A 72089-nucleotide genomic window follows, 5' to 3' on the forward strand; every position below is an offset into this window, starting at 1 on the left:
TTTAATCTCCCTAAAAATCCTCGACTTCCTTTTGCGCTTGCGGGGTGGTAACTCTTGAATGGCTTTTATTTTATCTGGATCAACTTCAATGCCTCTCTCGCTGACAATGAAGCCAAGCAATTTTCCTGAGGTAGCCCCAAACGTACATTTGGACGGATTGAGCTTTAGCTGGAACTTTCTCAGTCTGTCGAACAACTTCTTCAGGTTCGCTACATGCTCTTCTTCCCCTCGGAACTTAGCAATCATATCATCGATGTAGACCTCTATTTCTTTATGCCTCATGTCATGGAATAACGTCACCATAGCCCTCTAATATGTTGCCCCAGCATTCTTTAACCCAAATGGCATCACCTTGTAGCAGAATGTTCCCCACATTGTTACGAAGGTAGTTTTTTCCATATCCTCAGGGGCCATCTTGATCTGATTATACCCCGAGAATCCGTCTATGAAAGAAAACAATGAATGTTTTACTGTGTTATCCACCAACGTATCAATGTCTGGTAAGGGAAAATTATCTTTAGGACTTGCTCGATTCAGGTCACGATAATCCACGCACATTCGAACTTTGCCGTCTTTCTTTGGCACCGGGATTATGTTAGCCACCCATTCTGGATATTTGGAGGCTTGTAGGAAACCAGCATCAAATTGCTTCTTGACTTCCTCTTTTATCTTCAACAACATCTTAGGCCTCATCCGTCTTAGCTTTTGTTGAATGGGCTTGCATTCTGGCTTTAATGGGAGCTTATGGACCGCTACATCTTCATCCAATCCTGGCATGTCCTGATATGACCATGCGAATACATCTTTGTACTCACGGAGCAAAGCTATCAAATTATGCCTGGTGCCCCCTGAAATAGAAGTCCCAATCTTCACTTGTTGCTTCCTTTCTTGGTTCCCAGTTTATTGTTTCAACAAATTCTTGATGAGGCAAAATCTGTTTATCCTCTTGTTTCACCATTCTTAGTAAGTCGGGGACGAAACATAGTCTTGACATTTTCTTCGACTTCAAATTCTCCTAAACAAACAATTTTCTCAAAATCGATTTCGGGACTCATGAATTGGGTTTGTTCATATTGTTGATATCCGAGCACCTGAAAGTTGAATGGAAAAGGAAACTATAGAGGGGCATCCAAGTATTGGAACCAACAAACGAAATGTTATGGCATGGTATGAGGCAAATGTATAGATAGGCTATGAAATGAGGAGATGATTATGAAATTAGTGATAATGCGAAATATCGTGATAAAATGCATCTTCATTGATATTCATTTAAATGATAAAGAGTGAATGCAAGCTCTTACAAAAGAATTCTATTATATCTAAGGACACAATAGAATGTTAATCTTTGAGCATTACTCTAAAGACTTATAAACTACAAGAAGGTCCTCAGCAGTCCAATTGTTCAACATAAAACCCGGAGGACAATGGCGTATCGTTGAAACATCTTTAATAGCCTCACTTCCTTTGTCAATAACATTTATACGACATTCTGAAGACCCCTTTCAATTAATAACAGCGTGCTTTGTATATTATCCTGTCCGGGGTATATCATTCCCACAGATGTAAATGTTTTTGACAAAGGAGGGTATGTTATGGGCTCCCATTCTACTTCTCGGCCCAAAGTTCTCGCAATCCTTCTCTCCTGATCTTTTTCCCACTGTTTTCTTCTTTGACGCATGTCCGGCTGGAACCCCAAACCGTATCGGGCCTTGTGGTGCCTTTGGATTTAAAGCCACGACTATTCCTTGCAAATATCTCCTAAACCTTTTCTCGCCGAGCTCCCTTCCTACTGTCGGTTTGACACCCATCCCGGTATTTCTTGACAATTTTGGCGGAATTTTGTTTCCTCGGCTGACGAATGTGGCATTGACAAATTTAAGAGATTGGAAGGAACATTCCATAGCGTCTTTACTCACTTCAATATATGGTGCGTCGGCAGAAATAGATGCTACAATGTCTTCTTCTCCCTCGACAGTGACCAAACAGCCATCCATGATAAATTTCACCTTTTGATGGAGTGATGATGGGACTGCTCCAGCAGAATGGATCCAAGGTCTTCCTAAGAGAAAATTGTATGATGGTGTAATGTCCATGACTTGAAACTTAACATCGTATATGTAGGGACCCACTTCTAGAGGGATCTCGATTTTTTCCCATAACTTCGTCTTGTTCCATCGAATGCCCTTACAGAGAATGGCAGGGCTTTAGATAGGACAAATCTATCGGCATCCTGGAAAGTGTGGCCAAAGGCATGACATTGAGTGCCGATCCATTGTCGATAAGCACGTTCGGTATTATATAGCCCTTACAACGGGTTGTGATATGCAATGCTTTCACTGAGCCTCTACCATTGGGCGGTATTTCATCATCACTAAAAGAAATGAAATTATCCGCATTCAAGTTGTTCATCCATCTATCCAGTTTTTCAACGGATACATTGTTTGCCACATAAGCTTGATTTAACACTTTCAGCAGAGCGTTCCGGTGTGGTTCTGAATTCAATAGCAGAGATAATACCGAGATTCACGCTGGCTGCTTACTCAATTGTTCTACCACATTGTACTCACTTTGCTTGATAAATTTTAAGAATTCCTGTGCTTCCTCCTCGTCCACGGATTTTTAGCTTCTTGTTTAAGCGCGCTTCATGCTCATCATCGATTCGTGCATCGGTGCTTTTCCTTTCTGCTTTCAAGTCACCGTTCTTCTTTATCTCATTGAATAACATCTTCCACTACGAGTGAAATGACCTACTTCCCGACGCTTCCAGTCATGGCTTTGGGTTTTTCATCTTCAGGTGTGACAATATTAACGTCATATTTCTATGGTAACGCTTTATTGTCCTTGTAAGGAAAGGAGACGGTACTTGATTATCATTTTGGTTTTACTGGCTCTTTCGTCGCATCGTAATAAATTACTAACAGTCGATCGGTATTATAAGGGGACTGATGATCGCTATCGAGGCGATACTTCTCTTTCATTAGTCTCTTCCCTTTTGTTAAGAACCTTAATCTCCTTATTATCCATCCGGTCTTGAAGCAACCTTTTAAATTCCTCACACGATTGAATACCGTGTCCCACAATTCCATAGAAATTGCAAAAACTTTGACCTTCTTCTCCGAGAATTCTATCGGGGTGACAAAGTAATCCTTTCTTAACCAGTACCTCCCAGATTTTCTGCAGAGGCATCCTTATTTCCGAAACACATCTTCTGACTTTCCATTCGTCCACTTTCCCCACTATGCTCACATCCCTTTTGGTATGGTTAGGGAATGGGTTCCCGATTACATTCTTGGCACTATCGAATCATAGGATACCTGCATCAATGAGTCCTTGAACTCTTCTCTTAAAGGCTAGGCAGTTTTCTGTGGAATGTCCCTGGTTTCCCGTATGGTATGCACAACTAGCGAATTGTATGTTTTAACCTCAACGGACGAGTATGGAATATGCAATGAATGAATGAATGCATAAATGAATGCATGAATGTCAAATGACTGTTAGTCATGAAAGAAATGCAAGAAATTGGTGTTAATTTCAAGATAGCCCCTATTTAGGCATTTTCTTAATCAAAAGAGTCTATTACACAACGTTTCGGTCACTCGTGTAATTGACTCCTCCATCAGAAACCCCTTTTTGGCAACCAATCTCTAATCAACACCTTCCTAACAAGATGTCTATGATGCATGATGAAAAATAGAAATACAGACAAACAACCTTGGTTAGCACAACACATATGATCAGAGAAAAATTGTGGAAAATCTAACAAATTATGCTACATGGTCCCATGGACTCGATTCCCTTGCATAGAAAGCGAAAGTGCAAAAGGTAAGAGGCGTTCCTCCCGTGCACTTATTTTGGTGACTACTAAACGGACGGAGGTTCAGCATGGCTCTAGTTGGATGGCTCGTATGGTTCACTATATGCGGTTTTGGTTCTAGATGGGTACTCAATCGTCTCTGACCGTCATCTACTAAGATTAGTCTGAGCCTCGGTCATGGCCCATCATAGGCTTACGAGATCAATTCGAGGATTACATTTACTTATGCCTATGCGGAGGGACAAGTTAACTCACGAAAGCATAAGTCATATGTAACCGAAAGTATTCACTAGCTTGTCTTGAGGAACGAGTTAACTCACGAAGGTGTAGCGTTTACTTTCACTTAACAGGACGGAGCCGGGTATAGAGCTCATGTTATGCAACAAAATGCATGTGCACGGTGTGTGGGGAGAAACTTACAAACATTTACGTTTTATTTAAAAAACTAAACCAAAACTAAAATCACAAAAATTTAAAGTTGAAAAACAGACGGATAAAACAAGTTAGAATATATATAACATGATGCAAATGCATGATTTTTTGAAAACAAAAAATTTGAGGATCACGACTAAATGTTAATTTGAACAAGGAACTTTGAAAATTTTGACAACGCGAGTTTAATTCGACTCGACTCTCAAAAAGGGTCCCCAGTGGAGTCGCCAGCTGTAGCGACGTAAAAAAAAATTTTAGTTTCGCTTGGTCGCTAATTGTGGCGATTTATTAAACATTTGAAAACCAACTTTCGATTTTATTAACAAAGGGAGTCACCACCGATCCTTTTTTATAGGTGTGATCGGGCACCTAATTATTTTAAAACAAAAAGAAGGCCAAATTTAGGTCTACGTGAAAGTCTAGAGAAAAATTGGGGTTTGGGAGTCAGTTACGTGCGAGGAAGGTATTAGCACTCTCGCGACGCCCAAAATTGATATCTCATAAACATGTGTTGACTTGATTTTCAAAAATACGAGTTCAATATAATATTTAATCGTGATCCGATTGAAAAATGAGAATTTTTAATTTTCGATTTTTTTTTAGAAAGGGTGCCCCGTTTTTTAACACAAGCCGACGAATTTCACCCAACATAGCGATGAAATCGATGGCTTAATATTAAATCGGTACATTGCCTTATTTTTGAAATTAATTAAAACATGAGAAAAAATATTCCTAAAGTGAGAAAATAAAAATAGATAAAGGACGCAAAAAAAAATGATATCATTAATGAAAAATATTAACATGGAATACTAGAATATTAGAATAACCATAATAATGATATTTACAAAATAAAAACAAATCATGTACTAATAATAAAATAGGAAAAATGATATATTTGGTAATAATAATATAAAATAATAATATGTACATAAAAATACATATATATATATGCATATAATAAAAGTATGTAATAATAATAATAATAATAATAATCTACAATAAAAGAAAATATTAGGAAACGTACATAAAAATATATACATAAAAATTTACAACAATAATATAAAATAATGATATGTGCAAATATATATATATACATATGTACATAAAATATACACTAATATAATAATAGTTATAATAATACTAGCAATAGTAATAATTTGTAATAATAATATATACACAATATGGTATTTAAAATATATATATATATATATATATATATATATATATAATAGTATTTAAGAATATATACATAAGAAATATATAACTAATGGCATTAAAAATATATACATAATATATATAAAATACCTAAAAAAGAAGGGGAAAGAAGAGAGAATGGAGGGGAAAGGAAATCCGGCCAAGGGAGGCGGTCACGGTCGATCGTCGTCGTCATGCATCGTCGTCGACCACCATGACACCGCATACAGTGGTAGAAAAAGGTAAAAAATTTTAACAATATATGTATATATAAAGAAAGAAAAACAACACAAAAAAAGAAAAAAAATTGAAAGAAGAGGAAAAAGAAAAGATGCAACCTTTTTATTGATGTTTCTTTTGTGTTCAAAATTTGAAGGGATTTTTGTGTTTTTTTTTTTCTATCTTTGTAAAATCCCCCCTCTTACATGATTTTTGAATGGCTTTTTATAGCCATCTTTTACATGATTTTCTATTATTTCTTTTTCTATTTTGTAGGTGGTGGTGGTAGACAATGGATATCAAAAATGGGAGGAAAAAAGGGGCAAGTGAGAAAGTGGCTAGGTGGCTAGGGTTTTTTGGTTTTTTTTTGGGGGTTAGGTTTTTTTTTTTTTTTGGGTTAGGTTTTTTTTTTTTTGGTTAGGTTATTTTTTTTTGGGAGGGTTTAATGGGCTTTTGAATTGGGTTTAATATTTGAGTTTTGTACTGGGTTTGGGTAGATGTACATGGGTCATGGGTTAAGGGTTTTAGTGGGTTTAGAGGTTTGATTGGGTTTTGATATAATCGGGCCTGGACAATTTGGGCTTCTACAGCTCTATTAATGTTATGTAGAAGTTAAGATGATGAAGGAGAGATTTGCCAAGCTCCTCTTAGGAGAAGGCATGTCTGAAGTTAGGAAAGAAGTGTGTACTGAACTCACCATTTCAAATGCGTTAAAAGAAGAGGGAGAAGGACAGTGGTGGGGTAGGGGTGCTAGGATTTTTATTTAATATTAATATAAAATTTAAATTTATTATTAATTTTTAAAAAATATTTATGTATTTTATATATTTCTTTGAATTTTTAGAATTGGAAATAAATTTAGAATATTTATAAATTTTGAAGGTTAATTTTTAAAATTATAATTAAATTAATATAATATATAAAAGTTGATGACTAAATTTATTATTATATTGATATTTTACCTGTGTTTAAATTGTAATTTTTTTATTTTAAATGGTTAAATTGAATTTTTTATTAATTAAATGATTATCTGTATAATTTACTGCTTTATTTTTGAGAAAAGAGTTTGATAATTTTTAAAATAATTGATTATGATGTGGATACATTCCGTCTTGATGTACACCCATAACTTAAAACCTATATTCAATTAACTTATTTGAGAAGGAAGTGACATACCTGACCTCTTTCGTTCTGTAATCTAAGAGGGATTTTGCTAGAATTAGATTACGGCAGAATTACGATATGAATAAAACTAATCACAATTGATATAAAAACATTTACAACTTTTTGCTTAAAATGGTGAAGTTAGTTCATGTGTTTTATCATATGTGTCAAGGGAGGATTTTAATATTAGATTCAAGTATTATCATATACGATTATATTGTGTGATTTTTTATCTCATTTTGTGCGTACATCGAGATAAAGTTAAAAAAATTTGAAGCAGAATTAAATTATATATTTTAACGATAGTAAAAATATAATTTTATCATTTAATACCTTATATATTAATGATTAAATCAAAATTATATCTTTTTAAGGAGATAAAGTACAATTTTACTATTATTAATTTAATTTTTTGGCGGTAGGGCCTTGCTAGTCGCCATAGATGCGCCATTGGTGCATACCATGTGTGGGTTTGGTTTAGTTGTTTTTGGTTTCCGTCCATTGTGCTTTATATTGGGTTGATTCCACATTATAGTTGGTCAGACATATCTTTATACTATAATTGTAATTGTAATCCTCTAACAAAAAGTCTTATCATATATTATTTTATACATTTTATATATAAATACAAAAAACTTTCGTAGTAATATTTTTATTTACTAAAAGAATTGACATCCGATTGACTTATGACACTAATTTAATCAAACACTTAAACATAGTATTAGTAGATGTTATTTAATTAACTTCTTGGAGTAGAATATTATGCATCCAAACTTTCTCGAATTTACTATCTTCAAGGGTCTATTAGTAATATGCAAGTCATATTAACAAATACTAATTGATTGCTCAAGTTTCGGTTTTGATTTTTTTATATGTAGATTTTTAGTTTTGTAATTTAATTTCGTATAATTTAATTTTTTATTTTATAATATCATTATTTAATTCAAATGGTTAACGATAACTATTTGAACTAATTAATAACGTTATAAAAATTAGAAGTTCAAATTACATAAAATTAAATATTAAATTTAAATTTGATAAAAAGACCAGTACCATAATTTAACCTAATTAATTTAATTATTTAAAATATATATTATAAGAGATATTTGTGACCTAATTCACTTTGTATTTTTTTTAAAAAAGAATATGTTTCTGGATATATTGATTCACAAAGAGAAGTCAATAAATTTGTTTAAGGAATTTAAGATAAAATTATAAATTTTGGAGGTAAAATTAAACATGTTGAGTTAAACTGATTTAAATTAAGTTACTATTTTAAAAAAATAAAAAATATTTTTAATCAAATATTAAAAAGACTTAATTAAATGTTTTAATTTTGTAAGAGTCTTATTATTATTAAGCTTTTGATTGAATTGGTGTCACCTTCAATTGAATTACCAATTGTTAGAAAGTTAAGGAACACCCTTTAGTAATTAAAATAAATAATATTATTTAAGGGTATTTTAGTCTTTTCATTTAAAAAATAAAATATGCATATGATGAGTTTTATTCAATTGCATTATTAAACTCTTTAATTTACCATTTAGCTAAAATTTTATTTGGATATTTTTATACATTTTAATTTTATTATGGACACTTTATTACCTCTATTAGTTGTATATCTATATTGTTATTTAAAGTCTTGGTTGAGTCAGTGTCACGAGTCAATCGAACACCAACTTAGTTAGAAAATTACAGAAATGTCCTTCCGTATTCAAAATAAGTAATATTATTTAAGGGTACTTTATCCTTTTATTTTGAAAAAATCAATAAAAACATGCATATGATGAGATTCGAACTCAAACCAATTGCATTAATAAAACTTTTAATTTATCACAGGACTAAATCATTATTTTCATATTTTTATCCATTTTAATTTTATTATGCACACTTTATTACTTCCATCAAATTATATATATTAATAATTAACAATTTAAACTTTTTTTAAAATTTTAATATCATACATATTTAATGTGTTATTGTTAATTAGTTTGAATGTATACGTTTTATAATTTATTGTATGTTATTTTTAAACAAACATTCATGTTCTATATTTGTGGTTTACACACGCATACGCGTGTGATAGGGTTTCTAGTTATTATTAATTAGTTTCGAATCATACATTTTATTTCTTATTGTATTTTTTTTATCTACTTCCTTTCATATAAGTGTAGCATCACGATTCTTAGTCTATATTTTTTGATGCAATGTTTAGAACTACCAATAACTATGTTCTCCTATATTAACAACAATATCAATATCAACTGAGATAAAACTTAATCGGTAAAATTAATTTAAAAATTAAAAGTAAAACTGTATACTTTCTAGGAAAAGAGTTTCATAAATTAATCATGGCTTCAAAAAGATATGCATGCATTCCACCCACAAAATAACCATTCCCTTTCAATCAAAATCAATATTTGAAGCAACTGTAGGCAATTTGGTTTTTATAATTAATTAATTAATTAATGTACTTTTATAGTTGAAAACAAAAAGTTAAAATGGATAAACAAAGAAAACAAAAGATAAGAAAATTAGATTCTGATAGGCTAAAAGGACCCTTCATATTTCATACTCACATTCGTTTAACTTTCAAGCTGAAAATCCCAAACACCAACCCAATTATGCCACATGTCCCTCTATGTTAGCCAATAATTTTCTAAATTTTATACCAAATTTTCCTGAATTTGAATTTGATTTAATTTAAGTAATCATAGAAAAAACAAAATTAAAAATATTCAATTTTAAAAATTTCCGAAATGACTTAAATAAATGTCGAGGAGAAATTAGCAAGAGAAAATATTTGAAGTATAATTTTAATTTAGACCTCGAATAATTAGAAATTGTTCTTGAAATGTCTATAAATAATTTTAATCTTGAGTTTTATATCCTCTTAATAATAAAAATCTAAGTGACAAATTTAAAATAATCAAAATTTTAAAACCCAAATTAACATATTCCAAGAAATTGCAATTAAGTTGAAGGACGTACCTAAATTTTTTTTTTTTATTTACAAAAAAGAAAAAAAAAGTCTTGATCGCTTTTATGATGATGATAAATCATGGAACTATACGAATTATCCTTAAAAAAAAAAAAAAAAAGCTTTTGGGTGCTTATTGGTGAGACTGAGACACCCCAAGAAAACAAAGAAAGTCCTGAAATTAGGACATGTTTCAGAAATTTGCTTCTGTTTTTTTTCTGCTGATTCCGGTTTTGCTCTATTGTTGGTTTTTTTTTTTTTGTTTTTTTTTGACAACCCATTTCCAGACTGTAAATTCCAAACACAAAGCATCACTCAAATACTCAATCAGTGAGGAAAGTGAGAGTGAGTGAGTGATTGATTTTCTTTTTCTGGGGAAAATATTTTAGATACAAGAAAACAAACACCCCCCCCTATATTATAGGGATTCATGATTGAGTTATAGGGATTCGAGCTTAATGGGCCATGTGAATTTTATGCCCAGAGGTATGGGATATCATTTTTTTTCCCTTTTGGTTGGCGTTAAAAAGTAGTTTCTCTTCCACGATCTTCTCCTAAGCTATTTGTTGTGCAGACTTCAACTTGTCATCAGCTCAGTTCACTTCAGGTAAGCTCTTTGTTTACTTAATTTACACATTTTATTATTTCGTAAGTTGCATTGATTTTCTCTTGAAATCTTCCACTTCAAAATGTTTATTTTATGATCTGAATCCAAGAGTAAGGCTCTAAAATATATGCATATCATCTTTTAAATCAATTTGCCAGAAAATCTTTCTTATCTGCTCCTAAAGTTTTACTGAAATGTTTTTTTCTTTTTCTTTTCAGGAAATTTCTATTTATATGATGATTAAGTCTTTCAACAATCGTGAAATTTAATAATTGGAAGCTACTTGAAATGAACTGAAAATCCCCTATAATATATATAGTTTGAAAAATGAGAACTTATGAAATTATGAGACTACTTTTTATCACCCTCATAATTCAGTTCCAAAAACCTCTCATAGTCCAGTTCATTTCAATGCCCCCACCACTGATATTGAAATTGAAACATTGGCATATAAGACATGGAAGGAGCCAAAAATCAACTATTTTTTAATGTATTTCCAGCTGGAAATTTATAATATTTGCATGGCTATCAATTATAATGGGTTTTCCTTCCTCTTCAATGCATGATAGAAAAGAAACTATGTAGGTATATATATTTTTGGATTAAATTATAATATTAATATTTTACTATATTCAAATTTGAGATTTAATTTGTATTTTTTAGCTTTTAATTTTCTAATGTTTTTACTATATCTAAATATATAAGTTTGTTAGCTACTGATGTGAATTTCTTGTCAATTTAGATTTATTAATAATATTAATAAAAGATAAGTATCAAATTATGTCAATTAAAATAAAGGGACCAAAATCACAATCAGACTTAGATTTTTTCATTATTTTTATTTTTTCAGTATAGTTTGTATTAACTTTGAAATTTTATGCAGAAATGGAATCAACGGAAAAATCATCCAAGCAATCAAATTTGATCCCACCATTGCCAAGGGACTCAAGGGGATCACTAGAAGTGTTTAATCCATCAACTTTCTCGACCCGACCCGTTAACCCAGCATTTCGCCCTCAACCCATTTGGGAAAACTTGATAGAGCAACGTGATAGTACCGCGGAAGAAGCTGACACTCGCACTTCCGAGCTCGAATCCAAGTCGGGTCGGGCCGAAGAAATAATAACATCATGGATGGCACTCAAGGAACCGAACGCTCCTGCTCCGTCGCCCGCCCTGTCTTCATTAGCATCATCACCGCTCGTTTGTAACATCACTGCGAGCCCGAAACCTTCGGATGAAGCCGGGGTGGCTGCAAAGAGAGCTGCGGAATGGGGGCTGGTACTGAAAACGGATAACGAAACGGGTAAACCGCAGGGAGTTGGTGTTAGGAATTCGGGCGGGGATGAGCCGAACTCCAAACCGGGTACTTCTCGTAGGAACTCGAATAATTCGGTTCGGAGCTCCGAAGAATCGGATAATGAACACAGCAAGGAGAGAGGGTTCCCTAGAGTATCGGAGGACTTAAAGGATGCATTATCAACGTTTCAACAAACGTTTGTTGTTTCGGATGCTACCAAACCCGATTACCCGATTCTTTACGCAAGTGCCGGGTTTTTCAGGATGACTGGATACACTTCTAAGGAGGTCATAGGCAGGAATTGGTAAATTACCCTTTTTATGTGAATTTACTTTTTAATTATAATTTTAATCCCTCTATTGCAAACCAACTCAAAATTTAATCCTGTCATTTTAATTCGATATATTTTGATTCTCTTACTCTTATTAATGTGCATCTTAACGCAATTAACAGAAGTTAACAATTTGGATTTATTGTTCACATTTATGAGATAAGAGGACCTAAATATGTAAAATTAAAAAAAAAAAAAAAACTAAATCCTAAATTTTGATGTAGTAACTTTCTGCTTTTACTTGATTTCTTTTAACTGTAATAACAGCCGTGGGAGGGTAAAATTGACATTTTGATGTTGTTGTTGGGTGGGTCGAGGATCCAGTCGGTTTTTACAGGGAGCGGGTACGGACCCTGAAGATGTGGCGAAGATTAGGGAAGCATTGCAGGCAGGGAGAAATTATTGTGGGAGATTGTTGAATTACAAGAAAGATGGGAAGCCTTTTTGGAATCTTCTTACAATTGCACCCATCAAGGACGAAAATGGAAAAGTATTAAAGTTCATTGGGTTAGTTTTTCATTTATTACTTTTATGTGTGTTTATTTACTATCTGATTTATATAATTGACATGAAAATTTGGACTTGATTTTAATTAATTCTATTTCCTCTCTTAATTATAAAAAATTTACAAATAATCCTTGATTTGTATTTTAATGATGTCCATATCTTACACAATTATTTAGTTTTAATGATTTTCTATAATAATTTCAAAATATATTGATCATATCTTTTATTACAAATATATTAAAATCATTTTTTATAAATTGGAAGTTACAATTTATTTTATTATATTTAATTTTAAAACTTTATATTGAATATTTCACTTTGTTTTTAGTTTACATAAATCATAAGATTTAACATATATTTACCGTCCATAATTCTAAAAAGATGCCTAAATAAAAGATTTCGCTTTCTAATTGTCATTTGCTTTTTCTAGAAAAGCTGCAAACGTATATATGGGAAGGATACATTTACACAACATAAAAACTAAATTTAATTTTTATACATTTTTCGTAACTATTTTTTTTAAATTAATTATTAATTTTCAATTTTTAACTTACATTTATAAAATAAAAATTCACTTTCCTAACTTTTACCAACTTTATTTTTTTTCCTTTTATTAAGTTACTAAAGACAATTTAATATATATTTTTATTATTTATGTTATAGTATAACATATTTATTTTTATATAATATAAATTGTATAATATATAAAAGAAAAGAACAATATATTATAAATTTGAAAGTGAATCAAATTGAGTTAGATAATACTTTGAATATTAAAACACGGGCTTTAACTCATATTCTAAAAAATACAATTTATTTTCGTAAGTCTAAGTGAAGTTACAAATCTTTTAAGAATTTTACATTCCAAGAAGAATTATTTAAATAAAAGAATATTTTAATAATTTTTAATTAAATTTGACATCTAGCTGACACGTGATATTAACTAAAATAGAATTATATAGAATAGGTGGTAACTAGGCCTAGGATAATGTTTGCTGTAAGGACATGGGCACATGAAAATTCGAAAGAACAAAGAGAAGAAAACGGAACTGGGGGCATTGTCGTTACATGTGTCTTGTGTCCCAGTGTCGCATCATATAATTGCTAAAGTAATTTTGGTGGGGGCTGGATCACATGCATTCGTTATCAATAATCACCCACAAGATTCATATTCTTTTATGGTGATCAAAAAGTGGGGCTTCTATTCTCAGCTGTCTGATTGGTGATGATATGGTTGATTTTGTTGTTTTTAATATATGATATTGGTGATGTGGCAGAATGCAAGTGGAGGTGAGCAAGCATACGGAAGGGGCCAAGGAAAAGATGACGCGACCCAATGGATTGCCCGAGTCTTTGATTCGATACGATGGTATATATATTTTGCCATATCTTTCTCTTTTTCTTTTAGATTATTAAAATGTTTAAGTTCATATAATTTATTTTAAAAATTTTGATGAGTTGGCGGCTTTTGATAGTTTATAAATAAATTTATACAACGAGTGTATGTTAATTTTTAAATTTAGTAATTATTTTTATATTAATTTTAAATTAGACAATTATTTATATATTGAGACTTGAAATTCTTTTTAAGTTAATCTATGAATTTGGTAATTTTCTCATATTGAATTTTTACTTAACAATTGTTCAAAACATAAATTTTATAGATTTCAAGAAAATATTGATAACTAACTTAGATAAAAAAAGTTCAGCTCAAATGTGTAAATAGTTGTTAAGTTTAAACCTCAAAAATAATTTAACACATTAAATATGAATTATTTTACCATGGTTTGAAACTTGAAAACATTAGGAGTGACAATATTTATATTTATTGCATTTTCAATGTACACTATCAGTAATACAAATACTTTTGATTAATACTCGGAAGATTTCAGATAATAATTCATGCATGACAACGTAATGGCATTTTTTCACTTACCAAGATATGAGCTAGTACAATGATGTTATTGCAGCCCGGCAAAAGGACATAGCTGCCGGGTCAGTCACTGAGCTGGTGGAAGCAGTGAGGAAACCTCGTTCACTCAGTGAATCATCAAATGGTCCTTTCACTAGAAAATCAGGCGGTGATGATGATGGTGAAGGAGCAGTATCCATGGGAAGGCGAAACTCAGAAAACGTACCTCCACATAGAAGGAACTCCAATGGGGGTATTCGAATGTCAATGGAACGTATCAGTGAAGTCCCAGAAAAGAAACCCAGAAAATCTAGCCGTCTTTCTTTCATGGGGTATTATAGAAAAAAAACCTATCTGTACTTTTTTTTTTTTAATGGTAGCTTTTAAAAAAAATCACTTGGTTACATGCATTCCAGGCTTATGAGGAAAAGCCAGAATACGGCTGACAGCTTTGACAATAGTCTATTGGTGGATGCTGATGAGGATGAAAGTGATTATGATGATGATGATGAGAGGCCTGACAGTGTTGATGACAAAGTTAGACAAAAGGAAATGAGGAAGGGTATTGATTTGGCCACCACACTTGAACGTATAGAGAAAAACTTTGTCATTACTGATCCAAGGTTGCCTGATAATCCCATTGTAAGCCTTTCAACTTTACCCTATATATATGTTTTAATGGTTGAGCATGCAGATTAGAAACTAATGTTTCAACTTGATCTTTATGTTCAGATCTTTGCATCTGATAGCTTCTTGGAGCTGACAGAGTACAGTCGTGAAGAAATACTGGGCAGAAACTGCAGGTATGTCTCTGAACAAGCTGGTAATTTAAAGTGTATGGAAGATGATAGCTTAAATCGTTTGAAAAGCTGGTAAAGAATGAACTTAAATCATATTCTTTTTGAAGTCAAGCTGAACATATATATATGAGTTTCAACTAAAATGGGGTTAACTTTGTGTGATGGTTAAATCCTTATAGGTTTCTACAAGGCCCTGAAACTGATCCAGCTACTGTAAGGAAGATTCGAGAGGCAATCGATAACCAGACAGAAGTAACTGTGCAGCTAATCAACTACACTAAGAGTGGTATGCTTGAACATTTTTAAATATGATGCCTAATCTTCAATATTCCAGATTCATGTCATGCATATAAGTTGTTTTCTGTATTTAAGGAGTTTATCTTCCTAGTCCTATAATTATTTTAAGATTTTTGTTCACATTTCAGGCAAGAAGTTCTGGAATCTGTTCCATCTACAGCCTATGCGTGATCAGAAGGTAAAATCCTCGAATATTTCGGAGTGGAATGTACATGTTTCATGTTGCCATATAACTCCTTTAATGTGCAGATGATCAAATTTCAGCTATATATGACTTTCTGGACTAATGAACAAAATTCTCATTGATTTTCTTGTTTCCTTTTTGGCCTCTGTTAACAGGGAGAAGTTCAGTATTTTATCGGAGTGCAGCTAGACGGCAGTGCCAAAGTCGATCCACTTCATAATAGTATTCCTGATACTGCTGCACAAGAGGGTCAACAACTGGTCTGAACTCTTACTCGTTTCTTCTTGCTTTCTAGATCCTTATGTTCTAACTTGGTTCCATTATTACCACAACTTATGATGTGCTTATTGATGCTAATCTTCCTCTTTTTATCACCAAAGTCTGTATTTCTCTTTAGGTGAATAGCTGAATTTTCTTGAGTGTTCTATCAAATATTTATAGATTTGTTGGTTTGTTATGACAAATTAGTATAATCCCTGCTTGCAGGTGAAACAAACTGCAGAAAATGTTGATGAAGCAGTGAGGGAACTTCCGGACGCCAACATGGTAAGGTTCAAAAATTGATCGTTTTCAGATGAAAACCTCTTTTGTGTTACAAGAACCTTACAAAATATTTGATATTTCACTACCTGCAGAATCCAGAAGATTTATGGATGAGTCATTCCAAGGTGGTTCACCCTAAACCTCACAGAAAGGATAGTCCCTCTTGGAAAGCTATTCAAAAGGTATTATTATTCTTTCATATATGCACACCCGAAGTATCGTTCAAAATGATCTCTTTTCCGGGACCCTAAAGCTCGATTTGCCTTAATCTGTTGTAATTTATAGGTACTTGATAGTGGAGAAAAGATAGGTCTAAAACATTTTAGGCCCGTAAAACCATTGGGATCAGGGGACACTGGCAGGTTTGTCTAATTACTCCGCTCTTCTTTTATACTTAAATTCTGCAGGATAACGAATGTATGGTCTATCATACAAATTCTTAATATCAGCTATTGTTTTTATATTTTCTTGGCAGTGTTCATTTGGTGGAACTGTGTGGCACTGGCCTGTACTTTGCGATGAAAGCTATGGATAAAGGTGTTATGCTGAATCGAAACAAGGTATCTAAAATTGCATTATTATGAGTATTAAGCTTGAAAAAAATTCCAAGATTTTCATTTGTTTGCTATCTAATGATAAGCCTGATAGTTTAAATGTTCAATGTTAGCTGTAATTTCCCAAGTTTCAATGCCCTCCATGGTCCAAGTACAATGGACATCCTTCATTTTTGCTTACGTGATGCACTTGCCTTCCATTGCTATAGGTGCATAGAGCTTGTGCAGAAAGAGAAATTCTTGATATGTTGGACCACCCTTTTCTTCCAGCATTATATGCATCATTTCAGGTTAGTCAAATAAATAGTTTGAAATATAATTTATTGATATAAATATTAGATGCTTTTTTCAATATGAAGAAACTTTACTGTCTAATTTCTTGAGCTTTTGCTTTTATAGCTGGTCTTTCATCATTTCTTGACATGATTTCTTTATATGATGACATAAAAATTCTAACTCTCAGATACTTTTCAGACCAAAACACATATTTGTTTGATTACGGATTACTGTCCTGGTGGTGAACTTTTCATGCTTTTGGATAGACAACCAACGAAGGTCATGAAGGAAGATGCAGTAAGGTAATTATCTTTTCACCATAACAAACACTACCTTAACCTTGTTTTGAAAATCTCTGATTGTCTCATAGACTCATATAACATAAACATTTCTGGGGTTTCCAGTTTATTGCCAAGTTTGTGTTGGAATGGAACTAACACTGAAAGTTCTTTATGACTGTAGATTTTATGCTGCAGAGGTGGTTGTTGCATTGGAGTACCTTCACTGTCAAGGTTGGTTAAAACTCAAATATACCAACAAATCTGATAGCATTAATTAAGTGATCGATCAATTCTTACAGTGATTATGTTTCTCTTCTTACAGGGATTATATACAGAGATTTGAAGCCTGAAAATGTTCTACTCCAGGACAATGGGCATGTAGCCTTGACCGATTTTGATTTATCTTGCTTGACGTCTTGCAAACCTCAGGTATCTAATTCTAAGCTTCGGGGTCTTCAAGAACACTGTGTTAACCATGTTTTCGAAGTTATGATAGAAAAATCCGATGAACTTGAGCTGTGTTTTATAGCTGCTGATTCCAGCTACAGATGAAAAGAAGAAACGGCAGAAAAGCCAACAGAATCCGATCTTTATGGCCGAACCAATGCGTGCATCGAACTCTTTTGTGGGAACCGAAGAGTATATTGCTCCGGTTTGTTTCTTGTCATTTCACATCAATATTTATAGTTCTTATGGAGTTGTTTTCTTCCTTATTGAATGCTCATTCTTGAACTGTTGATTATTGCAGGAAATTATCACTGGGGCAGGCCATACCAGTGCAGTAGACTGGTGGGCTCTAGGTAATTTTGTTTTCTTATAAAGCTAGTCACAATCCGAATTTGCATGTTTTTAGAAGGAAGTTTCCTACTCAGATCATGGTTAGAACATACACTAACACGAAAAGTGTAATTAAAACACGAAATACTAATGTATGAATATTTCAAACTTTATCGATATTAGGAACTTAATAAATACCTTAAAGCATGATTATGACATAACAAAACACACCAACACGAAGAAACCATGCCTTCAGTTAATACAAAATTTTGTAGTTTATAATTAAATGAAAATTCTACTTCTCTTTTCAGTTGCTCATATTGATTTTTATTGTTCTATTTCAGGCATTCTTCTATATGAAATGCTGTATGGATATACACCATTCAGGGGAAAGACACGACAGAAGACATTTGCCAATGTTCTTCAAAAAGACCTTAAATTCCCCAAAAGTATACAAGTAAAATCCTGTGTCTTCAAATCTCTCTTTTATTACTCCCTCTTCAAATACAAGTGGACTGACAAAAGATTTATATTCAAGTCTTCAGTTGACATCAGTCTCACTTCAATCTTTGGACAACCCCTACCCCTTACCGTTATATATAATCCAATATATAGGAAAAAAAAGTAATTAATTTTCAGAAATCTGGTGTTTCAGCAAGGGAGATGACTATATATAGAACTCCCACAACTGATGTGCTCTAATTTGGAGTTGAAGCAAGTATTGCTATGGCTAGGGTTAAGTATTTTTTTTTTTTTTTTGGTTGAGTGAAAACAGGTGAGTCTGCATGCAAAGCAGTTAATGTACCGCTTATTGCATAGAGATCCAAAGAACAGATTAGGTGCACGTGAAGGGGCCAATGAAATCAAGCGACATCCATTCTTTAAAGGTGTAAATTGGGCTCTCGTTCGCTGGATGGTAATTTCGTTATCCTTGCATTTAAATGAACTTTTTATAGCATAATCTAACATTATTCGATTCATAAACTTGGGTGAGTTATGTTAGTATGTGCAAGTATAGCTCTGCTAATATTGAAAGATGTTTAAAAGAAGGGTTGCATCACGTAGACTATGAAATAAGTTAAACTCGAGGGTATAATCTAAATATTTGACAATCATGATTTGAATTTATAAATTTAACTTGATTAATTCGAATATGAATTTAATTCAATCTGATTTGACCATTACTCACCAACGACTTAAATTGGTTCAATCTAAACTTAAAAATAACTTGAATAAATAATGTTGTGAACCCGAAATGATTAAACCTTAAATGACACTAACAAGTAACTAAAGACTGACAAACTCAAATGATCTGAATTCAAAACTACCCAAAACCGATCTAAAAACTATAGTACTGCCTGCCCAATTGACACACAGTGTGAAGAATAGCTATCATGTTTATTTCTTGTTTTTGATGTTTAATTGCCCCAATCCACTTTCCATATTATCATTAGATTCTTAACTGTGTTGACATTTGTTGAATGCCCTCCCAGACTCCACCTGAGCTTGAAGTTCCCATCTCTGCAACTGAATTAACTACGAAGGAAGAAGATAAAGCAATGGACCCTCAATTACAGGACTTACAAACTAATATTTTCTGAGAAGCTTGGAATGCTTTATCACTTCACCATTAGAGGCTTCTGGTTTTATAGATGTTGTGTGTTTCTCTCATGCTAGCATTATGTTGTATTCTCCTTTTTCCTTTTTTGGGATTAAAATGTAATTTTCCTGTTGATTGGTAAATAAAAATCAGTTTGTTCCTTTTAATTTCTTTATATCATCAGTACAGGTAAGGAGATTTGGGGGTTATTCTTTAGATTCTTAAAAGCACCATAATTTTCTTTGAGTGTACTGTTTTGAACACATTGTGCCCCCTTCTTTGCCCTACATCCCTGTCCTTCATGTCCCCTTATATCCCTAACAATGATCTTTATTGTGAAAGAGAATCGCAATCAAATCCACCGGGAAACAACGAATTATTTCTTCTACTCAAACAATCCAATGTTTCAATCAAATTTTATGGTTAAATTTCAATGCTTCAACTATTAATTCGGGATTAAATGATTTTACCATTGATCCAATAATAATTATTAAAAATTATAAATCGAATTAACCGTAAATCCATTCCGATTAATTTTAGGTGGAGACTCATCTTTGATTAGATGTCTCAAGTGAAATAATGGCCGACAACCTCATTCACCCTGTTTTGTTTTGTTTTTCGTTTTTCACTTTGACGTGGTATATTAAATGAGGCCATTTAAGAATTACCATGTATGCATGTATATATATAAATATTTTGTCTTAGATTGGATTGGATTATATGTGAAAATTGCAGGAAAAGGAGGATGTTGTAAAGACAAGTGTGCAACCCATTCTCTGCAAAAAGAGAAGAAGCAGCAAGGCAGAGGGGCAATCATACATATGACACAGTGACCTAAATAAAGATGACATAAAGTTTGTAAGGTAAATTCGATATTTAAAAAAGCCATTTGTTACGGTTGGACTGCAACAATACCCTTTCATTGCATAAAACCAAGGTTTGCTTTTATCACTGTATATTTAATTCCATAAAAATCAATCGTGGAAATTAACACAAAATTCAAGTGTCGTAGTTTAGTAATAGTAAAAAGAATAGATAAAAGGCAATGATAGAAGGTAACGAGAAGATTGAAGTTTCAAGAAAGACAAGTGTGATGTCTTGGTTAAGGCAAATGAATGAATGAAGTGAAGGAGGTCCCATTATCAATCACAGAAGTCACGTGTTCACACGTGTACCCAAGTAATCTCCAATCTTCTCTCTCTCTTCATTTTCCTTCCTTTCTTTTTCCCTACATTAGGTTTTATGCAATGGGAAAAAGAAAAGGTCTCCTTTTATCATCCTCAACTTTATATTTTAATACCTTTGTCAGATATTAGTAGGTCAAAATTGATAGTATTTTAGTTGTTATTATTAAAGTGATGATACATAGATTTTATTATTATTAGATCAATTAGGATTATATGAAAATTTAATTAATCATATTTAATCAATAATAAATTTATATTTATTTTAATAAATATATCATCAGTTTAATGGCAACAAGTCATAATAGTTTGAATTTGGATGAAAATAAAAGGCTAAATTATATCAAATTAAAATAGAGGATTAAATTTAAATTTTCAATATAGTATAGGGACTAAAACTATAATTAGACAGAAAAAAGGTTAATTAAGCTTCTGCATTTCCCCTTAATTAGAACACTCTTTTGCCAATGCTTTGCTACTTTACAGTGAGTGGCACACACTCTTAAATCACAGATCCAAAGCTTTCCACTTCTTGGATTCTTTCTCTCTCTCTCTACTTTCCCGAGAAAATTCAACTTCCCAGGAAAATAAAAATCCCTCTTCTTTGCAAGAAACCCCCCCCCCCCCGCCCTTCATTCCCAGGATTGCCTTCTTGGCAAGAAATCAATCGTCTTTTCTTGATTCTAAGAAAACTCAGTTTTTTTTATACACTTTTCAACAAGCTTCTTTTTTCTTTTTAACAATCAATGGTATCAAAATAGTTCCTTTTTTTCTTTCTCCCTTGAATTCAAGAAAAACCCAGTTTTTTTATAATATATTATTTATTGAAAAGTTTTTTTTTCTGGAGGGGTTAATTCAATGGCTTCAAGAGAAGTATCAACAATGATAAAACAAGGGTTTATTTCAGACCCAACACTCTCTTTATCTTTCTCTCCATCAAGAACAACTCTCTCATCAAGACCCTATTCTCCTTCCTCATCTCCTCCTCCTCCTCCTCCTCCTCCAACAACAGAGTCAGCTCGGCCGAGTCACAACAACCCGACGCTCTTCGAGATGATGTCAGAGGAAGCCCTCCGTGGGTCCAAAACCATTGAAGAATCTCGGAAAAAGACCCAACGCCGAGTTGCTAAGTTCCTAACTGAGCTCAAAGCCTATAACTTCAAGAACGGGGGGCTAGGATTAAGTGATGTTAAGCTGACCGTAGTGTCAAGAGATGGTTATAGGGTGGCAATGGATGTGCACAGGAGGGTTTTGTCTGAGAAAAGCAGGTTCTTTGCTGAAAAGTTGAGTCAAAGGAGAGAGAAAGGAGTGTCTCACACAGTGGAAATCAGTGAATGTGATGATGTTGAGGTTTATGTTGAAACTGTTGTTTTGATGTATTGTGATGATCTAAAGAAGAGGTTGATTGGTGAAAATGTTACCAAAGTCTTGGCTTTGCTTAAGGTATATAGTTACTTTTTTTAATCCTAAATTCTAATTAATTTTTTTTCTTTCACTGCAAGTTTTTCTTTTTTTAGTTCATATCTTCATGCAATGTTTAGCCAATTAGGAATTTTGGGGTTTCTTTAATGTGTAAAAAAAATCTATTTAGTTTGATTTTAGTTCATGCAAAATCCTTTGAGCGTTTGCTTGCTGCTTAAGTTTTTTTGAATCTATGGAAAAATTTTATTATAGACAGGTTTAAAATGGATGTCTGTTTTCTTGGCCAAACTTTTCCTTGAAATTGAAGCAAAAGTGAATTGTATAGTACAAAAGAAAAGAAATTTATATATACATACATAGATATATATATCACGTGCCTGACCACTTCTTAACAATGTCTAAGGCATATTTAGGTTCTTTGATCTACCAAATATTAACCACAAAAGGATCTTTGCTTTGGTTGTTATATCTGCAATATATATACACACATATGCGTACATACATAGAGAGAGAGAGTACAAAAGAAAAGCCCTGTAATTTGTATATTTCATGTGTTTGTCATGTGCCGAACCACTTAACTATGGCTAAGGCATGTTTAGGTTCTTTGATGAATCAAATATCAACCACAAGAGGATCTTTTCTTTGGCTATATCTACCACGTTGCTTATATTATTGCCATTTATGATATATATATATATATATACAAGTTTGCATTCGTTCTTATTTGTGTTGAAGTGAAGGCATTTGTAATGTTAGTGTTTGTTGTTTTGTAGGTTTCTGCAGCCATTATGTTTGATGCAGGGATTAGTTCTTGCTTGGAGTATTTGGAAGCTGTTCCGTGGTCTGAGGATGAAGAGGAAAAAGTTGTATCTCATCTCAGCCAACTTGAGCTTGATGGGTCGATGACTGAAGTTCTTCAGAGAGTATCATCTGAACCATCTACTTCTGCAAGATCGGATGGCATCCTCTTGAACCTTCTTAGTGGTGTTCTTCAAGCCAAGGATGATAAAGCTCGTCGAGAAATGAAGACCCTTTTTTCACGGTTACTTAGAGAAGATTCATTTGATGATGACAATCGGTTTGATGTCTCGAAAGACACCCTTTATCATCTCTGTCATAGATGTCTCAGTTCTCTTGTTCTCTGCTTATCTGAAGCTACGGCAATTGACAGTAGTAGGCGAGATCGAGGAGTTTTAATGGCTGAAATAGCTCGAGAAGCTGACAATTTGCAGTGGATCGTTGATATTCTAATAGAAAAGAGAATGGCAAACGACTTTGTGAAATTGTGGGCAGATCAAAGGGAACTTGCAGAGCTTCATTCAAAGATCCCTACCATGTACCGGCACGAAATCAGTAGGATCACCGCTCAACTATGTATTGCAATAGGTAGAGGAAACATCTTGGTAGGTAAAGAAAGCCGGTTCTTGCTGCTGGCGACATGGTTGGAAGCACTTTATGATGATTTTGGGTGGATGAGAAGAGCATCTAAATCGGTAGACAAGAAACTAGTAGAAGATGGATTGAGCCACACAATTCTTACGCTATCTATGAGGCAACAACAGGCTATTTTGCTGAAGTGGTTCGACCGATTTCTGAATAAAGGGGATGATTGTCCCAATATCCAGAGAGCATTTGAAGTTTGGTGGAGAAGGGCTTTCATTAGACAATACACTGATGCGGAGGATAGTTCCCAGTTGCAAATAACCGTCTGCAGCTACCCAAGTTAAACCAAAGCCGAATGGTGTATCCCCATATCAACTGATATTCTTTTTTTGTAATTTGTCATCCTTTCCTTTTATCTCCACATTTTTATTTTTGTTTTTGTTTTGTTTTCCTTTTGGACCAAATGAGAGTTTTTGTTCTTACTGAAACAACGTTTATCTTCTATTGATGGGGAAGGAGCTCCAGCTGAGGTCCTCTACTTGTAGATACACCTGTCAATTGAGCAGGTTGATTAATTTTGGGGTTATTCAATTTAGGTTTAAATTTTCAAAGTTCAATTTATTTTTGGTTTGAATTATTTGATTTAAGAGTCAAGTTTTTCGAGTTAAGTATAATTATCAACCAGATTTAATTGACAGCCTCCGACGTTAACCAATTTGGATTTAACCAACTTAATGTTGACAGATTCGATAAATTCGGTTAAAACAAATAAAAAAAAAAGTCAGTTAAATCCAATTTAATTATGTATTTTCTCAACCAACAATCTGACCGACACAAACTTAATCAAATGAGCCGATTATAACTAGTCATCAGTATCATGATTAGAAGATTGAAAAATGACTTGGGAACTGTGAAACTTTCATAACATTTGTATTTGACTTTTGAATCAACGAATCCAATTTTAATCAAAGACATGAAGTTGAGAGCAGCAGGATAGAAAAAGGTTAGATTAATATAGTTAAATGAATGAATCTTTATAAGAGTCTGTTCCTATTTAACATTGTGCAAATTCAAATTTGTGAAGGAAATATCTATAAAACTACAGTGAATTACTAAATACATGGCTCGGAGAAAAGAAAAAAAAAATCAATCCTGAACAGCATACGGAAAGTACCACAACGAGGTGTGCTGATGATGACCTCTTCAAGATAAAACAGGATCCGCTCCGTATTGAAGCAGAGGAAGGGGATCAACTCTGCAATTAAGGAAACGCAAATGGTTAACTAAAACTTTTGGAATAAATGGGCATTAAGAAGTATCATCCTCTCTAATGCAACATTATGTGACCCAATTTTAGAAAAACTGGTACCCATTTAGGGTTGCCCCAAAAACACGTGATTCCAAGCATGCAAACAGCAGATTATAGCTGGTTATTAAAACCCCATTAGGGAAGTTAAGATGGCTGCCGCGTTAAACCAACAAGACTAGCAAGTTTAATTGCGAGGTTAATAATATTAGAGGTCAAAAACAGATCTGTGCAGATTATAGCTGGTTCATGAACTCAAACAATCTCCAGAAAGCAGCAACAGATACTCCTATTCATTCTTTTTAGGTAAAACAGGGAAGAAATTTGGTGATTACATTGGGAGTTGTATGGTTACAAAAGAACCGTAATGTGGAAATAATCAATAGATTAGTTCCATCAGCAGGACATATTTAAAAAAAAAAGGTTTTCATGCACAGCAACACGAAATCCTCGAAACACATCTATTGTTAAGTATGCCAAAAAGTAATTTAAATAGTCAGTACTGACCAGAGGTCAGACGCCTTTTATATTTACTTCATCAATCCAATAATTCAAATTACCAGACACAGGAGCTTAATTTTATAATAAAATATTTTATTATTTCAGTTCATTTTATAATATTTAGTTTTATTTTGTACAGCTGAGATCATTAGTTTTCTTTTAAGAATTATGTCTAGGGTTAAGAGAAACTTTATTTGCCAAAAAGTCTAGTAACTTCGCTTGCAAGAAGGTTTATTATAAATATATCGTAACAGACTCATAGACATAATATTATTATGAAGAAACTAGAGGTTCTAGAGATACAGCTTTTCTTTTGATTGATGTTTTCTTCTTTAAACCTCATCAATTTTGGTATTAGAGCCTAATTAGATCTTAAGGTTTTCTTTTAAGCCATGGTTCAATACGTTAGAGGCCGAGAAAGAGGAAATCGGAATAAAAAAGCAGAAATGGCTGCATTGTGATGTGCAATTAAAGAATTGTTGTGTTATTTATGCTTGGCTACGACAAGATTTAAGTGGGAACCTAGATGGAGATTTGGAATGTGCACACAATGGTATGACATATCGAAAGGTAGTTTGTTGATAAATCTGATTTTTGTGAGGAACAAAACCCCTTTCATAATGCTAGATCCACAAATTGTGTAATACAAATTGTTTTTGGGGTTTGTCATCTCTGCTAATGGCATTAAACCAAATATGGAGAAGGTCCTACACCACAAATTTTAAAGATGTTCGAAGCTTTCATAAGTTGGCTTCATTTTATAGGTGATTTATTGGGAAATTCAGCAATGTTATGAGTCCTATTACCAAATTTTTGAAGATGGACAAGCTTTGAATGGCCAAAATCAGCCCCAAAAGCCTTTGAAATGGTTAATTTTTTTGACAGAAGCACTTGTTCCTGCAATTCCAGATTTTGAGACGTTATTCGTCATCGAATGTGATGCATCTCATGTAGGAATTAGGACTGTTCTCAGCAAAGAAGGAAGGCCTATAGAATTTCTAGTGAGAAGCTATATGCTTTGGTAAGGCTTGTTCAACATTAGGAGCATTACTTGGCTTATTGAGAATTTGTGGTTCACTCATATCATTAAGCATTCAAGTTTTTGAGTTCAAAAAAGAGACTCAAGGACTGTCATGCTAAGTGGAGTTTCTATCTTAAGTGTGTTTAATTTCTCAATGAAATGCAAAACCAGTGAGACAAATATCATGACAAATGCACTTAGTAAACGATCTTCAATACTGATGGCAATAAGTGTTGAGGTGATGGGTTTTGAAAAATTGAGGAATCAATATAAAACGAACTAATGATTTGAACTTATAATTTCTGAATACAAAGGGTCAACTAAACATAAAGAATTGCCTTATTGGTTACATGATGGGTATGGATTTAGAGGCAATCGTTTGTGCATAAGGGAAGGTTCTTTACGCAAACAAATTATGAAGGAACTTCATAGAAATTGCTTGGGAGGGAACTTTTTGGAAGAGGTAAGACCATTAAATTAGTAGCGAATCGATATTTTTGGCCAAGAATGCACAAGAATGTGGACAGGTTTGATAAAAGGTGTCCTAGTCAGTTTGGCATGAGTACTTCAACAAATACACGGTTATACACTCCGCTACCTACACCAGAAGTGCCATGGGCTCATTTGAGCATGGATTGTGTCTTGGCATTACCAAAGACAACAAAGGGTTATGATCAATCTTTGTTGTGGTCTGTGAAGCATCAACAAGCGGAAACCCCCTCATACTATGCGTACTGACATTTGATGCAGACACACCGTCAACACAGCCAGATACATACAAGACACGCCTTGACATGCTGCGAAAATTTTTTAAATCAAACATGGTCTGGACTACGATCAAGACATCCGTGTCAAAAAAGGGACATAGAGAAAATGATTGATTTTCCCTGAAATTACTTTTCAAAAACGAAAAATGAAATAATCATGGGTAGAAGAAAGACGATGAGGGAAGAATGAAAGACAATAAATGAGGAAGAAAGGGGAAAACATGGGGAAATGTGAATAGTGTATGGGGAATAAGGAAATGTGGAAATAGGTTTGGGAATCTAGATACATTGAAAAATGAGTTTTGAGAAGTCAAAAGTTAAACATTTGTGGGAACCATTATTTTTTTATTGTTATTTTATATTGTTTTTAAATTTTTCAATTAAACAAATGTTATGATAAGGATCATTTTTTTTAATAATTGTTGTGTTGCCATGTCTTGTGTCGTACCATATTACATATCCGTGTTCATGCTTCATAGGTAGTGGTTGATCTTTTTTCGAAGATGGTGCATTTCATTCCTTGTTCTTAAACTTCTGATGCTACTCATATTGCTTAGTTGTTGTTCAAGGTAGAGGAAAGACTACATGCCGTTCCTACATGTATAGTTTCTGATGAAGATGTCAAAACTGTAGGACATTTTTAAAGGACTTTGTGGAAGAAAATGAGAACCCAATTGAAATTTTCAGCACTAGTCATCAACTGGATGCGCAAATAGAGGCAGTTACCCAAAGTTCAGAAAATATGCTTAGGTGTTTTGCTGGGAATCATGTCAAGAGTTGGGGATTTGGTTATCCCTCAAGCTGAGTTCACATACAACAACTCCACAGATAGAACAATTAAGAAGACACCTTTTGAAGCTTCTTATGGACATAAAATCCGACATGGCTTGATTTAGTTCCTTTTCCACTTGAAACTAGGGTGAGTGATAATGGAGAAGCTTTTGCTGATCATATACGGGAAATTCATTAAGAGGTGATGGCTGCCCTAAAAAGCTAGAATTGAGAGTAATCCTAATGAAGCTAAGATTAAGGAGTCTGAAGAGGGAGACCTAGTTCTCGTAAATTTGAGGCGAGAAAGGTTTTCAAAAGGAACTTATCACAAGTTGAAGTCAAAGAGGTTTGGGCCACGAAGAAACTATGCTCTAATGTTTATGTAATCAAGTTGCTTACAGATTTGCATATTAGCCCTAATGTTTCTGACTTGTATTCTTTTGAGGGTTTCAATGGGGATGTTGCTGAAATTTTAGACCAGACGCAGATAAGATTGAGGTTATTGAAGATCTCTTGAATGCTAAAGAGGTGAGGTCTAGAAGGGGTAATAAATAATAGGAGTTTTTTGGTGAAATGGTTACACAAACCAGCTAGTGAAAGTACTTGGATCACGGAAGAAGAGCTGCAAAGAGTGGATCCAGAAATTTTTGCTGAAGTGGTGAAAGTTTTCTTAGTGGAGTCTTGAGTTTTCCAAGCTGGTAAGAATGATGCAGGAGCTTAATTTTATTATTTCAGCTTATTTTATAATATTTAGTTTAAGTATTAAATATATCTTGGACAGCTAAGATTATTAATTTTCTTGAGGGTTAAGTCTAGGGTTAAAAGTAAAACTTCATATGCTAGAAAGTCCATGCAAGAAAGTCTATTATAGGTTCTCTAACGTTCCAACTTTTATCTAACACATTTTACAGTTCTAATTCTTTTGATTTCTGCTGTTTTCTTCCTCAAATTGCCTTACTACTTCACCAGAGAATCTAATTTGTTGATGGTTGCCCAGAGAATACCGTAAAAAAATAATAGTGCAATAAAACAGAATATTAGAAAATGCGTTGCTTGCTTACCTCTGCATAACTTTGAGTATTCCAGTGCCTAATTGCATCGGGATGCCCATGATGATGCACTCGGTAACCCCCTCAATCTTGTCATCCCTCCCATTAACAGAAGCATTAAAAAGGTGATCACCTGTCTTCTCAAATGAAGCCAGCATCAATATACTTTTGTCCATTTTTTGGATTCCAAATCTTGTGATGCCAAGAACTTCCCCCTGATGCAATAATAATCTAAATGCCGTTATACATTGTCCTGTAAATTTGAATGTCATCTAAATATTCATTTATAGAAAGAATAATGGAAAAGAAACACTACTGTTCTTTAATTGCTAAGTAGGAGGCAATCTGTGTAAGCAAAAAAACCAACCCTAAATGTCATCACGTCTGCTAGAAGCATCATATGGCGTATGTCTATGCTCATTCCGTGACTTGCCATAGTTGCTGCTATCTCATTGATTATGCATGATCTTGCAGCTTCAATTCCCAATATCTGCAGCATTTCCATAACATGGTTACTCATTGTCTTCCGTCCATCAATTCCTTCAACACCCATAACAGTTTGGAGTCCCATGCTGAAAATGTACATGGCATTTGTAACAGTTAGGAAGGACCTCTTACAAGGTAGGAAATGATGCAATAATTTTTGAGAAAACAGTATGCATTACAAGCAAGACATGTTTGAAGAATTATTCATCAACATGCTAAATTCCATTTTTCTGCCGTCATCTCCTTCCACGCTCTTTCATTTTGCTACAGGAATTTATTGTTCCTGCCCTGAACTCAGATTATAAAGCCTCTATAACACGACCAGAATGGCATTCTATTTCTAAGTTGGTACATCACCAGATTCAAATGATATTCACTTCATTTTGCTAGTGGAATTCAGCTCCATCAGGTAATTATAAAGTATTCCACATGTAGCAGCTCACTGTTACAGCCTGTCTTCCAACCAGAAGAAATGTGATTTTCTTCATTGTCGTTCGACAAGCTTTTGAGCTGCATTCTTTTCTTCCCTCAGTGCCCTTGTCCTAGTAATCAAGCAACTTCACTTTTTCGTAATCTAGTTTTTCCGGCAGACTTGTCCACTTTTTTGAGAAGGAAAAAAACTAATCCCCACCCTTCCCGATGGGTAGGAGATAGATAAGGTTGCAATTAGGAAAGAAATAAAACTTAGACATAATCATCAAAATAAGTTAGAATTGATTTCTCTCCACTTTCTCCAAAATATACTATTTTACAACACAAGTTGCAGATTTAAGGCACATCTGAAACCACTTCGAAGAGAAAAACAGGTACATAAGTTTTAAATCAAACTAACCCTTCTACAAACAACTGGTAAAGCTTTTTCGCTTCTTTGTTCTGACTTTTATTGTCTTTTTTCTTCTCAGCAATAACAACACGTTCAACATTTTTTATGCCCTATCATCCATGAAACATTGAAAACACTGAAATAAGCACACATATACTCTGAACTTTTCCAATCACGAAGATAATCTGTAGCCTCACCTTTACCACAACCAGTGGAAGCAGATTTTTAAGAGAATGAAGTTCAAAATGAATTCTACTTCTATCAGCTGGAGGAACTACTTCCAACTTTTTAACATCCAAAACCTTCACATGCTGCAGAGTAACATAACAGGAGAAGTTAACAATCCAGAGTGTCAGTGTCAAGGCCATAAATAGGAAATCTGACCTGCTCCTTTAGTTTCAGCTTCGGTGTTTGCAAAATTGATTCTTTCACAACATTTGCATCTATATGCAATTGCGCATCTTGGATTCTTTCCATGTCAAGGGAGATTACAACTGATGCTAATCTTGAAGTCATTACAATCTTGATGCTCTTAGCAACCTGCATGATAAAAAGAAAGTCAACTACAGAAACAATCAACCCATAGGAGAACAAGTAGACAAAACAAATAGCATTTTTTTTATGAGAGCATAAGAAACCAAATCCAACAGGCAACAGCTAAAGTCCAAGAACTGAGACTTCCATAAACGTATAATTAAGTATGCCTGAGGCTCTGAGAAGAGTAAATTAAGTTAAAGCGGCTGTTACAAGATCAGACAACATAGATCCAACTGATTAATAAATATTAAGAAGCTATAAAAACAAGAAAGATGGAAAATGAGATAACTACAGTTTCAATAGATCATTTCATACCTGTCCTAAAACAGTTTTCTCAATTCGACCTTTTACCATCCGTGCAACATTCACATTACTATCAAACTCAAGTTCTGCAGTAATTATAGGAGTGCTAATTTTTTTGGCTGCATTAATGATTTCTTTGATACGAGGAACTCCTTGTGTAATATCTAAAACAGAGCTCAGGAATCATACTGAAAAAGTGTTCAAGGACATAGTAACTAATAATTGGGATTTCAGGTTAATGAAATTAATGAAATCCTTTAAAGGATACTCATGCTTGCAACTCCAGCAAAGTGAAATGTCTTCAATGTCATCTGTGTTCCAGGTTCACCAATACTCTGAGCTCCAATAGCTCCAATGGCGGTTCCAGCTTCAATTACTTTCGATCGATAACGACCAATGCAAATTCTGATGAAAACCTAAAGTATTGTAAAAGACTATCATCAGAGGCAACTGCTTTTTTTAAGCATGTAAAGAAGGCTGGCGTATAGAAGCATTTAGATAAAAGAACACATGATACACAGGATATCACTCTCCATCAGATGATTATAACCCTTTTCTAACTCCTTTTAAAGATGAAGTGTTAAAGGTGCTAATTGCCATGAAGCTTTTGAAGGGTAATTCGGGAAAATAAAATAATTCTAGATATCAGAATATTGATTTTGGGACATTTAAATATGAAAAAGTGCTCATTCGTAATGGTACAGGAAGTACATGCATGTGTCACGGGCCACAGACACATGTATGAACATGTGAACTGTCAAAATATTAATGCTCATGCATGCATAAATTACTCTACCAATTTTCCCAAGTCTCTTAAGTCCATGCAAAATTTTTAAAATCATGTAATGCATACATGTATTTGTACACTTTGGCATAAGGAAACTCAAGCAACAGAAAAAGGAAGATGTATGAGGCACTTATTACGTAATGGCAACAGTTACCTCCAACTGCCTGTCAGTGATACCACATATTTTATGGCTAACATCCTCAAGTATCTCATTCTTCTGTGCAGAATTGCTAACCAACTGCATCACTCTCTTTAGTTCATTCTTCTGACCTTCAAGGAACCCTTTCAGAGATTTTTTGAAGGCTTCGGAGCAAACCCCATCTGGATCATGTTTGACTACCTGCTCTTCTAACATTTGTGGTATAGCATCAGCAGGTAAGTATTTCTGATCAACTGGAGGGCAGGTAGCCTGTAGGTGGACATCAACAACATAATGTCAAGTTCATCTATCCTACCTATTACAAAATTTACAAAACCTGCTGAGAGGGACAGGGTTCTACACCTTTACTTTCATTAATAATCTATCAAAATTCAAAGGAAATCCACTTTTTCCCTCCATAGATGCAGGATCCATGCCATCATCCCCATAAATAAATTGCACTATGCATCCACTTGCATTGCGACAAGTGTTATCATAATGAATGCTCAAGTCCTCCAATGCTTTGATCAGTCTGCGAGACATGTATCCTGTCTCAGCTGTTTTTACCTACAATAGGCAAAAGGTACCAACAGCAATGTTTATTTGAGTCCCAACCATTTTTCTTTCAATCAACTTGAATCTAGTTCAGCCCTTCACATGTATGCATATCATAACAGTAATGTACAGCAACAATTCCATAAAAAATTCTGCGTGCCCCCAACATATGTATCGAATGGAAATTAAAACAGACTTGCAGTAGATATGATGCAGAATAGAACAATTCAAAAGTTGCTGCACTTTATTACTTGTAACAGTGATAAGATAAACTTTCTTAACAAGGTCAACAAATGCCAAAAAGAAAGACAGATCCAATCAATTTAAAGCAAGTACAAGTCCCAAAACTGTAAATACGTAATAGCAAAAGGTTCTCTTAAATACATAATAGCAAAAGGTTCTCTTTTATTGGTAATAAATCAGTCTAGTAGTCCCAACGAGTGACTGTCCACATTATCAGTCCATGCTGAAATCGCGATACCAAAATTTAAGAGAGATATATATTTTTTATTACTTTACATTACAACAAAGGTCAATTTATAAAAGAAAACTGACAAACACAACAACAACAACAAAACGTTAACTTTAACATTTTACTATTTCCATCCAAAAAGGCCGTGAACCACTGATTTGCACCCAAATAAGCCCTTCACCTTTAATGTATACCTAAATAATCCCTTATCATTAATCAATCTTTCAATTGACATAATTATTGGGCACAAATCAAGAGACATGGGCTTATTTGGAGACGATAAAAATATAGTGCTTCCTAGGAAAAAGTGGAATAATCCAGGAGCATTTTTAATATCTCAGCCTAAAAGACATCATAAGTGATTGTCTACTTCTAGCAGCGGATCAAAATTTTGGGGATAGAGGAAGCAAAGCACAACATCAGGTTGCAAAGGTAGCAAATATGACCACGCCAGATGAAACATAAACAAGCAAACACCCATGTGTACTAACAGTCTACTATCTGTAACTACAGTAAAACAGATTCCAACACAACTTCAAAGGACAACAAAATAAAAAATGAGATCATTCATACAGCTGTATCCACAAGGCCCTCTCGCCCACCCATCGTGTGAAAGAAAAACTCTGTAGCTGTCAAACCGCTGTAGAATGAATTTGCAACAAAGCCTTTAGCCTGCAAAAATCACAAAATTGTACGGCCAGAACTTCATCAGATTCCATCAAATCCCCTGTACTTTTTTCAAAAAGGTGCAAGACAGACCATATCATGAATAAAAGATTTTTCAGTTGTCATCAAAATTTTCCATATGAAGTGATGAAAGAAAATTAGAATGCTTACCTGTTAATGGAAAATGTTATTTCTAGCATTTTTACCTATTCTTTCAAATTTTAGCAACTCAGTATACCTTTAATGTTCAGAGCCAGAAAAAAGCAGTAGTATGTAATCTATGGCAAATAAAACATGCACCTCATAAAGAAATAACCATCTCTGATAAAAAAGACCAAAACATGATAAGGGATCATCTTCCAACTAACAGATTCCGCTACCATGCAATCCTGTGAACATTTTGAACATTTTATATGATAGAAAACAACTATAAGAAATACTTGCCCCTCAACAACAATGCCTGAAGCCCTAGCTACCTCAACTAGCTTACTTTCATTAATAAAAGCCTTAACAATTCCTTCAGCAACTCATATACTATTCCTTACCAAGATTCATAAAGTAACAATTTACTAGCCTACTAACTTAGAGAGAACAAAAATAGTCAACTCCTATAAAATCAATTCTACTTAGAAAGTTAGAAAACAAGTATAAAGTATTGCAGAAAACTAGAAACTAGGCACAACACACAACAAGACTCAATTTCTAAAATAAAATTACATGAGATACTTGTTTCTCTACACTAGTGTCAAATGGTATGATAGCTCTCTAAACATAGATAGACAGGATTTACTTCAAAGTGTAAATCACTATGATAGGACTTGTTCATACCATCAAAGATTGCACAAAAAATAATACTTGCTGAAAGTATAAAATCTCCTTCCTTGTTTATTTGACAGATAATTAAAATATAAAAGCTTAGGTTTTAGCACCAATAAAATAAAGTATTTAGATGTCAAGAGCTAAATAAATATAAAATAAACTCACCGCTGGTGTTTTTGATCCTCTATGAAAATGAGGAAGGCTACGATCTATAAATCCATTAGGAGCACGACGTCCCCCAACTGACTGCTGACCAACACATGCAATCATTTGACTTATATTTATAGCAGAACCCTTGGAACCACATTGCGACATGATCAGTGGACTGTTTCTCCAATGTAGTTCTCTCATGCATACCTGTTTCAAAGCAATTCTCATAAGCCATAAACAAAATAGTCCTCAGATAATATCATCATTCCGGAAACAAATACACGGTTCCAACCATATGGAACATGATATGAACTTGAAAGATTTAAGGAAATGAAAGTATTCTAGTAGCACCTAATTATTACATTCAAACAGAAATGCTACAACATAGCTCCAATCCTTACCTTCCCTGTTTCATCCCGAATTTTATTCAATACTTCAGTTATATTAGCTTCTAGTGTTTGAGCAGCATCACAACCCGGTTTAAGCTGTAGCTTCCCTTCATTAAACATCTGTATCTGTTCATCACATTTTTTATAATTCCCTGAAAGTGTTACTCCTTTTGCATCATTCAAACGTTTTCCTGGTTGGACATCATCAATTCCAATCGAAAAGCCATGATTCCCTATCCAACGAGCACTGCATAGAAGCACATGAAGAGGAGAGAAAGAGAGCACAAGTCACATATGAGCTATAATTACTTTAAACACATTGGATTAAATCGAAAAGGGGAAAGAGAGATTCTTCAGAAACAATAACATGTATTATTAATGAGACTACTATAAACAATATGAAATCAATGATATAATATTCTAGACAAAGAGTTGAAAGAAATGTTTACAGAAAAGAATGGCAAGTCATGAACTTGCTCTCACAAAAACACAAAGCACTTGGAGTCATACAAACAACCAAAATCTTCACATTTGAACCTGACAGAAAAAATTTCGCACTTAAAATCTTGGGATATGGTTACCTCATCTTAGCTAGCCGATTCATGCAGGTAGCAGCAGCATGGGCATTGTAGTCTCTGAGAAGAATAGAATAAAGTCCATCCTTGTTTCCATTTCCTGGATTCATGTTGGAGGATATAAGAAATTGAGAATAACATAACTAAAGCCAAAGAGACTCCAGGATGTTAAAAAATAAGTAAACAAATAAATAGATAGCAAACTTCAAAAACAAAAATTAATGTCTTACATCAACTATTAGCATCGGAAACTATGAAAACAGATAAGATATGTTCAGCTCTTAGAATTGATGCAGGACACCACTCTATTGGGTTTCACCTGTATTTAGTTCATCAGAGAAGACTTCAACTTACCGTGAATTTTGCAACCTAATATAAACCCATAATAGGAAGGGGACTCATAAACAGGTTAATACCATGTCTAGCCTAAAGCAATTTGTTATAAACCTAAGTTGGCCCCATTAATTAATGCTGTAAACCAATGACACTTATTTTAAATATTTCATACAGAAGGTAATCACAGGAAACCAAGAAACAGCAGAAAAAAGTAAAAAAGGGTAGATTAGAACTAGCTCTGCAACACCAATGGGCAGCTACTAGTGTGTGCAAAAGGCTTCCTTAAGGTTTAGGAACAATGAAATTGTGGCAAATGGGGAGTAATAATAGCTCATAAAGTGCAAAGTCCAAATGAAAATATGCTGTAAAGAATGACTAACAAGAAGTATATTCTCCTCATTTTACCCTACAAAAAGTAGGTCTAAACTTTTATCACTAATCCTATCAACATACCAAATCAAATTACCACACAACAGATCTTGTCTCACCCTAAAAAGACTAGATGCAGTTGGAACTCATCAAGTCCCATCATTATTAAATTAATCTAAAAGGTGTTTCAACAATACACTTTTCCATGAATCAATGGAGAACCAAACAAATAAGAATCATACATAAAACAACACAACAATTGATTTGAAAAAATTAAAAAAAAAACAGTATACATAGTAAAAATTAAGAAATAAAGCAAGACTCACCTAAAGTAGCCTTCCCCAATTGCCCACATATAAGTTCACTATTCCGAATATAGACAAATCCATCATTAGGACACATTGTTTCTACTTCTATTTCTTTGTCACCAATCCTTTTGGCGATCTTCCTTGAGTAGTTTCTCTCCTTAACGGTAAGATTCAAGTAAACTCTCACACTTGCATGTGGGCGTAATAGAACATTGAACAATTGCTTACCGGTCCAAAGCTCTACAGGCTATGTCACAAAGACTAAAGTCAAGAATAAATAGAAGAACATATAGGCAACAAAGTACTAAAAAGGACATTAGATTTTACCTTAAGTAATGTTGGAGTGGGCAAATCTATAAGATCCATTGCATCACCCATGTAGGAACATATCAGAGAAAAAGTTGCACGGTCATAAAAAGTATCTCTCCTAGTAATAAGGAAGGAAGATGTTAAAAAATCTTGAGTGGAAGCAACCAAAACTTCTCCATTTTTTGGCGTGCACAAATTATTTTGCACCTAGATACAAGCACAATATGTCAGATGAAGAAATTTCCAGATTTATCTAAAACAACAGGAAAAAGTGTTAAGTAGCAGTTCCAGGGTTTAGGGGTTTATATCTCAATAAATTTCATATCAAACCATTAGCATTACTCCTATTTTGTGGTTCAACATTTAGGAAAAATGTTAAAGATAAAAAATTCACACCCATTTGAAAAGTTGTGGGAATTATAAACACAAAGTGCACATGACAAACCCACAGGTACAATTTTAAAGATGGTATAACATTAAAGAATTTACCCCCATCAACATGAGTGCCTCTGTCCGAGCCTCTTCTGTTTGTGGGACATGCATGTTCATTTCATCACCATCAAAATCAGCATTATATGGGTTACAAACAGATTCATTGAATCGTAACGTTCTCCACGGCATTATTCTTGCCTGCATTCATGGCATGAAAAATATGATCAAGCAACAGCTTGGATAAAGAGAAAAAAGTACAACTGCATACTGCAATTTAGTATGTCCCCAACTAGTAATTACCCTATGGCACATGATAGACATTCTATGCAAGCTTGGCTGTCTATTGAAAAGAACAATATCTCCATCTTCTAAATGGCGGTCAACAATACAACCAAACTTTAGTTCATCAGCAAGACGCTTTCTATAATCACCTATCAAGAGCCTGTAAAATTAAACGGTAATCCCACATCATTGGCAAAGAAACATTCTGAATATCAAAATAAGGATAAAAGTAAGAAGATGCAAGAGTGATGCACCTTGCAGAACCATCGGGATATCTGACCTTCACTGCACCAGGGTATTTGGATGGGCCATTACGAACACACTGTCTTAGCTTCTCTATATTGTGACTGGAAACACGTTCTGGATAACTTAAAATCCGAGCCATATGGATTGGAATAGCCACCTGAACAAGTACACCATCAGGGAACCAAGATCTCAAAATCCTAAAACTTGCTTAAACCTTACTAGGAACCAGACCTCAGTGATTTTCAGATTGGGGTCAGGTGATATAACAGTCCGACCAGTAAATTCAACACGTTTTCCAGATAAGTTCCCACGAAACCGTCCCTGCTTCCCTTTTAGGCGCTGAAGAAAGCCACTCAGTGGTCTTGATGGTTGCATTTCAGTAGGAACACCACGAACATCACTATTGATGTATTGTGCAACATCTACTTGAAGCAAATCCCAGCCATTCTAAAGTAAAATCTTCAACATGAGACAATGTAAATGATATTCAAAGAGAAAGAAAAAATATCTGCAACAGCCACATGCAATTTTACCACATCAACTCTGGCATTCAGCATTCCTACTCTAACAAGAGACTTGAGAACATACTTCTTCTAGTCCTATACGGCCTTTTTATTATTGATCATTAAAGTATCTCTCCAGGCTTCAGTTAAAAGCAACCTCATACTCTCACCAACAAAAACTGAAGCTAAAGAATTTACTAGTGATTGTGGTAGCATCAGCACTCTCTAACTTAGATAGCTTTAATCATGGTGGTATCCAAACAGTCTTGCATTTTTTTAAAACAACTTTAATCATTCAAACAATCAAGAAATAGACACTTCAATATTTAAAGCTCGGGGCTTTCCTCTTCAAGGTGAGATGGTAGGTGAATAGAACTCCCTCATGTTGTGTATCCCAAGACCCAATCAACCTCCATAAATACAAATAATATAGTAATAACAGATTCAACAATGACCTAAATTCCTGCAGGTACATATTAGGTGCCAGGATGTATTTTCATACCAGACAATGAAATGCAGCATTTGAATCTACTAATTGCTGACGAAGGCTACTATTTGCCTGAATAATTCTTTTCAACCTCTCAGTAATGTCATTTTCATTGCTGCAACATGGAAAGAGGAGAATTGTAAAAATTATTATACTTTTATAACCTCTACTATTAGCAACTAGCAGAGATAAACCTAATATCCACTAAACAAAATGGAGAATGCATAGTATAAAATAAAGTGAGATATTTTCTATTGGAACCTCTGTGACCCATCCACAGGGACTGAAGGTCGGATAGCTGTAGGTGGCACAGCAATATTCATAATAATGAACTTCTCAGGTCTATCAGAAAGATAAAGCAATTCACAGTCCTGTGGACAATGAAATACAGAACATCTCGTGTTATTGAAAAAGCCGAGTGAAGAAAATTTATAAAAGAACAGAAAAGAAAATTTTCTTTATCTATTTATTTATTTGTTTGTTTAACATGCTTGCTCCAACATGTGATAAGTGCAATGCAAAAAAGAAGGCATACGATTTACCACATCAGTCATCCTCTTAAAAAGCGAAAGGACTTTGACGGGGTTCAGAACAGAAGAAGTGTTGATGGACGACTTGGACTCTTTTGTGTGTGAAATTGCAGATTTCAATTCTTCCGAACTGTTGTCATTAACTTTTGAACGATCATGAAAAACCCCTATCATCTTTGGAGCCTTCTTCACTGTGCCTAAAAACCAATAAAAGGAAAAGTAATTCCTACCTGGTTTCATTTCATACAATCATAAAACCCTATCTAGCAATTACCGAACTAGACAAACAATTAGCATACCTAGCTTAGAATCTCACATCAATTATCACACAGTGCAGAAAGACACATTCAATGAGAACAGCAGAAAACGAACTAGACAAACAAAATAACCTCAAGAAAACCCTATCTAGCAATTACTGTAACCAACACGAGCCTTTTTTTGTTTTTTACTCAAAAAGATGATGCACGCATCATGTCAAAAAATTATATTTAAGTACAAGAAAAATATAGAATCCAAACCATTTAGATATCCACATCTCGAGCACTTCACAGCTTTACCACCAGCCATAGCAGTACATTTCTTTACTACACTTTTCATTATTTCAGCCTTCTTTAATGGTTCAGTCTTTGGAGCTCTCATCTTTTTCAGATAATCTTTGGCTAATTTATCATCCAAAAGAATACGAGAACAAGACTGTAAACAGAAAACCGGGAATAAAAAAAGAAACATGGATCAAGACTGTAATTCAGTTCACTTAAATCAAAATTTAAAAAAAAAAATTCAGGTCATGTTTATTAATTACCTTACAAATGCACTTTAAAATGTCTAAAATTGTACTTAAATACCCAACATTATAAACAGGGAGGACAAGAGGTAAGTATCCGTAATGCCCTGGACAGTCCCCGAAACTTCCATCGCAGGTTGCGCATTTGCCGGACTTATTTGGAGGACCCTTAAAACACCCATAAAGCAAAAAAGTAAAATCACAAACTTCACTAAAAAAAAAACTAAATCACGTAAAAGAAATAATAAATTGATATAACAAAAGTACGTTTTGAGTACCATTCGAGGATCCAATAAGCCGCCTTCAATGGGGCGGCTTTGAGGATCATAGTAAACACCCTTATATACTTGAACTTCGGCAGCTTTGGCTATCTCTGAATCCGAAAACATAGAGAATTTGATGCTTTTACTGCATACATATCAATGGAATTATAAATAGTAAAAAAGGCATGAGTAAATTCAAAATATAATTAAGCACAAAACGAAAAAACAATAGAAAAAAAAAAACCGAGGGTCTCACATTCTTCGTGGCCCGACATCTTCGATGTACGGCCGTTTTGTAAACACAATATCTTGTGATCTTTGCTGCATCTTCTTCAATCAACAACAAATAAATAAATAAAAAGTGAAACAAAGGGGTTTTAGAGGACGGAAAAAGGGTGGGTTTTACACTAAGTACCGGGGGAGTGGAAGAGGGAAAGGAACGGCCTTTATTTAGTTTTTTTTTTTTAATTTATTTGTTAATAAATTGATTTGTCAAACTGTTTCGGAAAATTAGGGTATCGCTCGAAAATTTAATATTAGAGTATGTAGTATTTTCTCAAAACCAATCAAATTAAGAATCGCTCAATTATTTTTGAAAAGTTAAAGTTAATATTAGAGTATTTAGTATTTTTCTAAAAAATAGAAATATGTATTTTTGAAAAATTAAATGTCTAATTAAAATAAAGGTAAAGTAAAATACATGCACTTAAATTATTTTAAAGTAATTAATTTTATAATATTTCAATAAAAATATAAAAATACTAATTATTTGGTTTAATTAACAAATTGGTACTTAAATTGTACTATTTTTCTATTTTGGCACTTAAACTTTTTGTTATCACTAGTGATATCTAAACTTTTTTTCAAGTTAGTAACTTTGTCAATGAAACCTTTAATTAAATTGTTAATCTATTTTAAAAAGTCAACCCACAAATTAGCATATAAGTTATTTATTTTTGCCTTAGTACCTAAACTTTTTTTATCACAGTAGTTAATAAACTATTCAATTGGTATTTATTTTATACCAAAATATTATATTCATATCCGTTAAAAGTTTATAGTAAACAATAAATCACCATATCACATAAATTTAAAAATGTTTTTCAAAATTATTTTATCTATCTTTTACATCATTTCTCTCTTTATTTTTTTTCTTTCTTCCTTCTTTATAATATCTAGTAATGTCAACAATGTTTAAAATTTTTCCTTTCACAAGTGAGATGTTGGTGATTAAAAAGTCAAAAAATAAATTACTCAAAAGAAAAAATATTACGATTAGTTGTACAATTTACCTTAATTTTTTACCTGAAATGATTATATTAATGTTTGGCACCAACTTAGATCGTTAATGCATTTAATGATCAATAACCATAAGGTAACAAATCGATAACGTTAAGAGCAATCTATTAACTTTTAAAAAATTAGTGACCAAAATGTAATTTTAGACAAACATAAATGACTAAATTTGTAGTTTAGTCACGTTTGTTAATAATGTTATTAACCCGCGAACGAAAAACCCTAGAGCTTAAAATAGATTGATCGTTAAAACCCTAGGGATTTCAGTTCTCCGAAAATCCCTAATCCTAATGAAGACGGTAACCGGCAAGATCCTCTCTTCAACTCCGGTTTCCGTTTCCAAGGCGGCCAAAATCATCGCCAACTTCTCCGCCACAGACAACGGCGCGTCGCAAGCAATCAGCGCATACCTTCGACGCGCCTCCGCTTCATTCAGTGAGCTCAAACAATTGCACAAAGAGCTCCGAAAACCGTCGAGATCAGACCACAAGCACAAGAAGTCAAAGTCCGAGACCACAGTGGACGGTGCTCGTGAGTCGAGCCTAGAACCGAGTGAATTCAACTCGGCTCGTGAAGATGTGGAGGTGAGTCAGGAGGCGGGTCACGGGTACAGAGACGGTGAGAGGAAAAAACAGAAGAACAAGAAGAAGAAAGCGAAGGGCGAGAATATTGATGTTGGGGGGAAAATTGTAATTGAAGACGGAGAAAGCAAGAGGGGGAAGGAAAATAGTGAGAGTAACTTTGGGGAAGATGAGGACAAAACGGTAAAGAAGCATAAGAAGGAGAAAAGTGGCAGAAAGGTTGAAACTTTGGAGGAAAATGGGGTTAACGTTGAGAAAGGTGAAATGATGGATGAGGAAGAGAGGGAAGGGGAGAAGAAAAAGAAGAAAAGGAAGAGTAGAGATATTGAGGAGGGAATTGAAAATAATGCTTCATCAGAGCGACGGAAGAAGAAGAAGGTTAAAAATGAAGTTGATAAGTGATTGATTTTGCGGCATTTTAGCAATTTTGTTGTTTTAGATGACCGATTGAAGGTGGGTTTTGGGCTTTTTGGATGCTATTTGTAATTGAAGGAAGTATGTTTCTAATTTATAATGAATGAAATCTATCCATGGTTATTAACAAAGCAGGAACTAGCTTTAATGCATGCTTTTTAGGGGGTATATTGTACTCATATTATTATAGTTGAAAATGCCGTCGATAAAATCGCTTTACTAGGAATAAATGTTTCAATGCTTGGGAATTGTAATCGCTGAATGGCATGTGTTTTTGTTGTTTAGGTATCTCAGAATCTTACTGTTGCTCCTTGATGTTCATGGAGTTCCATGTGCTGGTAGTTCTGGTAGTGTTGAAGTTGATGTTGCTTTAACTTATAACTGCTTGACATATGGTATATTAGTTTGATGATTACTTTGCAATTCCAAATTCACACTATGCAGAACACAGGTGAATGATTTGAGAACTCTTTAGCTTATTGTTTGATCATGTGCTCCAGAAGGTTGACTAAAATTTTACTCTTGCTATCTCATTTGTGGTGTAATTGATGTTGGCAGCCTTTTGTATTTCATTTCAAGGTCTAGTAGGCTATCCTGAGAATCAGAGGCATATGTAAAGGTAATGAATGGTTAGGATAAGTATCTTACTAGTTTCTCAATGTCATGTGGTGTAGATTCTTAGGTTTATCTAGGATTTTGCAAAGGCTTCCAGACTTTGAGTATATTGCTAAGAAAAAGAAAAACAACTGAAAGTTCATTATTTCTTAGGTGTATTTCTTCTTCTTAATCATTTTGAGAACCAAATGCAACTTACAACTTGCCTTTGATTGAATTTGTATTTGTTGAGTGTGGCAAAAACAGAGATGTATTTGCCTTGAGTGCATAGTCACTAGTATCCTGTTAGGTTTGTTTTAAGTTATTTGCAATCACCCTATACCGCCTGTTGGATATCCCTTCCTCTGGCTTGATAAGACCTGCCTGTTTGATGACTAGCAGAGATTGTTGTGAAAGAAGTCTATTTCCTAAACTGAAATAGAAGCAGACAGGTGAAAACTTGTAACAATCTTACTTTCCTAGTGGTTTTCAATAGTTCTTAACTAGAAAAGTAAGCTACACCATAACTTGAAACTCTGTTAAAATTTGACAAAATACATGAAGAATGATAAGGGGACTGCTGAAAGGACATTGTGATTGATCAAATGTAGGTATCTGAAGCATGTTAATGTGTGCTATATCATATTCTTACTGCATTTCTTGGTGATAAATGTTGGTATCCTTTTGAGGTTTAGTGGTGGTGTCTAATCTAGCTGTGGTTTATCATATCCGCTTTGGTGCTTGAGGCATGATTTGCTTATATATCACTTCGATTCTGATCTAGGAGGCAAATAATTGCTTTGGGGGATGTTCATACTGATATAAAGTAAAAGGATTGATTTTTCATTTTTGATATAATTAAGGTATTTTCCATATTGGTTTTGATGGTCTATGAAGACCCTTTTAGGGTTTGTGGTTGGTTTTGTATCCAAGGTTTGAAGTTTTTTCTTTTGGAATGCAATGTGGTTTACCATTAGACCTGATCATGGACCGGGTCACTTGTCTAGACTCAAAGGTTAGCTGAAAATTGGGAGGGTTTAGCAAAAATATAGACCTAAAAAAGGGCAAGGAATTGGACAAATTTCTTTTCGGCCTGGGCCCAGCCCAAATCACATGTTATATTTTTTTTTTGTATTTTCAATTTGTTGGGAAATATTTATTTTAATAAGGTTAGTTGAAAATTGGGAGGGTTTAGGCAAAAATATAGACCTAAAAAAGGGCAAGGAATTGGACAAATTTCTTTTCGGCCTGGGCCCAGCCCAAATCACATGTTATATTTTTTTTTGTATTTTTAATTTGTCGAGAAACATTTATTTTAATATTTTTAATGTATTTGATATTTTAATTTTTTAATTTGTTTTTATATAAAAAATTTATTATGGTTGAGTCGAGTTAGGCTTGGGCTTAGCATTTTTAATATTGGCTAGGCTTAGACAAAATTTTAGGCCTATTTTTTAGATTGGGCTCGAGCTTAAAAAATGGACCTAAAATTTTGTATCAACCCGAACTTGGCTTAGCTCGATCCATGATCATGTGTTAGAGCTTGAATTCACTTGTTGTATAAAGTGCTAAGATAATGAATATTTACTTAGCTTGGTCCGGTCCATGATCATGTTTATTTACCACCGCATTCAATACTTATTGATAAAAAGTATTTTTTTTTATATAAAATCATTCAAACAATTTAAAATATCAAAATTTTTAAAATTTTGATAACATAATTAGACATGATTATGGGTCGAGTCATTTGTCTACGTTAGAATTAGAAAAAAAAATAAGGTTCATTTTTTAAACGGACAATCCTTGGGTAGAAGGTTTTTGGCTCGAGTTTAGTCTAACTTGGCTTGAATCACATGCATTTTTTTTTTTGTATTTTCAATTTTTTTGGAAACATTTATTTAATATTTTTAGTATATTTGATCTATTGTATTTCTTAAATATGTTTTTATATAAAAATAATAATCTAAAAAATTTATTACGATCTAGTGGGGTTGGGTTCGAGTTTGGTATTTTTAATATGAGATGGGTTTGGGCAAAAATTAAAGTTTATTTTTTGAGTCGGGCCTAGACATAAAAAGAAGATTTAAAAATTTGCATTGACTCAATCTCAATCCGGCTCGACCTATGGTCAGTTTTAAACATAATTCTTTTGTCTTCTAAAAGAGATTTTCATCAAAATAATTTTTTTATGTAGTTGCATTGTGAAAATATCAATTTTAGCAAATTCAACCAATTTTTTTTATTGAAATATGACTTCCAACATTTTCCTCGAATGTATGAAAATTTATGGCTAAATAGGTAATATATGTCAAAAAAAAATTAATTGGTCAAATAGGTTTTTTTTTTAAAATTTAAGGAAATAAATCGATTTTATAGAGAAAGTATGAAAGCGCGTCTAGCTGGGCACGCTGTCCTCCAACGGTCCCAACGGTAAAATTTTTAAACAGCCCAATGGTAACTTTAATATCCTATAAACATCAAGTCATTTTTCATTTTTTTTCACACAAGTCCAACTCTCTCTATTCTCTCAAGATTTGTTTGAAATTTTTCAATACATTTGTATAAAAATATTATAATTTTATTTTATTTTTTGTAAATTATTTGTTTCGATTAAATTTTCACGATGGCAAGTTCTCTTATTCGTTTCAGCGACAAGCATATTTCTGCCACTCAAAATTGATAATGGTAAGGAAAATTTTAAATTTCGTTATTTTCAATTAAGTTAATTTTAAAGTTTTTAAATTTTTACAATTATTTTATTTTGTTGATATAAATAGGCAGATGATCGTGTTTTGGAAGGGTTTATACACAATTTATCAAAAAGCCTACCAAGTGAAATTCGTGGTTATTTGCAAGATGCAAAAGTCTTACATGCGTCTCGTATGCTCGGGCTGTAAATTGGATTCTACACTTATCAACGCGTCAGTAGAATGATGGAGACTCGAGACATACACATTTTATCTTTTATGCAGTGAATGTACAATTACACTTGAGGACGTAGCTTTACAACTTGATATACTTGTGGATGGACCAATTATTACGGGGCCACTAGTCATTCCTGGTAAAGAAGACCTTTGCGAGGCATTTTTAAGGAAGATACCGAATAAGTTTCAAGGTGGTCGGATAGAGATGAGATGGTTGCAAGATAATTTCAAAAAAATTCCTTCAAAAGCGACTAACATCGTCAAAGAACAATACCCCCGAGCATTCATCTTGAGGTTAATCGGGGGCATTCTAATGCTTGATAAATCTCGTAATTTGGTACACATAAGGTGACTAATACAACTCACGGATGTACACATAAGGTGACTAATACAACTCACAGACTTTAAAAAATGTGGTCGATTGAATTGGGGATCAGTCATGTTGGCCATGCTGTACAAGGAGTTGTGTCGGGCGACGAAATCGGATAAGATGTCAATCGATGGTTGCCTGCTCCTACTGCAAGCATGGACGTGGTGGCGACTATTATTTTTACGTCCCCGAGTGGACGACCTATATACATTCCCATTAGTGACAAGGTAAATTCATTTGACAAGGTAAATGTTTATTTATTATATGTTTGAATTAACATATTATTTGAGTAAGTAAAACCATGAGCTGAGTTATATGAGACTACCGGAACAACTCGAAGATATCCGACTGTTATTAGCTCAACACACGGAAACAGATGTTAGTTATTGAATTTTTGAAACCTATAATAATTATGCAATAATTTTGAATTTAAAATTTTGTAGATAATAAAATTTATAATTGTGCACTACAGTTTGAATGGATGCCACATGCTGATCTGGATATCATAAAATGCATTCAGCCCGAATTTTTGGCCATTCAGAGTATGTGGGACGTGAAGGTGCCAATAATAGTTTACACAATGGTAGAGATGTACCAATTAGATCGAGTGATGCGACAACTCGGGTGAAGGTAAAATATTTCGTCGGTACCGCAAGACATCAAAACACTGTACAAGCTTGATTTGCGGGCAATAACCGACAAAAATTGGTGAGAATTTCACAATGAGTATATCAACATTTGAGAACATAGGATAAATTTGATACTTATTTGCGAACCTTTTTTCTTACCAGACACGATGACCTCTATGGAGTACATGCCATGATTTAGACTCATCGACAAGCCATATCTATTGTTGGTGGAGGCGAGGAATAGGCAAATTCGTCTAAAGATGCCACGAAGACCATCCCAACATCGTTGGTTCAGAGTAAGTGTTGTAAGGGTTCGTCATTGGCCCTAACCCAATAAGGGGCACCGATGTCTGCATTACATCCCAATTGGTTCCCTCCATAGATTCATGTCCTTTTCACTAACCATATGTGTTTACACAAACACCACATTATACACCATACTATGCATCACTGCAGCATCTTGCATCTACACCTCCTACAGGTGTGTATTCCGTGGCACCTCCATCCCCAACATATTACGCCACGATGCTGACACAAATGCCAACACCAATGCCGACAAAAATGACAATATCAATGTTGACATCAATGCTAACGTATCTGTCAACAATAAGGATTCTTGAATATTATGCGCAACCGGGTTTTGTAACATCGTACGATTATTTACCAATAGTGTCACAAACACAGACCACGTCATTGTTTTGTCAAGGTGGCTCATCATCGCAACCACATTTCTCATAGAATGGAAAACACACGGTGGGAGCCTAGGATGACATCGCACTTAACCACAGAAGAAAGAGATAGAGATGAAGATGAAGACGGGGGTGGAGATAAAGATGAAGAAGATGGTCGAGGTGAAGATGAAGAAGACGAAGATAATGATTACGACCAATAGGAGGAGTTTACACCTTAAGTTGTATGTAGAAATCCTACTTGCAACCGTTAGCCACCACCTTGTAGCACATATTAGGCCTAACGACGTCGATGATTTATTTTTCATTTACTTTTTGTGATGCAAATATAATCGATATCAATAAAATATGATAATTTTTTTTTATATTTGTGTTGCAATTCATAATTCTCTTTGTTAAATTCTAATCTATATTGCATGGAATTTTTAATATATAATATTAAATATGAAACATTTAATAATAATTTTATAAATATTGAGAGGTAAATTATTACACCTGGTTTAGCCTTATTCATTATTTCACCATGACAAACAAAATAGTGAATGAGGTAATTTTATTATCTATCACACAATTTCTATGAAAAGCTGAAAGTAAAAAGTGTAATGTGACCAAACAATCTATTAGGTATAGATGTGCAAAAAAGTGACTCTTATGCCTATATTATGCTTGAAATGATTTGGTAGTTTTGGTGTATATGGAATGAAGTTGAATAGGAGTCAATTTGAGATTGTTTCAAAAGGTTAGTTTGGTGTTAATTGAATTATAGTTTGAGGTGCCTTGGAAGGCATATTGAAATGGTATGCACATCATATTTTAGTTTATTTTGGATTATTGATTGATGTGCCAATTATGACATATTGGTTAGGCACATAGGTTGGTTGTTATAAATGGTGATTTTGGTTTTAATTTGATACTTTTGAATTGGTTTGGATGTGATTAAATGGTTGTTTGTTGCTTAAGTGAATGTAGGTTGAATGGATTGAATAGTAAGGTATTTTTCAGGAACACACGGCCTGTCATACGACTGTGTGCCCTACATGGCTTAAGACACGATCATGTGGCTTATAGATTTTGGTTGATTTTTGGTGCACACGGCCACAATTTGTTACATGGCCCAGAGACATGGTCATGTGGCGTATTTTTGAATATTCACACTTTTAACCCACATGGCCTCGACTATTTCACACGGTCAGGAGACATGATCGTCTCACCCTTTTTTTTTAGATTTTTCTTAATTTTTTGTTTTTTATTCAAGTTTATCCTTGTTTAATACCAAATTATTTTTAAGCTTTTGTATGCTCGACATAAACCTGAAATAGATTGAATAGCATGATATACTTGCTCGTATGTGATGAATACATATTTATTTGAGATTTTGATAAATAAATTGCATGTAATTGTTTAAAATTTATTCGTAACATTCTATTACTCGGGTTTTGCGACCAGATCGGGTAAAGGGTGTTACAGAATAGATTTTGTATAAAAAAAGCATTATAATCAATTTCTGTACAATAAAATATGTTAACGATGTGTTGTCCTCAATACATCCCTCAAATGTTGACATGTTGCCTTCGTATGCCCTGAGTTTCTACAATAGTCACATAACCTTTATTGATTGTCCCTCTCCCGAACATTTATATTGGTGCATATTCAAGTAGAATTCAGATGATCTTTTGGGAGGTGACACAAGTTGATGTCCGATTTTAACTCGAATGGAGCGTTGGACACTGGCGACCACATTCTCTCATCTGGGACGGGTAGGAATTTAGATCTCCTTACATTGTGCATGAATTCCAATTTGTACATATCATTAATATAAGATGTGTATTGTATTTGGGCACTCACATATGCAACAATTGCATGTGCACATGAGAATTGAAGTGCCTGGAATCTATCATAATCGCATATCCCTTCTGTTAGGGCAACATAGTATGCTGTCCCTAACATATCTTGGTCGAGTCTAGCATACTTTGCAGCCCGAAATTTCAGGTTTGGATGCGAATGACACAGCACATACATAGTGTTTGCTCTGTTTGCATTTCGTCTAATTTCTTTCACAACATCATCGTACCAAACATGACCGCCTGCTATCTGTCCAGCATATGTCTCAACTTACTTTGAAAATAAGGCTACCAAGAAAAACTATGTTTCTTTGGCAACCGAGGTTATCGACAAATGACACATCCCCTGCAGTATGAAATTGATGTATTCTGCTAAGTTTGTTGTCATTGGCCTTTATTGTAGACCCCTGTTATATGATTGTATCTACTGTTCAAAAGGTATGTTAGCGAGGTATGCCACACCGTAGCTATTGATGGCGCGCAAGTTATCTAACATTTCCCAGAAACGATGTTGGACGAGCTCATACCATATCGAGAAAAGTATACCCATGAATACAAACAATGAAAAAACTATGGTATAACATGATTATAGAAATAATAGCAACTACATACCCATGTTAATGACTTGATCTTGCTTTTTTAAGGTCATTTTGAGTGGTAGTTGGAGCTGACATGTCATATACAATACCTAGGGTATGTGCGATCCCAAAAGCTACCATGTCGTTCGATAGCGGCCAAGATTATGGGTCTCTTATCGAAGCTGACACATATGTCAAGATGAGGGCAAACTTGACAACACAATTGACTAAGGAAGAAATCTCAATTGTCTGCCTTTTCTCTCAGAGTTATTGCAAACGCTATCAACAAAATCTTCCGATTACCATCCTAGGCGATGGTCATCAAAAATCGATGTTTATTCATCTTGTACAACTAGGTTCTGTCAATTAGTACTAAAGGCTTGCAGTGCTGAAAAGCTTCCCTATATTGATCAAAGGTCCGATCTAGTACTTGATACCAATGTCAGAAATCATTATATGACATGTCCCACCCATGATGCAACTTATCCAGAGCCTTTTGTTTTGTAGCCCATGCCTTATAGTATGATAACGTGTAATTGTACTAACTACAGATGTTGGCAATCAACACCGGCATGGGAATACTGGAACTCACTTTCACCATTGGTAGAATTATCTCAACTATTATGTCTGAGTATAGCATCGGATGATCTTGACTTATACTTAGAAAAGAGGAGTCAAAGTTATGTTACTGACAAAAATGAAGACCCTAGTCAAGCTACATAGAAATATCGAGTGATCTCATCGTGCACCTGCTGCAACACAAGTATGTGGACCTCTATATTTTTTATAATCCACAAGTCGTCTTTTTCTAAAAAGATGCCATGATTTTCCATTGGCACCTTTGGTCAAGCATTGCGCACTTTCCTTCAAATTTCTTCGAATGAGATTTTATGACATGATAGTTCACACTGTTCTTTAAGTTGTACCATTTCAGTGCAGCTAGAAAAGCATCTTTTGAGGGATACTCCATTCCAACTTCTAATACCCAGACATTTGATGAAGAACTTGCAGGGTCAAGTCTTCTGCGCAAGAGTTGCGGGAGCTCTAAACCACCCTCAATGGAGAGGTCAACGTTATGCATATGGGGTGGAGGTTTATATGCCCTGAACCATAGATCTGGATTTAGAGCATTGTTCGAACTGTCATCGTCAAAACCGCAAGGTTTTGGCTCAGTTAGAACCTGTTCTGGTTTAGAAAAAAGTGCTACTTCTGAACCATCTGGCTCAAACTACCGAATTGGATCAGATTAGATTTAGATTCGTGAACAACATTCGCTGCCCCTTTGTCCGCGCATGCATCTTTTTCCTTATCTGCATCTTCATTGTCATCTTCAACTAAAGGGTTCAATGTACCCTCGTCGAACCCGAACGTAGGAAGTAAATCCTCAGTTATTCTATACCCCATTTACAATTAAAATCTACATCGAATTACCAACTGATGTAGGTTGATGGCATACCGGTATAAGTGCTTCTATCCTAGGACATTAAACCGCCGAAGTTGAAATTGAATGCATTGACTGAATGTCATGCCCGGGTGTCAAGGTTTGGGTTATGCTCATACCTTGACTGATAGACGGAATGGCCATCGAAGTTAAAATCTGTGCTTGAAGTCGAAGAATGTCTTATGATTAATGATTCGGGGGCATCATAATGAGAGCTTTGTAATAAAATAGTGAACCCACCACACAACCATGTCATAGGACTTTCTACTTCTACTTTGGTTCTGCATTAGTCGCTACATTGGTTGAAGATGGACCAACTCTATCAATTTAAGAAAACTCGACATATAACTCCATTATAGCATTTCCACTTGAGCAGTGCGAATCTATGACTGCCTCTAGCTGCAGCTCACCTTTCACATCAAATAACTCATACTTGCAAAGGTCCAATAATGCCAGATATCTACATTTCAAGCTCAAAATTCTTCCCCGACTTAAACCCCCAGCTTTTCTTTAATCATTGGTCGTAGCTCACAGAATTGAATAGTATGATTAAAAGTCAAGTCCATAGACTGGGCTCCTGCAAATACGACCCGAAATCTGTATTACAAATTTGACCTTAGTAATAAATTACAGATTTCACTTGTTGACTTGTTTCAATTAAAAATGAAATAAATATTTAGAACAAAAAATCCACAGATGGTTGGCTAAAAAGAAAAAAAGGAAACGACGCTCACAATGCAACACTTCAAAAATGAATAGACTTGCTTGTGTTTTAGTATTAAGTACTTTTGTAGTTTAACGGAAAAAAAAAGAACGCGTTGGGAGGGAATGCATGCTTGAAAACGTGTTTCAACAGATGTGTTTTCATCGAATAATAATAATGAAAAAGTCTTCTGTGCTTGAAAATGCGTTTCAGCAAAATCAATTTTAGTAGATGCATGCTTGAAGGGGCCTTCAGTGTACTTGAAAAGTGCCTGGGATTTTTAGGGGCAGGGCACCTTGGCAGACTTTGAAAGGTGGTGACAGAATACGCGTCTAGTTGGACGAGATTTCCTGCTGACATGTCAGGGAAAGCACACCTAGTTAGACGCGCTTTCCACTAAAAAAAACGTATCTAGCTAGTCACGCTTTCCCTAACATGTAAGCAAGAAAGCTCATCCAGCTGGATGTGATTTCTTTCCACCACCATTCAAAGCCTGCCAATGTGCCTTGAGCCCGAGAATCCCTGGTAAGATTTGAGGCACCTCTTTCAGATATTCAATGAAAACGTCTCTTTTACGACACGTTTTCAACCACATGTTGTTTTTTATTTTCAATCTTACCCTCTCCCATGCTATAGAAAGGGGGCTCTCCCTCCATACTCTATCATCCATAAACCCATCATCTTTCTCGACCATCATCCCTGTACTTTACAATATTTTTTTCTTGGTTTTCTTCTTCGTTTCAGTGTTCAAAATTTTCATCGATAATATTTATTCCTGTTTAAGGTATTCTTGAGTTGTCGGTGATGCAATATCACTCTGAGACACACATATTTCATATATCGTCTCGAGATGGGACCATTACCTCAAAACATATCCTGTAGAATACGTGTTCCAGGGTGATGGTGCTTTATATAATCATGGGTGACAATCTATATAGATATCTCAGTCAACGATCGTTATGAGGTCATGTATTGAAGTATAAATTGGGAGCCAGTTTAAAATCGTTATGTAGACATGAGCTCAAACTTTTTGGATACCTAGAGATGTGGCCTTATAAATACCATACAGAATTTTGAGGGCATAATAATAGAAAAAAATTGAGGGGCTTTTCACTATAATCAGTGTAAATTTTTCTCTATTTTTACGCAGTTGATATCTTTAACATTTATTTCTAGTCGAAGGCCAGCACTGTCATGGACGTAGAAGGACTCTCAGATAGGCAACGACTATTATGTTGGAGTAAAGGTGATTCTTCTTTCGGGGCGACAATGGTTGTCATTATTAAACAACTTATTAATAACTACAATTGCTGCAACAATGATCCAAGTTTGACCTTTACTCCATTAGAACATCCTCTCTCCACTTGAGAGTCATCTTGTGTCCACCTTAGTGTCAACTTTTGAATAAGAATAAAAGGTAAAAGATACCAATTGCCTGGAAATAGAGAAAAAATTTATGTTGATTACACTGAAAAGCCTTTCGTTTTTCCCTATGATTATGACCTCAATCTTATGTGTGATATATATAAGGCATTATTTACAAGTATCCAAAAAGCTTGAACTCATGACTACATAACGACCGTCAATTGACCCTCAGTTATACTAAAACCCATGACCGCATAACGACCGTCGACTGGGACTTTGACTCGTGACCGTATCAAGCACTATCTTCTCGGAACCCCATTTCCATAGGATGAGTGTCTGAGGTAATGGTTCTATCTCAGCATGACATATGAAATGTATATGTTCTGAGACGCGTTATCACATCCTCAGCCCTTCAAATCTACTTATAAACTTTCACGGTTTCACCTTCGAAACCTTAAACCCAATAAAAACCTTAAAACTTAAACCCCAAAACCCTAACCTTAAAATCAGCCCTAGCCCTAAAAATCCTTAAAAACGAGGCCAATTAACAAAAAAAAAAAGCATCTATTACCTATTTTAGCCAAAATTTATAGTTGGACGTAAATAATTTAAGTTTGAAAATATTTGACATCATTATGTGTTTTATTTAATAATAAAACTATATGAATATTTCAAAGTTTCACTTTTTTTTTACATATCAATAATTAATTTGACACAAGGTTTAAATTATAATATTCTAATTATTGTTTATATTTGAAATTAATTTTATACAATTTTCGAACTACCTATAACTTCCTCAATTCCTTAAGTGGAGGAAATTCCACGTTTAAGCATATTGAAATCTACGTCTTTCGATATGTTATAATAGCAATAAAGTTAATTGAGCTTAGGTTTATATCTTTTACGAAAAATAATCATTTTTAGTTAAAATATGCTATTAGTCCTTATACTTGTATACAAATTAAAATTTGATCACTGTACTTTAAAAGTAAGAATCCAGTCCTTTAACTTTTTAAAATAAAAATACTAGTCCAAATTATCCTCAATGGTAGTTTTTGTCAAAAATTTTCAATTTACTATATTTGTTTTCATGTTTATTTTCTGTCAATCATCTGTCACATCATACAAAGACAACCTAATTAAAATTCCAAGTTAACAAATTCTGACAAAAAAGATTTGCAAATTTATTGACTGAATTGAGATTTTTAAATAAAAAAGTAAGAGGATTTGATTTTTAACCTTTTAAATATAAGAATAATTCTTAAATATTGTCAAAATGCAGAGACTAACAACATATTTTAACCTAAAAACAAAAAGATAATAAAACAAATCCAAGCCCAAATTGGTTTGGAAATAACTTCTATAATAGCCGAACACATGATATGGGCCAAATGCTCTCCAAACCAGTCATAAAAAAGGAATTTAGAAAGCCCACAAACACTGTCTTTACTTCATATACATGTAGTCCCTTGGGACCCATTCAGGTGTCTTTAATTCTTTATTGAAGTACCCAAGAAAGCAACAGAGATTTCATTGTCTCATAAAATTTCTTGGGGCTTCACAGATTCAGGCACCTCAAGTGGCTATTCTCTTAATATCACATGAATCAATGAAATAATTATTGAATAGATATTGGATCATTATCACCAACAGTGTTCCATTGCTCACCTCAAGTGGCCAACAACAAAGGAAGCACTTCTACTTTTGTTCCACTGCCCACCATAATGTTTTCAAGTGGGGGACTGTGTAGTTAAAAGGAAATCACTTGGTGTAAAACATGGTTTGATCGACCAATTCTGTAGTTGTCAACTTGACATTGCAGAAGAACCGTTATTGACTGAAAGTTTCAAACATTGTTCCATCAGGTCCATGGCAGGTTTGGTTCTTTAGACAAGGGGTAAGTTCCAAGACCTACTACTGCAAAGGAAAAAAGAAAAGAACTGTTTTATCAACCTTTTGTGGTTCATTGAGCTATTAGATGATAGTTCATATTCTAGAAAGCATATTATGGTTTAGGGTTAGCTATGTCGAAGGGTATGTCTTGTCAGTCTTCACCATCAACTTCAATGTACGTATAATGGCAAGTAGTTCAGCATTGAATTAAATACCTATATGATACATGTAATCCATGGTGACGACATCAGATTATAACATTTCAATACCATTGGCAGAGCAATTATACATATACATAAGCATATAATGGTCCTGGAAACAAGTCCATTTAATGGTGGAGGGCCTGCCTAATAATTGTTGCCTCAGGATAGATATTGGAACCACTTTTATGCAATTTAATGTATTATGTATTATGTTTTTGCCAAAGGATTCGCACAAGTCAATGTAGATTCCAGCCAGCTAGGTCATCATTGTTCACCAAAGGTGATAACAACTTCCTTGTAGGGATTGGCTAATGGGAACTTATACAGTTGCTCTCAGCCATACGATATATATGAACATGTGCCAAAACAAGAGAACCTCTCTGGCCGACAATGCCAATGTTATACGAGACCGAGTAACACATGCCGGTTCATCAGCCCATCCCCAGGCCAACATATTATCAAGAATCCATAACATGAATGATGAAACTCAGATCAATGTGTGTGTATATGTATATAGTTGGACACATGGTTCATCACTTTTATCAGAACCTGGTGGCGACCCTCCCTTAAGCTGCAATTTGAGGTGCCGAAAATTTGTTCAGTGACTTACAAGTGCTGTTTGTGTGGCACAGACAGGTAAGATTATCTAAAAAAAAAAAAAGAATCATATTTCAAGCAGATTTAATGTGAAAATGAGATAATAAAATATGGAAGTCAGTGGACCAATATATGAATTGATGATAATATGTAAGCCTGAATTTATGAGCATCGTCACAATGACGCATGGATTCAAACTTTTAGTGCCTGGTGATTCCAAGTACATGACAGGTTCTGGATAGAGACAGAAAAGATCATAAATGACGACAGAAATGCCTCCCCAAATGTGCTGTTGATGGCTCCAACAATCACACCCATTTCTTCAGTTTTTTTTTTTTATCCTTTGTTATTCTTTTAAGATCTTAGACAAATCTGAGAACCCCTAATAGCAAACCCTGAAATTTCAGTATGAGTAGGTATTCATCAAAGCCTGTGCGCAACATATATATTACATTCAAAATGGTTAGAACTCGATCGAATTCAAAACTCAAATGACCCAAACTGAAATGGGTAAAAACCAGAATTGACTTATGAAAACATTCTGTTTGGGGTTTGATTTTCCATTTCCATGAATAGTAAGGTAACCTCAGTTTGACTCCAGTTTGGGTGAAGTAAGAACAAAAGCTTATATGTGTAAAGGGAATATTATCCCATGATATCCGGAATGTACATTGTACATTATATACACAAAACAATTCATACTTTTTCCTCATTGACCAGATTTTTATCAATTTCCAATGTTTCCAAAGAAAATTTTAAGTTTTACCGATGCTTAATTAGTTACCAAGAATATGTTAGTCAAAGGTGTCACCTTCTGCAACATGAGTACAACCACAAGCAATAGCATTTGATCTTTTTGACACAAGTCTTAGAATTACTTATAGAACCTTTTAACTCATAAATAAGAAGATAATACGTTTTAATGCACTCAAACTTACGCTCTTTTGTATTGATAATAATGTTAGTGCCAATCGAATTAAAATTTAACCAAAAATGATTTATATTTTTAAATTGCATTTAGATAAGTTTTATAACAAATATTTGATTTCTTACTTCCAATAAATTTTTAATCAAAATTACTTTAAAAAACTTTAATTTAATTTAATTTTTATTAATTATAAAACTATAAATTATACGAAATGTAAATTATGCAACACTTATGTTTGGACAATATATCTACATTGATTATACCAAATTTCATCATATCCACTATATGACTGAGAAAATATTTTATGAAAAAACATTAAAGAATGTATAAAAGTTCTTTAATAGTCTGTGGTTCCATCCAAAAAAAAATGTTTGTGGTTTCATTGGAAATTCACGAACGCATCCCTACCTTTCACTCTTTTTTGTTTATTAATCCAACGCGCGAACTTTTTTTTTTTTGAGATTTGGTATTTTAAATTTAATGTTTGAGCTTTAATAATATATAGGCTTTAAGCTTTAATATTTAATATTTAATATTTAATATTAGAGTTTGAGATTTAATATTTGGATTAATATTTGGCATATTGGTAGTGTATTTTTTATTTCACAAACAGTTTTAAAAAATTGATATATATATATATATTTTAATTTTTAATTTTTGTTAAATTTTACTATAACTCTATAGAATACTTATTAATCTCTTAATCCTACTTGTGGAGTGTTATAGAATCTAAAATTTTACTACTGAAACTGTATCAAATATTTTCTCTCCATGTTAAATATTTAAAATTTAGTATTTAATTATAAATAAAATTTATAGAATAGACTGACTCTGAGAATAATAAAACCCAAAAATATCATTTATATAAAAATAATCAATTATAATTTGAATAATATATTTTCATATAAAAATTATGCTATACAATTACTCCTCAATTATGCCTACATTTATTAGTATTTGAATTTACTCATCCACTATGCTATAAAATTATTCTTTTAAGTAATTAGTGCCATCCGATTTGTATGATCTAAATCAATTTAATTCTTAATGATATGTTTCTTAATTAGATTAATATTTATAGATGAATCAGTATAGTTTTACGAGATTCACTTATTGACCAAATTTTAAGATATTTAAAAATTTTCATGTGTTTTTAAATTATATTTAAAAAATAAAAAAAAATAGAGAGGCATATGATGATTTCTTAAAAATGTAGGGAAAATACGATAGTTTTGTCGCGAGAGGGGAAGAAGAAACGTTCCCTCACATTTATTTTTGTAAAAGAGAATTTTGCTTAGACGCCCTTGATAATATTACCATTTTCACATAGACATTATTTAATCAAAATTATACCTTCTAAAAAATTCTACATTGGCCCTACTAATTTTTCTAATTTTACAAATTAGTCCTTAAGTCTCAATTACTAACTGTACCAATTTAATCTCTCCTCAAAACTAATAAAAACTAATTACCGCTAATAATGTCTGAGCCTATCAATATACCAATTCTAGGAGCAACTCAATTTTAACAAATCCGATTCAAAACTGAATTTTTCGGCTCGATGAAAAATGTATCGTTACAAAAATAAACATACACTTCATTCAGATAAATTGTATATAAAAATATTTTTATTTAAATTTAATAATAAATTATATAATATATTAGTGAAAATAATTTTTAAATAATGATAAAAATACTTAATCAAATCGAATTAAATTTAGTAATTTTTTTTTCAAAGTACACTACATAAAAATATTATATAAAATGAATCCAATTTTGACAAAATAAGTCTTGTGGTGTATTTTGAACAAAACATTATACAATATATTTAAATTTAATTTGAACCAATTCAAAGTTTATATAAAATTGTAAAAACTCTCTTACTCTAATATTTCATATACTTTATATATTTAAAAGATATATATAAAATTATTTGAATTAAGTTAAAAAAACTTGTTTAAATACAATTTAATATTGACTGAACAAACAACTCAAACTTTAAACAGATTTTATTATCATTAGAGGTGTTTATGGATTAGGTTAAGTCGGGCAAAGGCCTTGTGTCAACAAATTTTCCAAGCTCGAGCTCGTTTTGCATAAATGGCCTAGTTTATTGTTTAAAAATAATTACAAATTTTTTATTTAAAATTATTCATAAAAATAAAGTAGAATTAATAAAAAAATATATTTATTATTAAAAATAAAACAGGCTGTGTTAGGTAAATTCGAGGTTAAAAATATAAGTCCAAACTCAACTTAAAGTGAGTTGGGCTGATAGGGCCAAACGGGTTGCTTGGCCGATGAATTCCTTTAATTATCATTTAAGGAGTAAATAAGATATTTTTAAAATTTTTGAATCTTTTTATATATTTTATAACTTTTAAATTCTTTTCATCATTTTTTATTTTTTTAACATTTATAATTTTATTTAAAAAGGAAAAACTTTAAATTTTATAATTTTTACGTACTTTAAAGAGTGAGAATCAAATTGATAAAAACTATAAACATGGAGGACCAAAAAAGTTATTTTACCAGATTAGGAGACTCTAATAAAAATGGTGATTAGACAAGACAAAAGGGATTCACGAGGGACTATTTTTCATTTCATTCCCTGTATTTCATCTTCATCGATTAACATGACCTTAAAGGTCAGCTCTACAATATTTCCACTAAGAAACAATAACTCCATAGACTATAGTATACGAACTACAGAACTAAGAACTTTCCCGTTCAATTAAACTGTCAGAAATATATTTAATATCAACAGTTTGGAGAGAAACAAACAATGGGTTACTGTTTTTATTTCGAAAATAAAAAGAAGAGAGGAGCAGGCTTTTTCTGAATGCCGGATAACGAACTCTCCATTAAAGTGAAACACAAAGGGAGAGTTCTGTTTTTTTTTTTAGGGTTTTCTGAGCCACTGAAAGGATCAGAAGAAAGAAACCACAGTAGCCAATGCTAAACCCTCTTACTTTACTTAACAAACTGGCATTATTAAGCAATCAGTTTACCCAGAAAACTGTGGAAATGAAAATGATAATAGCTTTGATACGTTCCATCACAAGTTTGCTTTATGTTGGGAAAAAAATATCCTAATAAAAAAACCTTGTATAAAATTGGAAGTGTAGTTAATGGAGATGGTACTGTTATTCGTTCGGCATGCTTGAGCTACTTTTAAAAAGGGATGCATATGTCTATTTTGAGGAAGCACTTGTTTTGTCAATGCCTCTGCCATTTTTACTTGGAAATGATACCTTCCATTTCATTAAAAGAAGCTTTTACAAAGATAGAATAATAATATAGTTTTTAAATTCAATTTCTTTTAAGGGACAAAAAGAGAGCATCCAATATGATTGGTTAAAGTATTTTTATATTTTATATTTGAAAAATTTTAAAGTGTTTTTTATATTTTTATACCAATTTTCGTGGTAACCTAAATAATTAAAGATTAAAAGTTAATTGCTTTTTGGTATTTTTTTTATTATCCATCTACATATTTATGCTAATATTAATATTCATTTGTATGTTAAAAATCTATAATTTGATATATTAAAATAATAATGTTATATTTTCAACGCTTAAACACATATCAGCATGATAAGACATTAAAATCAATTTTTCTACTCAAGTCATCAAGTCCCCTTCACCTATTTTGTTGTCTATTTCCACATTTTTGCCTCTCTAAATGAACCGACCTCCCTATCACTATCACATACTTCTCCTTATAAATTCATTTCTACCACTTCCCTTATTATTGTAACAAAGAAAAAAAATCAACAAATAAGGTTAAAACCATCATAAGTGTCTTTTAAATATATTAAAAAATTTAAAAATAAATAAAACACTTGTTATTATATTAAATATAATATTGTTATTTTAATTTTCGCATATGTCGGCAAAATTCTAAATAAATAAGGGCTAAAGAGGCATTGAATTGATATATGAGTAGTCAAATCATATTGTTTACTAATCAATATCATCTCTCAAAATTTAGCTTTTCATGGACCACTCATTTTTAACCACGTGGACTCATTTCTTCTGCTTCCCATGCCTTTTCATTTGAGTTTTCCTTTTCCATCCTTTTTTTTTTTTTGGGAGAAATCTATATATTAAAAGAGTCCATGGAGCGAAATGTCGTGAGCATTTAACGGAAATGAATAATGGGTAATTCTAAGTTTGAGTCCCTCACTTTTGCTGTTTATACGATTAGATCTTTATTTGAACAAAATGTACAATTAGGTACATGCCTCTAATTTATTTGTTTATTTATTTTGTTACTAAATTTAGAATAAAATAAGTTGTATTTGCTTAGTATAATAAAATCTTATGTTTGAATACAATTTATTAGTTGTTTAGAATGATAATAATTGAATATTAACATTTGAATTTAAATGTGAATATGAAAAATACGGTTTTTTTTGTCTTATGACATGTTTTTCTCTCTGCTCTTTGGCATGCCTTTTGCTGTTCTAGCACGTTTTTGGGGTTTTTTTTGCCTCTTTTTTTGTTTTGTGTTGATTCTTTTGGTGAATATGGCAGACTCATAAGCAAATCTTTCCATTGATGATGAGGAAGAATAGACCATTTTTGTAGGGGCTAATGCGATTGAACAGGAGTTATCGTATAAATATTGTTATTTGGGCACTTTTCTTACATCTAGTGTTGTCAATTTTCAGGTTATGAAATCGACTTTGGCGAATGTTTGGCATCCTATAAGTGGTGTTTCTGTAACAACCCGTTTTTAGTCAAATTAGAATAGTAGTTTTGGGATCACAAATTCAAGGTCGTAAAATTATTTTAATATTATTTTAAGTGTTTACAACATGATAGTATTTATGTGTGAAAGTTTTGTAAAGAAATTTTATCGTTTGAATAGTTAATTTGATAAAAAGGACTAAATTACGTAAAACGCAAAGTGCTGTTCTATTAGCTAAAAGTGTCTAATAGCTATGGTTTTTTAAAGTTAAGGTCCTTATGTTGTAATTAGAGCATTTTAATTGTGAGTGGACAAAGATGGATATTAATATGATGATTTTAATGTTTTGTCATTAAGGTTAAATAGGTAATTTGATAATTAAAGTTAATTATAATAAAACAAAACATATTTCTTTCTCCATTCATCTTCATCAACCGAATTGGGAGAAGAAGAAAGCCATTGTTTGGGCTTTGAACATTCAGTCACTTCTCTTTGAGCTTGTAAGTCCGAATACTCACATGGTCATTTAAACATATTAATAATCAACTTCCCAAAAACAACTAGATATAAAAAATTCATGACTACGTATACTTTTATACATAAGCTCGCGAAAATCATATCATAGCATCATATAAATATATATATATATATATATATATCACCTATGAGGCCGATTATACATGTTCACACACACTTGCACATAATTATGAATCATTTCATTGATACTCAACTTATATAGCCACAAAGCCGAATACACATGCCAATCTCACTTAAATTTATCATTATCAATTACACATGAATAGAACAAATATCAAGTACATACTTACCTTATTACTAATAGCCAACAAGCTAATTTATACCTGGCCATTTAACTTGTATTACACATCCGTACACAATTTACCTTTGCCCGATGAACCATTCGGAATTGGGTAGGACATTCGGATAATCACACATGTATCGTACAATGCCAACGTCCCAGATGTGGTCTTACATGTAGTCACATAACGATGCCATTGTCCCAGACAGGGTCTTACTCATAAACACATATCGGAATCACATATCGATGCCATGGTCTTACTCGCACACATATATCGGAATCCTGTGTCATGACATATGTATCCTAACTATTCCTAAGGTTCATATGGGGCTTTCAGACGTCGTAACTCGGTCGAAACGAATGCTTGAACATGGTTACCAAGCTTATTCGCATTTGAAAATAGCATATATAAATTCATATTTTTCATACCAACATATATATTTGGCATTTATCTACAATTAAACGCGTCTATTTGCTTATAAACTTACCTTAGACTTTATAAAACAAGACAGGGCTGCTAGTCGACCATTTTTGTTTTTCCCCATTCCAAATCCGATTTCTTTGGTTCTTGATCTAAACATATTCAAATTAAACTCATTCAAACATATTTTCATTCAATTTAGTCTAAAACACATAAATGGAAAAATTACCATTTTACCCTTAACATTTATAATTTTTACAACTTAGTCCCTATTAAACAAAATACAAAATATACAAAATTTCAAAATGCCCATGTTGGGTTGAATTTTTCCCATATCTATACAAACCCATATAATTCATTTATTTCACATTTTAGTCCCTCAAATTATTATTTTTTCAATTTAGTCCTAATTACTCAAAATCATCAAAAACTCCAATACAAAACATGTTAATCTAAAACATATCTTTCATATTTCATCATCAAACAACAAAAATCACAAGCTCTCAACAATGGCATAACTCAAAATATTCACCAAAATCAAAAATTCAAGTATGGGTTTTGTAGTACTCGAAGTCTCAAAAACGTAGAAATTATCAAAATCCGAGTTAAACACATACCTCAATCAAGCTTGTTTATGGCTGAACTAGGTTTTCTTTTCCTTTTTTCTTTCTTATTTTTGTTTCGGTCAAAATAATAGAATGAACATGGCTTATTAATTTTTTATGATATATATTACATTATAACATATATTAACTTAATGTTTAATTACTTATATACCCTTAATGATATAATATAAAACCATGTAATATATGTCTTATACCGTCCCAATAATGTATTAATGGGATATTTACAACATAAATGCCCCAACTTAGAAAGCCACTAACAATTTGGCCCTTATGTTTTAAACTATCAAGTTTTCAATTTACGCGATTAAGTCTTTTTATTTAATCGGATACCTAAACGACAAAATTAAATCACGAAAATTTCACAGTTATAAATTCACACAAAATAAACACAGAAAATAATTTTTAAATATTTTTTTGACTCAGATTCGTGGTCCCGAAACGATCGTTCCGATTAGGGTCTAAATTTGGCTGTTACAATGAAGAAACATGTGAAAGGTTTGTTAGTAATCATGAATTTCATGTTAACATGTTTAAATTGATGCATGGTGTATTTGTGATTAGTTAAGTTTATATCATACAAGCTTACTAAGCTATAAAGTTTACTTTGTTTATTTTCCATGTCCTATAGTGATTTCAAAGCTAGCTCGGATTCGGGGATCATCGAAGACTACGTCACACTATCCAACCATCATTTTGGTACTTTTGAGCTAATGCTTTGGTCATATGGCATGTATAGGATTATGGTCATATTGATATGTATTTTGGTGGTGAGTTTTGCCATTAGAAATGACTTGTGAATGATTATGTTTTGGGTTGTATATATATAGCCATGAGACTTGGCTTGTTTTGGTATGTTTGAACTAAATGTTGGTATATATAAATATATGGCTTATGTTGTGAATTCATGTAACAATATTTTGAGTAAATGGATGAATATGTCATGACTTATATTATGAGGTTTGTGGATTTGGTATCATGCTTGTGAATTGGTACAAAATGATATGTGTTTGGTAAATGTTTAGCTAGTTGACTGGTATATGTGTTTAGGTATATTTGATTAAGAAAAACATAAGTTATAAGCATGTTGGTTATTAGTGTTGGAAATGGTATGAAATTTGTCTTGGTTGTGGCTAAATATATGTTTAATTATGCTATGTTGTAGTGCCATTTGGGTTGTTTAGGTACATGAAATTGTAGGTGGCAAATTGGCTTAGTAAATAGCCTATTTTTGTCCACACGGGCAGAGACATGGGCCTGTGTCTCAGTCGTGTGTGAGACACGGTTATGTTAAACAACCGTATGTCCCCTGGTGTTAAAATTTAAATCAAGTTAGTATGCTCCACACGGCCTCACACACGGGTATGTGACTTGGCCGTATAACATAAGTCAGTATACCCTACAGGTTTGGCAGGGCCTAGCACATAGCCTGACATACGGGCGTGTGTGATCATTTTTAGGGCACACGGACTAGCCACATGGGTGTGTGTGTTGGCCGTGTAACCAAGTCAAAGAGTTACACGGGGTAGGACATGGACTGGGACACGACCATGTGCTCCCATTTCGAATGTCCACACGACCTGTGACATAGGCGTGTCTGGTGGCTGTGTGAGACACAAGGCTTGGCCACACGGACGTGTGTCCCTTATTTTGAGAAAAATTTTCCAAGTTCTTGAAAGTTTCTTAAGTTATCGGTTTAATCCCAAACCACTCCTAATGTATGTTTAGGGCCTTGTAGGCTCATATTAGGGATAAATTGATTGAGTTTGAATGATGAATGTATGAAATGATGTTAAGTATGCTAAATGGTTGTTTAATTGTTTCAAAAGTCCGGTAATACTCTGTAACCCTATTCGGGTATTGAATACAGGTGAGAATTCATTGGTATCGGAGCTACAGTTTAGTTGATTCTAGGACAAACGTAGCGTATGTAAGTGTAACACCCCCTACCCGTATCTGTCGCCGGAATAGAGTACGAGGCATTACCGAGGAGTACAAAAACACTTACAGATAATTTAAATATATTTTCATAACAACTTGTCTCGATTTCATACTATTTCATATTTAAGCTTTACTCACCAAAGTATTTGAAATATCATCTTTATGAAAATAGCACACATGAGGTACATAATTCCATTGTTAAGAATGAACACATTTATCAAACATATTCCACATTCATATATCAATGTCTTACATTTTCATATATCAATAACCGTCATTTTTCTTATTTTTCAGATAATTATGTGTAACCATTGATAAGCATGTAATTCACTGTTTCTTCCTGTCAATCACAATTTCAAATGACAAATTCGTGTGAATCAGCTCAACCTCATTAGGTGTTTAAATTCTGTCACTTTGATTCACATACTCATAATTTACTAACATATCTTGTCAAACACAATCTCTGAATGATAAAATCACATAATTGAGCTCAATAATAATAATGATAACATTACTTACATTTCTTTTTCCACATGTTACATTTACGACTTACCAACTTGTCCATCCAAGGAACAACTTACGGATTTGAGTACATCGTGATCTGAAGCCCGAAATCTAGCTGAAGCACATAAGTGCTAAACGGCAGCCCGAAGGCTAACTGAAGCACATAAGTGCTAAACGGAAGCCCGGAGGCTAACTGAAGCACATAAGTGCTAAACGAGGCTTGGGAGGCTAACTCAAGCTCATCGAGTGAATGAAACCCAAAAGGGTTAACTAAAACTCATATGAGTTAACGGAAGCTCGTAAGAGCTAAGCAGAAAACAAACACGAGAATTCACAACAAATGCTGAATCTCGGTTTACTTGGGTAATTCAAATCAATTCATCTTTTTCACCGAAAGATTGTACTTATTTCCTGCGTTCCTTTCCTCCAAATTCTCGGTTTAATTTCATAACTTTTGTACATAATTTACTTATTTTCAACAATTAACATACATAAATATTAATCACCATTCATAAAATAATATTGAAATTTAATAATATTAACAAATGGTCACTAAATTTAGTTATATAAACTCACAAGTTCGATTTTTGTATTATAGCGATAATCATAATTTCATAATAAATATTCTAAATAAAACATTATATCGTTTCTAATTCAACACTTATCGATTACAATCGGGCATGTAATCAAATTCATTCATATATTTTTGTATATTTTCCTCCTCCTCCTCTCCATCCACATCCTTAGTATAAACAACACACTTGTAGGTAACATTATATATAATTTTCACTATCTATTTATGTGAATATTCAAGCTGTCCATCTGTGTCATAGTCACTAAATTATTTTTATCTTGAGCTAAAGAACTCTAAATTAAGATCCATAAATTTTCCCAGAAACTAGATTCACATATCTTCTTACCATAAAATTTTCATAATTTTTAGTTGGGCCAATTAATACAGTTTATTCATTGAAGTCTCCCCTGTTCTGCTGTCTGACAGTTCCGACCCTTCTTCACTAAAAATTAATTATCTTCTCGTACAAGATTCGAATGATGTCCTTGTTTGTTTCTCTTGACAATAGACTCATTAAGGATTCTAAACATATAAATTTAAGCCTCTAATTATATTTATCCAATTTTTTATGATTTTCCAAATTCAAAACAGGGGAACCCGAAATCATTCTGACATTATCTCACAAAAGTTATTGTATCTCATGATTTAAAATTCCATTACTTACATAATTTCTTTTATAAGAAACTAGACTCAATAAGCTTTAATTTCATATTTTATTCATACTCTAATTCCATTTCTACAATTTTTGGTGATTTTTCAAAGTTAGACTACTGCTGCTGTCCAAAACAGTTTTAGTGCAAAATGTTGATTTCCATTTTGCCCCAAATTTCACAATTCATACAATTCAGTCCTTGCTCAATTAAACCCTCAATTAAGATAATTTTCTCAATTAATACTTTTCTTAAACATTATAAGTTATTTCATAACTATTTAAATTCAGAAGTTCCATATAAAACTCTAACTTCAAACTCTTTTACAATTAGGTCCCAAACATTCACTTTCTATTCAATTCTTACAATAGAATCAACATATAAACAATTTAAAACTCTAATTCCATGCCAAATCATCATATACTTCCAGCACATATGTATATAAACTTTCAATTTCTTTCATAGAATCAAAAACTAATGAATTCAACAAGTGGACCTAGTTGTAAAAGTCACAAAAACACAAAAATTTCAAGAAATAATCAAGAATTGAACTTAATTGGAGTAAAAATATGAAAAAAAAGCTTAATAGAACTCCTCCATGGCGTTTTTCTGATGATAATACAGAAAAATAAAGAGAAATCTAGAGAATTCCACTTTAGTCCTAGCTTTATTAAGTAAATTTTGCAATTTTCCAATTTTACCCTTAATTCTCCTTATTTTATTGATGATTTCATGCCCTTGCCGTCCAGCCCAAATAGACCTTGGGTCTATTTTCCTTTTAAACCCTCTTTCTTTTATCAATTAAGCTATTTAATCATTTCCCACAATTTTGCATTTGATACAATTTAGTCCTTTTTGTTCAATTAACTATCAGAACTTTAAAATTTCTTGATGAAACTTTAATACTAACATATTAACACTCCATAAATATTTATAAAAATATTTATGGCTCGATTTAAATTTATCGAGGTCTCGATACCTCGTTTTCGATTCTAATTATTTTAATATTTATTTTTAGTACACTATTCACTATTTTCAATTTTTTTTCCTAACTTCACATTTAATTTATACTCACTAAATTAATAATATTTCCTACTCATTTGTCGGATTTAGTGATCTCGAATCACTGTTCCGACACCACTGAAAATTAGGCTGTTACAGTAAGAGTCTAGCTATGCATGCCATATATAAACTGTGATAGTGTGATGACTCTTGACATTTTTTAAAAAATTATTTTCATATAGAAAATGGATCTCAATCGAGCTATAACTGATGAGGTTGAGATTAATGCGCTCACTCCCGCTCAATGGATAACACCGTTTGATTCTAAACCCGTAATGGGTAGCCAGGGATGAGAGGCTAGAGAAGCCTTCTTCCAAATGATGAACAAGTGGTTCACTCAATACATTCGTATGAACCCGGCTACTCAACAACCTCCATCCCCTCCTAATCCCCAACCAATTCTTGTAGCTCCTCAAGGAATTGAGCTTTTAAGATTGAATAAGCCTCCAGTTAATAAGATCCGTAAATATGAGGCTGAAGAGTTCATAGTTAATGTTGATGATGACCCTGAGAAAGCTGAGTTTTGGCTTGAAAATACGATTAGAGTGTTTGACGAGCTTTCTTGCAAGCCAGCTGAATGTTTAAAGTGTGCTATATCCCTTTTGAGAGATACTGCGTATCATTGGTGGAATACATTAGTATTGGTAGTGCCGAGGGAGAGAGTCACCTGGGAATTCTTTCAGATCGAGTTTCGAAAGAAATACATCAGCCAACGATTTTTGGATCAAAAATATAAAGAGTTTTTAGAATTGAAACAAGGTCGCATGACTGTAATCGAAAATGAAAGAGAATTCATACGGTTAAGCAAGTACGCTCGAGAGTATGTTTCTACTGAAGAGATAATGTGCAAACAATTTGCTGATGGGTTGAATGAAGATATTAAACTTCTGGTTGGGATTTTAGATTTAAAAGAATTTGTTGTGTTAGTTGACGGGGCTTGCAAAGCCTAAGACTTTAGCCGAGAAAAGAGAAAGGTTGATTCAGAGGAAAGAGACTCGAAGAAGAGATCGATGAGTAAACCTTATTAATTCTCATCAAAGAAATCCAGAGACTACTTTAATCGATCGAAAGCTTCTGTAATGCCCCAAAATTTCTAATTTCATTATTGTGAAAATATGACACAAATATCTATCAGCTTTAGTGGTTATGTGTTCTGGGAGTGTTTGGGAGGTCCCAAGTTCAAGCCTTCGCTTCAGAAAATTTTGGTATTTTGAATGAATTAGGCCTTACTTTTGTTCAGTAGGTTTTTATTTGATTGTTGGTAAAAATATATCAGAATGGGCTTGCTGGTCTGGTGGTTAAGCAGAGTGTTAATATGTAGCAGGTCCTGTGTTCGAGTCCATTCGCAAGCAGGGAATTAATTTTTGTTTGAGGCGTATGGCGTGGTGGAGTTCAAATTAAACTGGACGCTGAGTAGTTGTGTTTTAGTAGGTTAATAGGGAGTGTTTTTAGGAGATAATTGGGGAGAAGTTATCAAAATAAGATTTTCTTCTTATCAGTTTTCTATTTTCTTTTTCCCAACAAATTTTCTGACATTAAACTTTTGTTTCTCTGTCATTTCTTCTCCCTTCTTGTTCACTTTTGGTTTTTGTTCCCTTTTGGTCGAATCTTGTTTCTTCTCTTTCCCCTATCTTTTCATTTTCTTGATCGGTTCATCTCTTACTCTATAGCCGGAATTCTTTTCTCTTTTCCCTACTCCTTTTATTTCTGTACTTTTTTGCGAGTCATCTCTTTGGGTGCAACTTTCGACTTCATCTGTTTCGGCGAGTGGAAATTTTCCCCTTAGTTATCGTATTTTGATCAGGCAATTAACAAAGGGTTCATTTTACTCTCGTTTAGGTGCTGTTCAAAGGTTTTAAGAATATATTCCAGTTTGTGGAGACGATTGGTTATCAGATTCATCGCGGTAAGTTTTCGAATTGTCGTTGGTTTAGTTTCTCGAGTTTTATGTTCTGATATTTGGTTTGATTAATGAATCAAGTGATTAACTAAGGGATATATTTGTCAAATATAGGTTTTTGAAAGCTCGGGTTACTTTGCATAGCGAATCGATACCAAGTGTGTACTCGAAAAACAGAAAATGGGATTCGGCGAAAAGTCAAAATTGCTTGCTCTTGAAAAATAAGAGAAATAAGAGAAAATGATGCAAAAAAATGTAGAGAAAGGAAATAAGGGTGTTATAAACTTGGAAATCAACATTTTACACTAAAATAGTTTTGGATAACAACAACAGTCCAACTTTAAAAAATCATTAAAAATAGTGGAAATTGAGTTGGAGGTTGAATAAAATATGAAATTAAAGTATTGAGTCTAGTTTTTCATGGAAGAAACAGTGTAAGCAATGGAATTGTAAATTATCAGATATAATAAATTTTGTGAGACGAGGTCAGAATGATTTTGGGTTCTCCTATTCTGACTTAGGAAAATCATCAAAATTGTAAAAAAAATAATTAGGGGCTTAAATTTATATGTTTAAATCCTTAAATTTATATATTTAGCTAGCATGGGTTACATTAAAAATGAATCATACGGCCAAGACCAATTTGGGCTGTGTGCCTTTTTTTAAAAAGTTGTCTAAGGTTGCACGGGTCGTCCAAGTCAATTGTAGACCTACTGAATGGTCGGTAAGCCCTACTTAGACCCTTATATGAGTGATCTGTCTGTCTGATTTCTTTACCGAGCATGAATTAGGATATCTGAATGTATGTACTGTAATTGTATAATAGCATGACATCTTTTGTATGTTGCGTTACATCGGGGTGGGTTATTGTTATCTAGAGGAAGTGTTTGAAAGGCTATTAAGCTTGTTATTTGGCAGCTCCGCTGCAAATTTCTGATTATGTCTCGCATTTCGGTACAGCATGATGTATAGGGATGGGTAGGTTGATTTAATCCCCACATGGTGTGTAGGGATAGACTGAGATGGTGTGTAGAGGTTGGTGGGGAGGATTCTGATTTTCTGCTATTGCATATTGTATCTGAGATGGGCCAAGCCCCTAAATTATATTTGAGACTGTATCCGAATGGGT

The 72089-nt window shown here is 33.4% G+C and overlaps 4 protein-coding genes and 1 long non-coding RNA gene across 10 annotated transcripts; 4 read left to right on the forward strand and 1 right to left on the reverse strand.

Moving 5' to 3' along the window:
• The first annotated feature begins 9836 nt into the window (after positions 1–9836).
• On the forward strand, positions 9837–19939 carry LOC108464175 (phototropin-1). 6 transcript variants are annotated; one of them, XM_017764321.2, is made up of 24 exons: positions 9837–10289; positions 10378–10410; positions 11294–12014; positions 12366–12548; positions 13826–13917; positions 14519–14792; positions 14877–15102; positions 15193–15263; positions 15440–15546; positions 15686–15735; positions 15897–16001; positions 16228–16287; positions 16377–16466; positions 16570–16646; positions 16760–16844; positions 17048–17128; positions 17313–17416; positions 17577–17626; positions 17718–17824; positions 17925–18047; positions 18144–18195; positions 18517–18629; positions 18948–19088; positions 19666–19939. In XM_017764321.2, the coding sequence occupies exons 1-24, from the start codon at positions 10262–10264 to the stop codon at positions 19771–19773; spliced, it is 3081 nt and encodes a 1026-aa protein (XP_017619810.1). In that variant the 5' UTR covers positions 9837–10261; the 3' UTR covers positions 19774–19939. The 6 variants fall into 6 exon arrangements, 5 of the variants coding, with proteins under 5 accessions (XP_017619810.1, XP_052882749.1, XP_052882755.1 ...); XR_008281409.1 differs by having other exon boundaries at positions 9849–10289; positions 18517–18621; XM_053026789.1 differs by lacking the exon at positions 10378–10410 and having other exon boundaries at positions 9841–10289.
• A 1486-nt stretch (positions 19940–21425) lies between these two features.
• Positions 21426–24378, forward strand: LOC108461388 (BTB/POZ domain-containing protein At5g60050). Its single transcript, XM_017761227.2, has 2 exons — positions 21426–22399; positions 23152–24378. The coding sequence occupies exons 1-2, from the start codon at positions 21815–21817 to the stop codon at positions 24103–24105; spliced, it is 1539 nt and encodes a 512-aa protein (XP_017616716.2). The 5' UTR covers positions 21426–21814; the 3' UTR covers positions 24106–24378.
• A 362-nt stretch (positions 24379–24740) lies between these two features.
• Positions 24741–41304, reverse strand: LOC108463964 (DNA-directed RNA polymerase III subunit 1). Its single transcript, XM_017763996.2, has 27 exons — positions 40983–41304; positions 40742–40871; positions 40482–40631; positions 40198–40372; positions 39692–39876; positions 39411–39520; positions 39165–39264; positions 38391–38606; positions 38168–38316; positions 37932–38073; positions 37689–37829; positions 37218–37406; positions 36909–37137; positions 35884–35977; positions 35315–35549; positions 34929–35120; positions 33852–33950; positions 32615–32818; positions 32267–32521; positions 31594–31741; positions 31338–31489; positions 30870–31025; positions 30683–30796; positions 30495–30595; positions 29544–29748; positions 29189–29391; positions 24741–25016 (listed from the first exon to the last, which is right to left on the reverse strand). The coding sequence occupies exons 1-27, from the start codon at positions 41051–41053 to the stop codon at positions 24965–24967; spliced, it is 4197 nt and encodes a 1398-aa protein (XP_017619485.1). The 5' UTR covers positions 41054–41304; the 3' UTR covers positions 24741–24964.
• An 884-nt stretch (positions 41305–42188) lies between these two features.
• Positions 42189–43148, forward strand: LOC108461788 (PWWP domain-containing protein 3). Its single transcript, XM_017761720.2, has one exon. The coding sequence runs from the start codon at positions 42313–42315 to the stop codon at positions 43003–43005; it is 693 nt and encodes a 230-aa protein (XP_017617209.1). The 5' UTR covers positions 42189–42312; the 3' UTR covers positions 43006–43148.
• A 4651-nt stretch (positions 43149–47799) lies between these two features.
• On the forward strand, positions 47800–48590 carry LOC128291468 (uncharacterized). The gene is made up of 2 exons (XR_008281267.1): positions 47800–47830; positions 48273–48590. It is a non-coding gene; the product is annotated as an uncharacterized LOC128291468 (long non-coding RNA).
• Positions 48591–72089: the final 23499 nt, after the last annotated feature.

The sequence above is a fragment of the Gossypium arboreum genome, chromosome 1 (assembly GCF_025698485.1).
Source record: "Gossypium arboreum isolate Shixiya-1 chromosome 1, ASM2569848v2, whole genome shotgun sequence".
Lineage (NCBI taxonomy): Eukaryota > Viridiplantae > Streptophyta > Magnoliopsida > Malvales > Malvaceae > Gossypium > Gossypium arboreum.

Coding starts and splice junctions, on each gene's coding strand:
- LOC108461388 (XM_017761227.2), top strand. CDS start 21,815: ATGGCTTCAAGAGAAGTATCAACAATGATAAAACAAGGGTTTATTTCA. Junction 22,400..23,151: donor AAGTCTTGGCTTTGCTTAAG/GTATATAGTTAC, acceptor GTTGTTTTGTAG/GTTTCTGCAGCCATTATGTT.
- LOC108464175 (XM_017764321.2), top strand. CDS start 10,262: ATGGGCCATGTGAATTTTATGCCCAGAG. Junction 15,547..15,685: donor AATCAACTACACTAAGAGTG/GTATGCTTGAAC, acceptor TTCACATTTCAG/GCAAGAAGTTCTGGAATCTG. Junction 17,417..17,576: donor ATGAAGGAAGATGCAGTAAG/GTAATTATCTTT, acceptor TTATGACTGTAG/ATTTTATGCTGCAGAGGTGG.
- LOC108463964 (XM_017763996.2), bottom strand. CDS start 41,053: ATGCAGCAAAGATCACAAGATATTGTGTTTACAAAACGGCCGTACATC. Junction 35,121..35,314: donor TTCGGGATGAAACAGGGAAG/GTAAGGATTGGA, acceptor GCTTTGAAACAG/GTATGCATGAGAGAACTACA. Junction 32,819..33,851: donor AGGGCCTTGTGGATACAGCT/GTATGAATGATC, acceptor TGCCTATTGTAG/GTAAAAACAGCTGAGACAGG.
- LOC108461788 (XM_017761720.2), top strand. CDS start 42,313: ATGAAGACGGTAACCGGCAAGATCCTCTCTTCAACTCCGGTTTCCGTT.